Raw genomic sequence first — 53,250 nt, forward strand, 5'->3', positions numbered from 1 at the left:
TGTCCTTCATACCTCAGGGAGGTATGATAGAGAAGAACCAAATATGCTTAAGACAGTGAAAATTCAACAGAGTTTTCTAAAATAACCCTTTGCTGGAAGCTTCCATGAATTTCTTATCTTTTATAAAATGCATCCCACACACCAGTTCTAGTTCTTAGAGATCAACAGCATTCAGGCTAAATGAGATTCAGTGCCTTTAAATATTTCTTTTCTTTTATATAGAGGCACATGGGCATCAGGAGACTGGCATGACTGATTCATTAAAAGTAGTTACATAGATGCACACTCATCCATCCCATGTCTATATATATACAAATATTAATATTAAAGATGTACACATCTATATTGGAGGTAAATCTAAACTAAGCTCACAAAATGCCATTCAGAATCCTCAGCTCCAAATCAGTTTTGCATTTGGGACCCATCTATGATTTATCCTGTGGCCCTTCCCACGGGAAATTGATTGTAGGTCTTCATTTTGCCAACCAGTCCATGTGAGGAGACCCTGGAGAATCCCTTCAGGGGCTCTGGGAACAGACAGTTTGCTTGTGCAGAAACACTTGTGGAATTGGCACCTTTGTGATCAAAACAGGTTGAGGACTTTACAGGACAGGACACAGTCTGTAGAGGGGGGTGCAGGCAGATATTCAGATGGAGTGAACTGCCTGAAGCTCTGGTGAAGCAAAATCATCTGGTGATTTGGCCCATGATATGTAAACAGTTCAGTACAAGAGGTTATTATCTGAGGTAATTAATATCTAGTAAATCACCTATGATTGATTAGATGGTTGCCCACAGCCATTCTGCATCTTCCAAAAACTTCCTTTGCACTCCAGCTTGCATTTTTCTCTGTACAGCACCAAAGGAGGCACACAGCCATGTAAAATTTGTACAGAGTAGGAGAGAAGCAGCATTGCATTACATATGCTATGTGATGAATCTAGTACAAATACTTTTATCCAAATATACACATACATATACAGATTTCTTTTTGTTTTCCAATGGCCAGTATAAATACTTTACCTGGGAGGTTATTCCCCATGTGCAAAACGAAACTGTTTGTCCTGGGATTTAATCTTCTGTTTTGCTGGTGCTCATATTCTTGGTAAGAAGTGGGTCACTGTCATGGCAGGAGAAACTTTGTTCCCTCTCTTCACCCTGCCGTGTTTGCTCAGGGCTATGTAAGCGCCGCGGTGAACCTTGGATTCATATGCATTGTAGTTATTGGGCAGCAAGGTTTCCTTGAACTTGCACTCATCTTGGAAAACAGCCTAAGGAACAGCAAGGGGAGGGGGTAGGGATTCAAATCAGGTACAATCAATTTTCCACCAAGGCCCAGGTCATTTTTCTTCCTCGCGTTTTTACACCAGGGCTCGTTGCAGTGTGCAACAGGTGGTGCCGCAGCCACTGCGGCCAACAATAAATCTCCCTCCTCGGTGCTAATTTGGTGTCAGATGAACTCAGATGCCACCTGTCCAGATAATGGACTGTGTATTTCCTGTGGCAGATCAAGTTAATTCATTATAAATCATGGATTTCTTCATTTTATTTGCAAGTAATAATTTCTGTCAGCATTGCACCCTCTTGCCCAAACAACAGCTTTATTTAAGACCTCCCCTCTGCCAGAAGTTCCATCATTTATAAAAAAAAATTTATGCTGGCTGTTGAAACCTTCAGAGCTTTTCCAAACATCAGTGCCCAGGGACAACTGCTTGCTTCAATAAGAGATTTGATTAACAAGAAATAATTTCTTTATTAAACCATTAGTAATATTTAACTATGCAGCTGGTTCTAATCTGGGAAAACAGTTTTAATGTCCTCCATGTCAAAACATGAAAATCTAAGGAGGGGGAGTTATCTGGGAGAGGAGGTGCAAGGACAAGCAGGAGACAAATGCAGAAGAAATTAAAAGAGAAAGCAGAATAATTCTCTGACTTCAAATGAGATGCCACCAATGCAGTTTTATTTGAGCATCTGTGTGATAACACCATGCAAACCTGTAAGAGTTTGACTTAAGGCATTGCGCTGTGCAGGGGAAATGCACATCTCTTACAGTTTTTGAAAGTGTCTTTGAAAATAAACAAAACTGTATTGAAAGTGGGGGAAAAAATCAAAGGGATTTCTGTACTTCTTTAGAAAGACCCAGCTAAGTAAAGCAGTTGGACTTGTGGCACTTTTTAGGTGCTTGTGATCTCTTGTGATTGAAAGAATATTCCTGAAGTGCGATCTTAAAGTGTCCTACTGTCATTATGAGTGCGAGAAGCAATCAGGTTAGTAATGCCACAGGTCCCTCATAACATTTGGCATTATTTTAAACCACTGCAATGCTTTGTTGAAATTACAGCTCTTCCAAAGGGAAGGACTCTGCTGTTCCTTGACAAAAGAGATTGCTACAACCAGTGCCACTCGTTACTTTAAGATGGGCTGATTTTGCCTATTGCCCAGAGCCAGCCTCTTTCAAATGCACCTCCTAACAAGCACTTTTTCTGCTGGATATTGACGCTGGAGATGTGCTGCTCACATCTCTGAAGTTAAACTGCATTTAGAAAGCAAATAATCTAGATGAGGATGATGGTGTTTCAGTATGATTTGCATACCATTGTTAATAGTTATTATTATTTTCTCACCCTTTGCAACTGATCTCACAAAACTGATCATTAAAATAACCCCAGCCACACATGTTGACCTTGTAGGGTAGACTTCCTATTTATTCTTGATGGTGTGGCTGTTTTTGGTAGGAAGGAGCATGTGGTCATTACTTTACTAAGGGTAGCAGTTGGAAATAGCTATAATTGTGCCTCTCCTACACACAATGCGATGCAGGATGGAATCAATGGGGCTCAGCTTTGCTACAATGTGTTTGCAGCCCTGTGACCTTAGAAGAAGCCATCTAATTAATCTGTACTATTTGCAGAATATGTTCATTTTCCTAAGGTGTCCCCTGTACAGTCTTACAGGAAAGCTTTAAAATCCCAGCCCTGTAACAGCCATGCTGCTTGTTGCATTAAATAGCACTGATGACAGCAGGCTGGGCAGGCTCCCTGTAACAGGAGGGCTATTTTCTCTGCTTGTAATCAGAGATTTCCATAAGGAAAAGATTGAAACAAACAAAACCAAAACAAACTGAACCCAAACAAACAATGCAAAACACTAAACCAAACCAAACCACTTCAAAACCTTTTTGTATAAACTGTGAAACACTACTTGCACTTGTACTTACCGTCCCATACAACCTGCCTTTGCTGTTCATTGCAATGAAGAGAGCACTTTTCACACCAAGCAGACTTACAACACCTCTTTCTACAGTGGATATTTCAAAGAGACCTGAAAAACATGAAGTTTAATAGAAGTGTTATGACAGAATCTAGAGCTAATGGAAGACAATTCAGATATCTTTTTTTTTTTTAAACCCTAACAAACTTGTAATGTATTCTTTATAAGAATTAACTCTCTAATGCAGCAAAATAAATATACACAGAGAAGATCTTGGGTTTTTCTAAATGTCACAGGATTTGAAAATAATAATTCTAGAATTGTAGTCACATTCTGTATAAGCCTTTTGTTCTATCAAACTCTTTTGATCTGTCAAACTCTGGACCTTTTCAATAAGAAAATAATTTTTATGTAATATGCTATACTTACAGAAGTTTTTTTACTGAGCCTTAAATAAGTGTGGCTTGCATTTTGAAGTCCCACATGACATTGATGCAAAAGATTTTAGCAACTGCCCTCTACAGGAAATTCAAATCCACATGACTAATGCTTTCCTTAATTCTTAGGGTAACAGAACAGCACCCACAAGAATGAATGAACCAGGACCAGCAAACCCCTTCCATGAGACACACTGAGTATCCCAAAAATACTGGTCAGCTGGGATTCAAGAATCATGCTTTGGCACTCTGGACTCAGCAAAAACCTCCCAGATTCAACAGGGAAATGAGAAGGCAAGGAGCAAGAAAATGCAGCAGAGAGTCAGTTTTCAACCTGGTTTGTCTTTTCTCATCTGTGCAGCAAAGCAGGTACAAATAAATTCTATCTAAATTTGTCTAAGCATTTTGTGCCATGTATCAGCCCGAAGGGTTCTTATATTTATTGATCCCAGGGACTTTAAAAGGCAACAGATGTAGCACAGGTTAATAATATCAAGTCACAACATTTGCACTCTGTGAAGGGTAATTACTAGAGTTCACAGCAATTAAGTGACATCTATTCTATTTCATTTCTGGATGCAACTCACTGTATTGGTTTTCATTGTGAACTCCGCTTATCCTTCCGTCTGGGAGGATTTGAAGGTGAAACCCGATGCCCACGTTGCAGTAAAGCCTCCGCTGCCTCTTGATTCCTAGCAAATAGTCACTCTCCCAGTTCACATCTGCCTTCTCCCCTGACATCCCAGCCATGGACCTGGACAGCAGAGATTGCCATCCTCTCTCCAGCAATGTGCCATTAGTTCTGCTTACAGCTGGGTGTGTGGCAGCAATCCCGGCTAGCAGACCCAGGAGAAGGAAGGCAGGAAGCGTCCGGTGAGCGCCGGCGTCGCAGGACATAGTGATGAGAAGTCTTTGTGCCGTGGCCATCCCGTTCACCTCCTGGGCACGTGGTCAGAATTAATGGCCCTAAAAATACCGCCCTTCTTGTTTTTCTCCCTTCAGCATGGTGGCAGAGGCTTATTTTTGGAAAGCAAATAGAGCTTGCTGACCTGAAACTAAAGCCCAATAGCAGTTGGGTTGGGAGCAGAGACAGGCCAGCAGGACTGCAACTGGTGGGGACCATGGTTTGTAGATCCTGCTTCCCGCTGGGCAGCCTCCGTTATATTTGATTGAGCCATCTTTATAGTGCAGGGGCTGTCCCTGCCCACATCATCACTCTGACATCAACAGCCTGCCCAAGGTGAGGCTGCCAGGGCTGTAACACAAACCTGCGTTCTCCCTGCCTGCTGAGGTTGGAGTGCTGTCAGCCAAGACTGGAGGCAGGAGTGGGATTTCATTGGCTGGGGGAAGCAAAGGAGTCAAATTGGTCAGGGAATCAGAGGCCTCACAGGCAGCTTCCTTATTTAGAGAAGAAGGTGTAAAAACAGTTCTGGACCTCATCAGTGAGCAATGAGAGGTTTGCAGCCACTTCCTTGGTGGCACGATCGGCGGGTGCTTGTCAGGGCACCTCGATACTTGGGGACAATCGGCTTGAGGTGGCCACAGCTCTTTTTGTGCACACCCTGCAAAGCCAAGGCACCTCTTACTGAGCGACCCATGTGCTAACCTGTCTGTACCTCTGCAGGGAGTGCTCCTGGCTGGCTAAAGGAGAGGTAAGCCATGCAGCAGGGACAGAAGCCCCAGCTCCTGCAGGTTTTATCCCAGTGGGAATTCTGCTAAGCAGGGCACACAGGCTGGAGCATTGATCTTGCAGTGACACATTAGGTCTTCCTGTTGTTCACTGAGGTGACTTCCAGATGATCACATTTACTTCCAGGTGATCACATTTACCTGGGGAGGGTGTGTTCCTCCTGCAGGGGGGCAGTAGTATTTGTAGAAGCAAGACAAGGACTTAGGTGATGTGTAAAAGCTGAGGAAAAAGTGAGATGGCCACAGTTTCCCAGTGTTTCACTGTCTCCTTTCCTCAAGCCCAAATACTCACTATTTTTAAAACTTATGACCATCTTAATTTGCCTCCCCTTCTGTTTGCTCAGACTGTCTTAATTATTTCCCCTCATTTTCCACTGAAGCTGTTTCAGCTCCTTTGGAGTTAGATAGATTAGACTTTTATCTTAATTAGTTTCACAGAACTTATCAAGACATAAGACAGAGGAAAACAGCTGAGATTTATACAAATACTTTTGTCAATATGTCTGTCAGCTTCTCATAGCATAGGCCTTGCATCTTCTGTGTCATTTGAGAAGCCTGCTAATGAGGGGAGTACCTGGAAGCATAATTAAACTGAGCACACCAGTAGAGGTGCAATACGAGGCCTGGGACACTGCAGACTCCCCAGCAGGAGCCCCATGAGGTGAAGGGGAGCCCCTGGCAGCCTTGAGGCAGGAGATCAGTCATTGTCAGTGATGTATGTGAATGCTGATTGCTCTCAGGAGACAGGCTCAGCTATAAAATAATTGGGAACCACAGGGCTAGGCCCTGGCTTGTGCCAGGTGACATTTCAAGGTCTCTGTGCCTTTGCTGAAGCTGAACTTGACTATCACAGAATCACAGAATAACCTGAGCTAGAATGGACCCACTAGGATCATGCAAGTCCAACGCCTGGCTCTGCACAGGACACCCCAGCAATCCCATCCTGTACCTGAGAGCCTTGTCCAAACACTCCCTGATCTCTGGCAGGCTTGGGGTGGTGGCCAAAGGAAGGATATCTTTTGCTGACAAAGAATATCTTCAGATCCTTTTCTCTCCTGCTTTCTACTTTATCTGATGATTTTTTCATCTATATAAAGTACATATATCATTTTTAGGAAGGAATAATACTAGTATTTTACACCCTCTTATCATAGCCACAGTCTTCATGAGAGGCCATCATCACTGGGAAACAAAGCCCAGGGTCCCTGTTACAAGCATGGAGCACTGATTTTCCAGTTTTTCCTGTGCTGCAGTTTGAAACCTGCCCATTCCCAATGCATGTGACTCCTGGCAACACTCCCTGGTCTCAGAGCCATCACTGTCTGTAAAAACATGCATTGTAATATTTTCTTTCCTGTTTATTTTTCCCCCTAGAGAACTTTTCAAGTGTAATGGGTACAGAGCTGGATTTCCATCCTCAGCTTTAATCACCTTTGCATCTTTGTGTCTCATTCATCAGAGCAAAGACAAACCATGGGCTGATTGAGCTCCTCTAACTTTTGCTAGCACATCTGCCACTGTGGATTCCCCATAAGGTGTCCTGATGGCCCAAGTTAAAAGGAACGCTTTGTAGGATGAACCATGTCTCATCCCAGTACCCTTGACCCCGGAATTAAAACCAAATGGTCAGACACAAAACAAACAAAGACAATTTCTGACACGTCTATGGGATGCATTGGTTTGTATTTTAGTCAGTCCAGTTGGAAAGTGGCTGCTGAGGGCTGTGGTGACCCAGAAGACAGCCTTGCTCCATCAGTGTCCTGCTGAGCAAGTCCATCTGACAGCATTCTGTACGGAAAGGGTGCACAGACTACTTGCTTGCAAAAAATCAGGACTTTTCTTGCCTGATCTGTAAACCAACCAAATAGCTAAAATTTGTGATTTCACTGTGACACCTGGTCCTCTTAAGACCAGGAGTCCTGGTGTCTGGCCCCAGACCAAGTGTGTGCAGCTGGGAGATGAAGTGCATTCTGCAGTCTTGTACTGCTCAGCAATTCTGCATCAGAGCTGAAATGAGTCTTGAACCATTCTCCAGCTGGATCTGTGGCCAGCAGGTTGCTGAGTTTCTGTGTATTAGCATTTGAACTGCCATGTAAATTCTTGAGCTTCTGATTCAATTAGGCAAGCCTTGTTTGCTCTAAAAGATGTCTCATTCTGCTCAAACTTGTCCTCTTGGCCCATGAAGTGACTGTTTCCAGAAAACACACTGTAACCTTCTGATTACAGGTAGCATGTTGTTCTGGCTTTATGTGCCCAGTGAAATTTGGAGGGGAGACACCAATAGCATTTGCAGTAAAATAAACCCTGTGAACTCCAAAATAGTAAAAATTTACTTCAGCAATCAAACTCTGCTTACTTGAACTCTTAAGACCCAGGGTGACAGTGCTCACTGCCTAACTAAAGCAACAAGTTTTCATTGTCAGTATTTCAGCACAACATTAAAATAACCCCTCTTTGGATCACAGCAGTTCAGATCCACTTTCAGATAGTCTAAGAAAAGTCCTGCAGCTGAGCAGTAACATGATATGGATGCAGAGCACATCTTTCAAAAAATGTGTGATGACTTAGGGTCCTAAGTTCCATTTTCAAATCTGTTAAAGTTCTCTCCCTATTTTAAGGCCTGGAAAGAGCAATCCCTCATTCAAGCACAGAAGGATGGACTAAAATTGTTCACCTTGCCTGCGAAGACCCAAGCTGACGGTGGACAGTGGAGAAGGGAGATTTCCAGGTGATAAATCTGCCTGTTGTGGCAGGGCAGGTGTTGCAGACTCTGGACAAGTTGCATAAAAATCTGTAAGCCCAAGTATGACATGGAGCCCCATCTGATCATCTTCAGGTTAATGGGGTTTGCTGACCAGAGCAGACAGATTTGTAACACACATACCAGGACTGTTACGAATTAAATATTAATCACAATCTGAAAGCAGCATAAAAAAATAAGAGAGCAAGGGTTGCAGAGCTGTATTGACACCCAAGGACTCCACCAAACTGTAAAACTGGTAACACTGAAAAGGGTGTTTTTCCCTTGATGCCAACAACATCAGGGAACACTGAAACAGATGATTAATCAGCAGAAGAGCTGAGCTCTGGTAGCAGGAGGATGACAGAAAGGGTTGTAGCACACTGTGTTTGTTATTTCTCTTCCCACTACCCAAGAGAGAGGCAGATTTGTTGTCACACTGATCCCCAAAGTGAATAAAGCTGGACAACAGACAGCAACCTTGCCTAAGAGCCTTGGCAGCTGATGAGCTCTTGGAGGCTGAAATGAGCAAACTTCTGACCCAAACCTATCCCCTCATTGCAGCTGCTGACTCCTAAAGCATGTACAAGACCTTCTCAAATATGGTTTGTAATCACCAGTCATGAGGAAGCCAAGATATTAACAAGAAACCTCCACTTTGTCACACACACAGAGGTCCTGGTGAGGACACTCAGACACACCTGGGCAGGAGAGTGTGTAAATTTAACAACTTAGAGTCATCTCAAATAATTATCTTCCCTCTTCTCTACAGGGAAATCTCTCACCGAAATTTCACATGCCAATTTCTTACAGGCAAGCCCAAATCACAAACCAGCTTCCTGCTGTTTTCTTTTTGGAGGAAAATGGGAAAAAATTATCTACTCCCACAAAAAACTCCGGAGGATTTAGGACTAGGTGGATGCTAGCTTGCTTGGAAAAGGATCTTGGTTTATTCATGCTGAATTCATTCTCTGCAGAGGGTATGTCAAGCACAGAGACAGTCAAATCTGCTCATCTTTGTTCTCCTGAGCTGGCCAGGTGTCCCTCTCCATGTCCCACAGAAATGGGAATGACTGTGAGAAAAGAGAGCAGTGACTCTACAGTGGACCTGTGTCTTCCCACCTGGTGCTGTGCCCACCAGCCCACACTGCTTCTCTCATCACCTCCCAGCTGTTCCCACTCCACAAGGACAGGCAGTCCAAGGGTAAAAGGCCGAGCTGAAGAAAACAGAAGTGACAGCAACCACCCCCACAGGGATCAGCCTGGAGTTATTTATTAGAAGAGATGAATGACAAGGGACATGTTTAATTTGGTTTGTTTGTTTCGTGCACAATTTGCTCATTACAGCAGGAACAGGGACGCTGCAGGAACAGGGATGCTAAGTGCCACATTTTAGTAACATTTTGAGTAGGAAAGCAAAAACCCCCTTGGTTTTTATTGTTGTTGGTGATGAGATTCTGTCTAGTGGCCCAGCTAACCTCTGTGATTCCTGACTATAGAACTATTCAGATTAAATTATGTAATGATCATAGAAGGTTAAAGGCAATTTCTGTCATTTGCCAGGTTATTGTGTCTTCCTTGTGTTGTGCACCATTAGCTCAGTTGAGGACTTTCTCTTGCATGCCAATTCTTCATCCATTGGTCTGGATCCTCTCTAATATTTCAAAGGAAAATTCCAAAACCTTTTGTGTAGTCATCTGAACTTTTTCCTGGGTTTTTCAAGTGTTTGGGTTGTTTTTTTTTTTCCCTGCATGAGCAGCAACACCTGAAGGTCTAAAGCTTGTAATGCTTTCATTCAAGCAGTTGTGATTCATTGTTTAATTTCCACAGAAAGGATCCTGGTTTTGACATCTCCTCCTATCCTCTTCTGCCACCCTGTTCCCATTCCCACTGCACTCTGCTCATTCCACCTGCACAGTTCCTGCAAAGAGCTGTTAGGGTTGCACCCTGTTGGTATCTTCTGTGCTTGAAGAAGGGATGCATTTATGGCACAATGTTCTGAATTCTCTGCAGAAGGATGACAGAATTACATCCCTGATGATAGCCAGAACCTTATTCATAAGGCATCTTTCCAAGGCAAACAAAAGCTTTTTTCCCTTTGGTCAAAAATGCTCCAAACAGTTTAGCAGTCTCTTGATCCCTCAGAAGCTGCTGAGAACACCTTCAGCCTCTCCTTTGAACACCTTCAACACACTCCCTGTGCATCCCTGGGGCTGTCTACTGGACTTCCTCCAATCTGTTGACTTCGCTCCTGTGCTAGGATGCCCTAAACTCTGACCATAGCACACCAGATGTGCCAGGGATGGGAAATGATCCCTTCCCTCACCCCTTGAACTCCTGGCCACCTTTGGGCTAATACAGCCCAGTCTGTGACTGTCCTGCCTCACCACAACTATGAATTTGGGTTCAGCTCTCTGCACCATGATCCCCAGCCTCTTCTCAAAACAAAGCTGCTCTCCAGTCAATCAGTGCCCAGCCTGGACTATTGCCAGGAAGAATGTATTCCCAGGGTCAAGGCTCTGCATTTCTTAATGCCAGGCTGCACAAGAATCCTGTCAATCCATTGTTCCAGCTTTTCAGGGGCCAGCTGGATGCCAGCCCTACCCTCATTATATATTCTTTTCCTACAATTTATTGTTGCCAACTGCAGACTTGCAGGTTAGGGAAATAAACTAATCTGGGAGTAGTGATGGATTCTTCCTCAAATGCCTGCCACATTTGTGCAGGATGTTTTTTCCACTCTCCAAATTATTGTTCATTGTGATTTGGTTCTATGTGGTCATCACACATAGTAAAATACAATAGTAAAATACAATATTAAAAAAAATAATTTCGTTTCTGCCAGCAAAGACCTCATTCTTTAGCTTCATTTTTTTACATTCATGTTTTTTCTGTGTGTGATTTTAGATGTTCTCCTCATAATCCATGACTATACAATACACTTAAATGGACTTGAATCCCCAAGGCACACCCTAAAGACAATGTGAGATGAGTAAATGCAGTTCTAATCTGGTTGATTACAGTGGTCATTCAATATTATTTTTAAAGACTGCAAGTCCTGTTTTCAGAAGGGAGCCTGTCTCTCTGTGTCAAAATATGCTCTGCTTTCAGTGCAACAAGGAGATCTCAATATTAGTGCCATATTTCCCACTGGAGTCTAGGATCTGTTGAAGAGCTGGCTGTGAGTAACCAGGACATCACTACCCTCTCTACAAAAATCATGCAGGTTTGTGAGTTCATCTGGTTCAAGGCTGTCTTCTTCTTTGCTTTGAAATGATAATTTCCAGTAGTCACTCTAAACAGTAGCAAATGTGAGTCCAAAGAAAACTTTTTGTGTTTAAGGTTGCAGCCACCTTGTCATTTCTTCGTCAGGAACCACAGTGTAAGGTATTTGTTGTGATGGTTTTTAACATATGGAAGATCAAGATCAGATTCCTAAAATATTCTGAAAACCAGTTATAGCTTTAACAGTGACCATGGTTAAATATAAAGCCTAAGTAATTTGTTCTATTAAAAAGCCCAAGTCTTATTTTTATCAAGTGATGTTATGAGGGCATGTTCTAAATCAGCCAAAAGCTCTCGTAGTTACAAGAGCTTCACTTCTGCAATTTTTAACAGCCCAGTTAAGTTGGTGCAGCTCATTGTGCATGTTGTTAGTACAGAATTCCTCCTCTGACACTGACCAGATCAGGCGGACTCCAGAAAATGAAATATTTGAAGAAGATAGGCAAAGAAAATGCAAGAGCTGAATGACAATGTTGAGTTTATTTTTCCCCTGCAAACATGAGTCTCATTTGGACAGGGTCAGGTTGTGATGGGTGCACAGAACTAGGAAATAAACCCATACATTTCATGCATTCATGTAACTCTTCTCCTGACATCCCTCTCCAGGCTATTCTGTGCACAGGCCCAGTTTAGGATGATGATGCTGCTGCTGCTGTGCAGCAATTCCAAGCATCCTTCCAGCAGAATGTGTATTCCATGCAGGATTAGAGAATGGTTTGTCTGATGCCCACTGGACAGGCGGTGTGGAGCAGGGTCAAGGCAAGCATGCAGCAGAGCTCTGAAATTTCCTTTTTGATCAAGCAAGGAGTGAGCATATGTTGGCAGATGGAATGTGTGCTCAGCTTACTTTAGTGGAGTTTCAGCACTGACCTTTTGCTGCATTCCTCCAGCAGCAGTAAAATGGTTCTGCTTAAGTAAACTGACATGGACCACGTGCAAACCCAGCTGTCTTCTCCAGCCCACCATTTCTCCTACTGTTACAAGAAGCATGGATGCATGGGAATGTTGTAATTTAATGTGTAATAACCTCTCATAGAAATAATGTTGTGAAAATTAATGGTGCTCGTGACACAATAATCTCCACCTTGAGGAGCCAGTTTAAGGACCGGCCACAGAAGTGCACATTAATAGTTCCTGGGTCGCTGTACTTTATATTAAAGTCTTCCTGACACAAACAGGAAGTTAAAGGCTCTTACACCACTCCAGCTTGGCTCATCCTTACTTCTCTTTGACTGCTTTATGTTTTCCATCCTTTGTTTCTCTAAGTGTCTGGGCAGGTCTGGCTCTGTATGACTCCACAATAAAAATGAAGATGGATTAGGCAGAAGTAGGTGATCCAGCAGGCCAGTTATTAATGAGCACAATGTTTCTCTAAAGAGCTACTCATGACAGCATCATGAGTAAAAAGAAGAAAATACAAAAAATACATGGCTGCACCATGTATTGTACAGAGACTGCCCTTCCAAATATTTGATGCCTTTTTCATGGAATCATAAAATCATTTGGGCTAGAAGTGACCTTTAAAGGCCACATAGCCCAACCCCCCTGCAATGAGCAGGGAGAGCTTCAACAGATCAGGTTGCTCAGAGCCCTGTTCAGCCTGACCTTGACTGTCTCCAGAGATGGGGCATCCTCCACCTCTCTGGGCAACCTGTGCCTCTCTGGGCAACCTCTGATCACCTTGGTGTCCCTCCTCTGCACTGCCTCCAGCAGCTCCATGTCCTTCCTGTGCTGGGCCCCCAGAGCTGGGCCACTACTCAAGCTTGTCCAGGTCCCTCTGGATGGCACCCTGTCCTTCAGATGTGTCACTGCACCCTCAGCTTGGTGCCCTCTGCAAACTTGCTGAGTGTGCAATCAATCCCAGTGTCCATGTCATAAATGAAGACATCAAAAATTACTTGATCCCATTACTGGCCCCTGGGGGACACCACTTCTGAGCCATCAGGAGGGGCTGACTCACCAGCTGGGTCTCACACCCAGGCAAAGGGGCTGACTGTCCTCATCCATAAATACCTACATGCTGTAAAATAATCATCAGGAGAAGAAAAACTAGAAAATGCTGTTGTCCTCTTGCAGCAAAAGATTTCCCATTGCAAGCAAAAGTAACATATAAATGTGGTGTGTGCCATTTTGCATGTAGCAGCATCAGTTGGCATGACTTGCTCAAAATTGACGAACTGCTTGAAAGGAAGAACCACTTCCAATGGGCAGGGAGAAGTGCCCAAAATGGCTAAAAACACATCCAAGATAACAACTGGTGGTCAGGCAGTGGTTTCCAAACAACTACTCAACAGAAGCACTCACATCCTCTTGTGTAGCTGGTCAAGCTTGGGGCCAAGCTCCTGCCAATGCCCCGCTGCAATTTCCATCTTTGTTTGGTGAGCAGGGAGAGAGATTCATTTCTCAGAAAGGGAGGCTTGGCTGGCCTGTGCTGGTGGGATTTCCGCTGTGGGAATAGGCACGGAGCACGCTGATAACTTGGGTGCTGCACACACCAGGAGGGGCGGAAGGAAGCAGCCCCTGTTTGTGGAGTCAAGCTATTTCTGCTGGGATATAAAACTGCTCTTTGGAACAGAGTTGAAACAGTCACTATAAATGACTTGCATGAAAGAGTGCAGAGCATTTTGGAGGATTATAATTTATGCCAGGCAGAAGCTGTTATGGTTCAGTTTAAGGAGCTTAAAATAAGACTTTTGGGAGACAACCAAACCAGCTTCAACTCTGGTAACTCCTCAGTTCAAGATACTCCTAAATTGATATGTACAGGGTCTGTTCCTGCCTGGGGGGTCAAGGGCCTTGAACTCTTGTTGAAACCACTGAATCTCAAAGATGCTCTGATGATATTTGGCACTGTTAAGAGTGAGCCAATGCCCATTAGGAAAGAGCTGATAGTGCCTTGGAGCATACGATTCTCTTTACCCTTCATCTAAACCTGAATTAATTTAACTTAAGGATTTCTCCCCCCAGGGCTTTGTCTTTCATGGAAGGTACCTCTTGTAGGAATGTAGAGTTTTTCTCCGTGGGATTCTCCTTTCTGCAGATTTAAAATCAATCACCTTATTAAGCCAGCTGGAGATGAAGCACATCTGTCTGGACCCCAATCCCATGTGCTTCCTAAAGATGGAACAGATGAAGGGAGAAATCAATCCATTTCTGCTGAACAACAGAAAGATAGACATGCAGTCCTGTCTTGCCATCTCCCAGGTAACTTAAGAGTACTTTATACCACAAAGGTACAGCTGTATCCTCCTGTTTTCTTGGAAATGACACAGTGGCTATGACTCCACTCTAAGAGAAATATGTGTACAGTATGACATTGATTTCTAAGTTTCTAGATATATTGCTTCTCTAAAACTTCCCTATTTTCCTTTATTAGTTTTATCACAGTTAGTTAAGTTGAAACTCTTACTGGAACATGCAGTCCAAACCCGCCTCCTCTTTAGTCTTTGCATCCTTTAAATATTTACAGATGGTTTTCATATTCCCCTTCAGTTGCTATTTAGCCAGTGTTGCTCTGTGTGTATCTCTTCAAACTTAGCACCCTGGGAAGGGCACACAAGGCCAAATTCTGCTCCCAGTTACATCTCTGTAATTTTGGAGTAACTCAGCAAACTTGATAGACATTGAATTGACACAAGCAACACACAGAGCAGAAGGTGAATGCCAAAAGATAAAACAGGATGTCAATCAAAACTAACATCACATCCTGTGGGCCACAGACTGCACAAGGTTGGTGCCTTTTCTATCATGGTATTTTTGCTGCATTCTCAGTGACTAGAGTGAAGATTTAGAAGAAGTTGTGAACTGCAACAGCCATCAGGAAGATGCCAGTATCTACCATGGCTCCTCTGAGAAGTGAGACACAGCACGTCATTGTGTGGTGGTCCATGAAGAGTGCTTGAGTGATTTAACACTGATTTTATAAGAGGTTTTCTATGTTACATAGAATATTTGATACTAGATACTTCATATTTCTGTGTGCGTTACAAACATGACACAATTGCCTTGTTTTGTTCAGTGACTTTTTTTTCCTATGGGTATTGATAATTACTCCAGCAGAGAACATTTCTCCAGCTTTTCTCAGCCCTTCAGAGGGCTGGTTGAAAATACTGCTCTATGTCTGTTCTGAAAGCAGAGAAACTGGCCAATGAGACCAGAACTGAGCATCACAAACTGAAGTCCACAGTCCATTTCCCAATTAAAAAAATATGTCATATGGAAAGTGCTTGCCCAGAGGAAGTGCTTGCTTAAGATGTCTCATCTTCTCCAAGCTGCACTTGGCAGAGCTTGCAACACTGACTTCACATCCTAAGTTGACTCATTTCCATGGCTTTTCTCTTTCGAAGCCTTTATTATAAAGGGCAAATGTTGTTTTTCTCCCTTTGCAGGTTGTTCTGACAGAAGTGGGAAAGGAAATAGAGAACTATGAAACACCATTCCTTACCCAGAATCTGGCCTAACCTCCAAGGAATAATCTTCAAAAGAACTTGCTTCTAAATGTTGGGGTAAGATTACACCTTAGTGTTTAAATGCTATTATATCATAAAATCAAGCTCTTCAACTTATGCAACCTGAAATAAAACTGTTTGTCCTTATACATAATAATAACAACATATTCTTCTAATTCTGTGGTCCCATAGGACAACAGTCCTGTGGTTGCTACTGACTTCTATCACATCCAGTATATAGCATGAAGTAATAAATTTATTTTTATGCAGCACTGATGGTGTGTCCTGAGAGCTCCATGAGGCAAAGATACAAGAAGAGGACAGGCATCTCTTTACTCAGCTGACCTGGTGTGAATACCAGGGGATAGCTCTGTATTTTTGGGTAGAGCACTGGCAAAAAAAAAAAAAAAAACAGTAAATGAGGCATGAAAGACTAATGCTCAAAATACTACACAAGTATAAATTAAACTTTCCTCTAATGAGGGGGAAATGAGGTACAGATACAATAAACCAATCAACTTTTAAGCTCACAGAAATACCAGAATGGGGTTAGAATGCGCAATCTCAGTCCTCTCAGATGGAACTGGTTGTTCTTTAAAGCCCCTTTCAGCCCAAACCATTCCATGATAATTTCCTCCCTTACATTATATCCCCTCTGCATAATCCCCTTCTGTGGCTTCATTCACCTCTCATACAGCAGGAAAAGTTATAAAATAACTCTTTCATCATTAAGATTTCACTGTCCAGAATGAATTATTGCAGAAGGAAAGACCTCGGGTACGCTTCCCACCTGTCTGGGCAGTGCCAGCTTCTAACAGGGACACTTCTGGCATTGCAGCAGGGGAGAAGCACCTGGCCAGGGCAAGGTCTGTGCATGTGTTTGACTGCCTGCATTCTTCTCCTCCTGTTTGTCACCAGCTCCCACAGAAGCAAACAGACACAGGTCACAGAGCTGGTGACAAGAGGCGAAGGGCACTAAGTGATATCCTTGACAAATCCAGACTCTTGGCATTTTTTCCCTTGCAATAACCTCAGTTCAGACTCTGTAAAGGGCACCAGCAGTTTACAGCGGTCACCATGAGCAAGTTAAAGAAGCTAAACAATGGCATTTGCTCCTCACCTCTCCCCACAGCAAGAATAATTTATTCAATTCAAGCCACGCGTATAATTTTACACAACATTTTCAAGGCATTAAATATTGTCACCCTTCCAAGGAATCTGCACTGCATATACAAATAGAAAACCTCATGCCTATTAAGTCATTTTCCTCTTAATCTTGAATAGCTTTTCATGACTGAAACAGAATTTCTAAGGTGGCTTTACACCATAAACTGCAGCCTGCATTCTACAGCTGTCAGGCACAGACCAAAGAGAAGATACAGCTTAGGTCAGCCCATCTCTATATTCTGCTTTTCTCCAAAGCTAAAATTCTGCTGTTAGCACCACTTCTTTGAGAACAGGTATGAAAAATGGGAATATTAAATGCTCTGTCACAGATCCTCCAGACAAAGATTGTCTTTGGCAGGCTTATTCAGCATTTACAAGGCTCACACTTCAGCAAGCAGAATTAATAGTTTTCCCATACCATTCCTTCCATTTTGGCTTTCCAAAATCTCATCACTAGAGCTTGTTGGTTCATTTCAGTATCTAAGACCAACTGGTTCTTCTGATGACAAGTTTAGATGCAATCCACTGAGGAGTAAAAACAAATATTTCAAAAATAAAAGGGAAAAAGCTGAGTTATTTTCCTAGAAATTAGTGGCAGTTTCACCCAAGTGCTACTAAATTAAATGGAGTCTTCATGCTTTGGCAAAAATACAAGGCATAATTTTTATCACCAAAAAGTCTCAAAGTATATGCAAGATGCTTGCTTAAGAACTGTTGGTGCTCCTTGTTGGTAGATTTACTGACTGAAGGAAAATATAAAATTAGTATAGGTAGGTAACACAGATTTTTTCCCACACAGATAAGCATTACAACTTCTAAAAAGGAATAGCTCTGCCACCACACCTTTCCCAGACAGAATAGTGTTAGAGCACTTGCTTTTCTGGGACCAGAGTTTGATTTCAGTTTAAGGCCAGCAATGTAAAATGAGCTGTAACAGGATTAATCCAGCTCCTTCTGGAGGAATTTACATCCTTCTTTTCTAGAACACCAAATTAGGTCACGTTACTTGCATGACTCTTCTTTAGAAGCTGCTGGCAGATGAAAAGAAAGTATTTGACAGTTCAGCAAGAGATGTTTGCTGGGTCACTTACATGGCTTTCTGCAGCATGCAAGACTTGATAAAAATACTAAGCTGAGTCTGTTAATTACACAGTGACTTTACAATCATCATGAAATGGTGAATATTCCTTTGGTACTCTGTGAGAATTCTAAATTATGCAGCTTCCCCAAATCAGAGCTTTTCAATCTTTCCCTTTATTAAGCTAAATAACATTTTAAAAAATCACTGTGAAGACAGAAAATAATTTGAGTTTTAATTGGCTTCCAGGTTCTCTAGTTTCCAGGGCAGAATTTCAGCAGTACATAGGAAGAAGTTTCTGATTCAAAGCCAGGTCTGCCAGGATCCCCATGATTGCCACAGAGCAGGACTGTGGATTTGGAAATCCCACTACCTGGAACCCTCACCCCCACAGCTGCTTTGCTGTGAGCCCAGTGCTTCCAGCAATCCCAAGAATCCCAGTTCCTGACAGGACTTTCCCTGTGTCCATGGAAAAGCTGCTTCCAGCTCCTGAGTCCACAGCTGAGTTCCAAGATTGTCCATGATAGGGGAAAAGCAGTTCCCAGGGTCCCCCTTATCCCCCATCACTGGGATGCAGGAGTTGTTCAGTTCGGGTTTTTTGAGTGGATTTAAATTTGTCCCAAGAAATTTCATAGCTGCATCTTGAGCTGTCTCCCTGGAATTTTTGATTAGTCATAAAATGTTAATAAGCAGCAAATTTTATCTGTATAACAGTGTCCAGAAGACTTCAGTGTTTATTCTATAAAGTTGTTCATATGATAAACTTCTCAATGTGAAGACTGAAAATAAAGCCAAAAGTATTAACAAAAAAAGGAAGATCTATACTTCAAAATTCCTAATTATTGTCACAAGTATATATTAATTTTTTTAAACATCTCCACAATCTACAAAATGCAACAGGGTAAATGTTTGATTCAAGTCTTTCATTTTGCAGCAGTAAAATGAGGCAGTAATACATTTTATTCCATGGTCACTATGACAAATTCCATGGGTTATTCTGATGTGCTCCATATTCTTCTAAGTCACTAAGACAATTCAGCAAATGTTTGTAGAAGGCAGAGGACCCCATTCCTAGCATATGCTCTTATTGCTACTACCTGTGTATGAGAATCAGCTATATATTTATGTAGATTTCTTACAAGTTATAATGAATGTTTTTCAGGTAAAGGTGAGGAATTCATCATCAATCCTGTGCTGAAACAAAACAAGAGGCCAAAATCAGCTGCTACCAGCCAAGAACAGACAACATTTATCTTTTATTACAACACAATTCTTGAAATTACAACAAATGTCACTTTGGAGTCATGAGTCCACAGGAAAGAGACATCCTAGTCCTCAATCTCTGAAATCTCATCCTCTGCCAATAGGATACAGGTTAGTGCCCCACAGAAATCAGTGCTTGGAGGTCAGAGTCAGTGTGGAGGACACTCTGAAGATCTGTGGCAGCATGTTACTCAGCTGGTAGAACATTTCCTCTGAAATTGTCTGGGGAAAAAAAACCAACACACAGGTAAGCTTTGTCTTTTTGTAGTTAGGAAGAATTAAGTCTCTCTCAACTTTGTTTCTTGGTATTTAAGAGAATTGCTGCTGTTCAGAAGCCAACAAAAATAATTTTCAAACTGTGTTATAATCTGACTGAATTCAATTAAAAGACTGACCTAAAAATATTTGCTGTATATTTATGTGACATGCCCACATAACCATTTCCAGCAGATTTCTTGTTCCAGGGATTGATTACTTCTGCCAAGCATAGGCAGGACAGTGCTGCTTTTTATCTACAGGACTCCTGCTCTCTGCATTTCAAGACTAGCTTCAAATTTGGAATTTATTTGTGGCTTCCTCCTTGCTCAGCAGCTTTTAATTTGTCAAGAAATACATGTTACTCCTTTCCTAACATTAACTCTATTTTCACTGCTTTTTAGAACAAACTTCATGCTGGCTATCTTTGGATGTCTTCCTGTTTCTGAAGATCAGCTAGAACTCCAAATTAAATAATTTCAGAATCTAAATCAGAACTAACTTCAAATACCTGGAGTAATTTTTTTTTTTTTTTTGTGAAAGCACGACTGAACTTTCTGCATTGCAGCTTTCCATGCTGTTAGACAGTATGACTAATAAACAATGCAAGTCTTGTAACACAAGGTCAGACCACTGGAGTAATTAACAGAAAAATGTAATTAAGTAATTAACAGAAAAAAGTACCTTTTTCAAAGGTGATGCATTCACTACTTGTAAAGGTGAATTTCCCAGATTGAAATTTTAGTATCATCTGAGAAAATACTCAACTCAGGGTATTCAAAAACATAAATACTCAACTCAGGGTATTCAAAAACATAAACCCACCCTTACTCCTCTTTTAGAGGCAAGGAAACAAAACCAGATAGATTAATTTAAACTCACTCAAAAGGGGCAGGCAAGAGCAAAAAGTTCACAGCTAGATCTGCTGTTATGTGACGTTTTACCAGCAGGCTCCTAGGTTGGATGTGACTTCGATTTCACCTACCTGTGGTACCAGGAATTGTACAGTCCGAGAAATTCCTCCATCCCACGAGGCCATTTCCATCATGAAACCTAAAAAAAACAGCATTGGCACAGTCTGGATTACCTGTGCAACACTCCCCAGCAGTTACAGCATGAGCAGGCAGTGAGGGAGCTTTCACACACAAGTAGAGTGTGAACTGCCTTAATTAGGGATGCCCTCAACTGCCTTTAAATCAGACCTGGGCAATCTGAATGAAATGTAGAAAAATCTAATGATGAGTCCTGCAGAATACCTACACTGAGGACAGAAATATCAGTCCTCCTGTGCAGCACAGTGATGCACAGCAGAAGTGAGGGTTTCTCCAAACAGTGTGTCAGGAGTTCTTTCCGTGGCTTCCTTTCACTGTGAAAGGGGGGTGACCTCACTGTGGCCTCCCAGTGCCTGAAGGGAGCCCACAGGAAAGATGGAGAGAGACTCTTGACAAGGGCCTGGAGTGACAGGACAAGGGGGAATGTCTTCACACTGACAGAGAGCAGGTTTAGATTGAATAAGAGGAAGAAATTGTTCCCTGTGAGGGTGGTGAGGCCCTGGCACAGGGTGCCCAGAGAAGATGTGGCTTCCCCTGTATCCCTGGCAATGTCCAAGGCCAGGCTGGATGGGGCTCTGAGCACCCTGGGATAGTGGAAGGTGTCCTTGCCCATGGCAGGGGGTTGAAATATTTAAGATGCCTTCCAACCCAAACAATTTCATGATTCTATAGGGATAAAGCTCAGCACTCATTTATTGCTCAAGTAATGAACTACCAAAGGCCACAGGAATCCTCTTGTGGCAAATAAGGACACTCAGAAAAATACTTGTTTAATAGAAGTGGATGATATAGATGATATATCCATTGTGAACTACTAAAGGTCAATTACTACAGGAAGAGGTTCCTGAAGCAGGTGGTTGAAAGAAAGTGACTGGTTCAACTATTTAAGTGCAGCACAAAAAATGCAGAAAGTAAAAACACCACATGGAAAGACAGAAAACCATGCTGAGTTGTGAGGACTATTTTTTCCTAATATCCCACCTAAACCTGCTGTCAGTGTGAAGCCATTCCCCCTTGTCCTGTCATTCCAGGCCCTTGTCAAGAGTCTCTCTCCATCTTTGCTGTGGGTTGCCTTCAGGCACTGCAAGGCCACAATGAGGTCACCCCAAAACCTTCTCTTTTCCAGGCTGAACAATCCCAATCCCTCAGCCTTTCCTCCCAGCAGAGCTGTTCCAGCCCTTTAATGAGTTCATGTCCCTGCTCTGGACTGGCTCCCCAGATCCCACTGGGACTCCACTCCCCTACCTTTGACACATTTGAACACGAGCTCTGCCCTCTTCAGGCACCATGGAATGGTCATCTCCTAAATGAAGAAATAAAAAGCCTCAATGCCCCACAGATCTAAACAGCAAGAATAGCAGGGAAGTTATTAAAAGCAATACATTTTTTGCCCTAGAACATAATTTTCAAGCAGGATTTAGGACCTTGCCTTCTGAACATTCTAGGCAGGTGTACACACTTTTCAGGAGACCATAAAAGCACCACTACTCCTTATTGCTAGGAGAGCCAGTGTCAGAACAATATTAAACATTTTTAAACTGATATGTTGAATAAAAATGCTGTCAAACCCACTGGAAACTGGGCTGTTCAATTCCCCTGTGGAGCTCCAGAAAAAGTCAAAAATTTAACTGATAATTATCAGGTTCATACTTCAGTAAATCAAAGGCAGGCTCCTGACTACATCTTAAAAGCACAATGATGACTTCTAACTGTTCTTGATTTTGTTTAATATTTCTTGGCATACCCACAACCTTCAGTAAAACCTTCCCTCCAATACTGGAACTGGAAGAAGCCCTTCCTCCTTTAGATGCATTTATGGTAAGAGTGAGAACAAACAAATCATCTGCATCTGATGAAGGAGTTTCAGATAGCAACAGCCAGCAAATCCTTACCTAAACTTAAATAGCAAAACATGACATGAAAACCACAGTGGTTTAAGATATGGCTACAAGCACTGGGCTAAATAATTTAAGATTAAAGTTCATGAAACATTTTTTTAGCTGTATGCTAGAAAGCCAATTACACCATGATGATGTAACTCCATCAGAGACAGAATGACTCACTGCAAACACTTCTCAGGAAGAAGAAAACAATATCTGTTTGTTTCTGCTGTAATCTTCAACATGAAGATGAGCACTTCCTACTCTGAATACAGGAATATAGATGTGGAAACTGATTTATCATTCCAAGTACCTTTTCAAACTTAAGCTTTACATATTTTTCTATTCACTAAAGCCAGTCTCTATTTTGCAATGTCAAACACAGTGCAATCTGTTGTTATCAGAAAGCTTAATTGCAGGATTAAAGAAAGTTATTTGAGAGGCAAGCTTATCTAAGAATGCTCAGTGATAATACAACTGATAAACTGGATGTATGGCTTCATTAAACAACTACTGAAAGCCAAAGTTCCTCCTCAGGTGGGAGGATCTGCAATCCCCCAAAATACACAGTATGTTAAAAACTGGGTAAGTTTGAAATATCTTTTCATAAATCTTTCATTATATAAATCACATGCTGCTTTTAGGGTATACACCACATTAATCAGACAGAACAGTGATGGACAAGTTTGGGTTTGTACTTTTGTTGTGGTTGCCTTTTGACTTTTTAAGCATTCTGGAAGCAACACTTGGTGTTTATTAAAACTCATCTGCTCATGTGTGCTTTGTGTCACAAGTAAGGTTTATAGCTGGTTTTGATCACAGCTTTGGCTTAGTAAAAAACAAGTAACTAAGAACATTCTCTCTCAGGAGCACCTTGAGCAATCAGTGACGGGAACTGAGCCTTAAACAGACTGATCAACACAGCAGGATATGACACCATTCCTTGGACTATTTTAGAGGAACAGAGAGATTAAATTTTGTGGGCATCCAAGGAGATAACAGAATGTTGCTCCATGCAAGCCACAAGAACTGAAAATGACATAGCAGTGATTCAATTCTAATCCATCTTCACACACCAAAGTTCTCATGAATTCACCACATCACCAGGAGTTTTCTCTGGTGTGGAAATGGAGGATCAGCTAAGCAACAATGCAAAATACAGAGAAGGACATCAGAAAGCAAAAAAGCAAACAGCCAACCTCTTAGAGGGAGTTTTGTATAACAGCATTCAAGAAAGTTAAAAAAAAACCAAAACACCTGGAACTCTGGATATTTTTCACTAGCAGAGACACTTCAACTCTTTTTAAGATGCAACCATTTTGTCAAATTAAGATTTTTTTGACTCATTTAGAAAAAAAGGGAGTGGAGGAGAGACCAGCTTCATTGGTCTTTCAGATATTTTTCACAGTGAGAAAGATATGCTGCAATCCTTTGGATTTTATTTTCATTTAATTTATGACAGCTCACTACACGGGGCTGCTTAGGGCTTGGGCCTTTGCAGAGCCATGTCATAATCAAGTAAAACAGCGAAGTCTACACACATCATGTGGAAAAATATTTCAAACTAAACTTCAGTGGGTAATTTCAGTAAGAATTAGCAAGGTGTTTAACTCACAGTGCATCTGTGCAAATCCTAAAGACTGGATGAGCAGATAAAAATTGAAAGGCAGGAAACTCAGATGAGAAACATTTGAGGTCAATCACCCATCATAACCTCTCTATGGACATAAACCATGTTCATAAATATTTGTTACACAGCTTATACTCCTTTAATTTCTACTTTTTTAAAAAACAATTTTGTCTTAATTTATGGTAATAGAGACAACTGGACTGAGATCACTGAAGAGTTACATTTTTGTCACTGTTGCTCTGTGGACAACAGCAACATTGAAGCTACCAAGGGAGGGTGCCACCTCTGGCATTTTTAGCAATGCCTTCCCGTTAGAGCCATTTCATTCCCCAGTTTATGGCAGATTCCAGTGATCAGTAACACCTCACTTGGCCTGAAATCAGGCCAAGTGAGGCCAACCCTAACCCTAACAAACTTGCCTGCTTTTGCCTTTCTCAGGTATCAAATCCAGTTTCCTTCCTTTATTTAATTTAATCATCAGACCAGAGAGATATGTTTTGGTTGTTCTTGCCATAAGAAAAACAAAGGAAAACAGAACTCTTGATTTATTTTTTTTTCATAGAAATAACAATGAAATCTAATGGCTTCTTTGAGATCAATACAGTCAAACTGACAGAGAGCAGGTTTTGATCGGATGGTGGTGAGGCCCTGGCACAGGTTGCCTGAAGAAGCTGTGGCTTCTCCATCCTTGTAAGTATTCCAGGAAAGGTTGGATGGATTTTGGAGCAACCTGGGAGAGTGGAAGGTGTCCCTATGCCTGGCAGGTGATGGGACAGGACGAGCTTAAGGTCTCTTCCAAGCCAAAGCAGTCTGTGATACTGTAATTACTTTTGTGAGGCTATAAACACCACTCTTCCATCTACATTAGGAGAAAACCTTTGGAAAAAGCACAGAGAACACTGCTAATGAATGCCTGTCCCAGGGAAGCATGGAAACATCTCTGCAGCTGGGCTCCTGGTTAACCACCTCACAAAAATGTTCTTCTGTGGGTGGTAAATGCAGAGTCAGAACTGCGGCTGCCAAAGGCACTGAGTTCAGGGTAACTTTCAGAAATCTGTCATTACTCACTTTTCCCTCAACAAGGAGTTACAGATTTGTGTGTTTCAAAGCAGGTCAGCCAGCTGCCAAGCACTGTAATAAGCAAGCTGCTAATGCAAGTCATACAAAGCACTTGTGCCTAAACACACAGTTACCATCCAGCTCACCTTCTGCTTACTCTGCTAAGACTTAACAGCTTAATACAAAAGGTAAATTGTTTCACTGGGACCTTTTAAGAATCCAGCACTAGGCAAGAAGATAATTCTTCAGTTTCACACATTTCAAGGTGCACTGAACACTTGGTCACGTGATCTGTAGTTTAAAATACAGATATGCAAACGGAAGCTAAAACTAAGCAGGTTTAAAGGAAACAAAAACCAGAAGACCATAATCAGGTGGCACCTTGGTTAAGAAAAAATCGATATATTTAATAAATTTCTGAAACACAGCAACTGGCTCCCATGAGAGACCCAGGCTGCTGTCCTGCATGTTGATTACTTGCCCATGTTGATTTGTGCCCAAAGAAAGGTCTCAGTACAATAAATGAAAAATTTCATAAATAATCTAATCTGTTCCTAAAAGTCTACTTTTATGTATGGAAACACATCCTTTAGAAGCTTCATTATTGTGTCTTTTTATCTTTTTCACTGCTTGCTTTTCATTATAATAGACCCTGATCCTGCAAAAAAGGATGACTTCTACTCCATGTTCCAGTAAATTCTATTATAAAACCTGTCACTGTTAAAGGTAATCCACTGGTGAGCATTTATCTTGCTGTGAGTCAGCCACTTTCCACAAAGGAAAGGCAACATTGAATCTAAAAGTGAAAAATCAAAGGGTTATGTAAAAAAGAAACCTCTCCAACAGACTGTAATTATTACTGATACCCTTGCATGGATGACAGAATTATCTTCCTTTTCTCATTTCTTTAGGTTTATAGACTTTCCAGCTCTTCAGGATAGGAGGCATATGGCTGTACCCCCTGCCCTTCTTCCCCTGCCTTCCCACCTCTTTTCTTCTCTGTGAGCCAGGTGTGACAGAGAAAAGAAGCTGTCAATAGTTTTAAATTGCTGTGCACTGAGAAATGTTACAGCTGATTGAGAGACAAGCCCTACAGCAGAGTCCCACTACAGAAGAAAACACAAAACTCAGTACAGTAAGTAAGAACACAGAGCATCAGCAACATGCTGCCTCTTGCCCAGCCAGTATTTGAGGGGACTTAGAGAGCAAACAGGGACAGAAATTAGGCAGTGAAGGAGGAGACAGGTCAAAGTGAAGGTGAAATTTAGTTGCTCCTGTGTAGGGCTGAGGTGGTAGAAGACTTACAGAAGGTAATGTTTAGATTTACAGAACTCTAAGCCAAGCTTTGCCAGTTCTGCTGCTCCCAAAAGTTAGTTTTAATGTTTACAGCTAATGGTAATTAAAAGATGGGATCTGGTATCACTACTGCATCAGCAACTCTGAAGGTAGAGTTTCTGAGCAAGAGCTTCCAGTTGTGGTACAAGTATTAATAGAAGATGGGACTACACTGCAGTGAGATGGATCTAGGAAGTGAATTGCCCAAAAGGAGGGGTGGGAATAAAAACTTTGAGTGATTCAGATGGCTGAGATGTTTTTAATTGGTCTATTAAAAACATGGCTCCTTAATTTGGGTCACCATGTAGATACAACTACCATGTGGTATGGCAGAGGCCTGTGAGTGAGAAAAACCATCCCATTTGGCCTATATCAGCATGAAACACACCATCTGTAAAAATCCAAGGATACAAAACCAGCCCAAATGTTTCCATTTACTTACTTCTGACATTTCATGCACCAGCAGGAGGGGAATGCTGATGGTGGTGATGTCATGTGTGCAGCAGACCTTGAGGATGTTCCTGAGCCCCATGATGGCCGGGTCCCGGGCGGTCACGTTCACAGACCTGACGTTGTCATCCACGCACAGGTGAAAGGCAACATGGATTTCTGAGAGGTTTGAGTGCCTTGTGATGTAGAACTCTCCTGCACAATAAGGCAAAGCAGCAAGGGAAGAAATCATGGTAGTGATCTGTACTGAAATCCAATTGTTTGGAAGTGTAACAAAGATAAAAGGCCAATACAAATATACAGCAGAGATGAGGACATGCACAGGAGATCTAAAATCTCTTGGACTGTCACTGTTTTACATCCATCCCACACTCTCTCTACTGCTTTGATGGGTTCCACTGGCATCATGGCCACATGGTGTAATGAACCATAACAGTGCCAGTACAGGATATGATCTCTATATAGCACAAAACAGAAAAACAAACCCAGAGGAGGTGCAATACTCAAAATACACAATGCAAGCACGGAATTGCAGACAGATGTGGGAGGCGGAAAGGCCAAAAAAGGATGGGTTCAAATAAAGGATGCACAGAGCCTGTGGAAAAAGATAGTGGGTTATGTAACAACTGAGATATGGCACTGGAACACAAAGGGATCAGTGACCATTAGAATTTAAAATAAGTCAGAGTAGTGGGAAGGTGAGTTACAGAGTTGTTTGAAAAAAGGAACGAAGACATCTTGTTGGGGATATTTTTAGATTTAGTATTCATTTATCAAAGGTGAGAGGCAGTGAAATCCAGGTCTCTCCCTTGCTCCTTTGCACTGGAGATCTGAAGTCTACAGTACAGTCAAGGGAAAAGCAGGTGTGCAATGCCCCCACTGTTTCAGTCAACAAATAAACATCTTCCTTCAAACCTATTCCCACTGGCCACCGAAGTTAAGATCCTTTCTTTGAACTGGAACAGCTGCAAAATGGGTCTGTACTCCTTCTGGATGACTGCAAAGGAGGCAGGAATCCCCAGTTGTGAACATCTACAAGCAGTAACACAAGTCACTGCTACAAGACACCTGGATTTATCTGGTCCAAGTTGATTTACAATCCACTCCCACTAAAAATATTTAAGACAGTCATGAAATCAATTTTAATAAACCCTCACTCAACCATGGGTTGTATGGACTTAACTCCTCCCCTAACTGCATATTCATCTTCAAATTCAACAGCAGCTTTCCTTACTAAACAACACAATATACAAAGATACTTCCCCTAAGAGAGGGATTTCTGAAAGTTAAAAAATCTACTCAAAACTGCTTTTCTGTACCACAGCAGTAATATACATATAGCCATTTTTAAAAATAAAATTAGCAGCTAGTATTGAAGTTTCACCTTTCCCCCAAGATTCTGAGAGTTCTTTTTTTTTCACCCTCAAATTCCAAAAGGAAATTTTAGGCAAAGAGGAGTGATTTGCCCCACGCCATGTGATGCAGTGGCAAAGCTGGGAATAGAAACCAGATGTCCTGACACCCAGTTCTCTGCCTCAGCCACAGGAACATCCTTCTCCTCTGATTGAGGTCAGCTTGGGTTCAGTTTAAAATTTATGTTCTGACTTTAGAGCTAAAAATGTGGATGTATAAAACACAGTTTGCTTGAGGAAGAGGGGGCCACACAACTCACCCGGCAAAATGTTCGACTGGTTTCGTTCGATATTCTTTAATTTATCTTCATTCCCACTGATTTTGTTTTCTGTATATGAACACATGGAACAAATATTAATCATATCCTCTATTAATTACACTTGGGCATGACAAGGTTCATGTACTGATATCTGGCTTGAATTTTGACCATGAAGTTACCATAAAGTCCCCAAAATGCAAGGGGGTGGGTAGAAGAGTTTTCACTGTCTTCAACACATCCCAAACTGAATCCTACCTCAAATTCCAGCCCTTCTTACTTACCATCCCATGATATTTCTTCACTTGGACAAAAGCAAACAATATTCTCAGACATAACATGAAACTTTGGAAGTTGCCCCCACGACCACATAGTATCTTGCTATTACTCTTTCAATAATGTAATAAATTAAAACAATTTTATTCCTAAGAGATTTACATAAATCAGGAGCATAAAACCAGCTTTCACCATTTCCCTTGAGATGCAGCAATATGTAGATTCTCAAGGGAACTTGTTTTTATTGTGTACTCATATTTGTTCATGTTCTGGATGCATTTAAATCACATAAGTAGCTCTCTGGAGGGAAAACAAAGTTACACGATGTACAATTGCACTGCCTAAACACCATGTGGTCAGAGCATTTCCCAGCCATTTGCAAACACAAATGTAAGGAAAACCATTCCCAAAGCTTTGGCCAGCACAAGAACGCTAAATACACATTTAGTCAATTTCTTATCTGGTTTTCAGCATTCACTTTAAAGGAAGGGGGAAAAAGTAGTAAACTCCTTTTTCTGCAATTTTTAAAGGTTTAAATGTAAATGGCAATAAAAAGGTAAAGACAGATAAAGTTTGTGCTGCTACCGGCAGTTCAGGAAAGCAGAATGGCCTGATGTACTTCCCATGCTGTTAAAATGGGACTTTTATATGTTGATTCATTTTAAAGGAGCAGCAAAGACATCACCCAAACATCACATTCTCTGTGAATTTCACACAGTTTCTTGATGAGCCCAAACATTCCATTTTACAGATGAAATAACTGCAGAAGAGTGGCATCGACTCTGCCCTGCCCACAAACATCCCTCTGACCACTGTTCTATTTCAAGGGGGGTAATTTTGGTTGTCACTGACCGTGGTGTCTTTTTGTCTTGCTGCTACGCTGTGCTCTGGCCTTAAGTACAACCTTCTGGACAATTTCAAGTTGTTCTTGGATTCCAGGAAAATGGAAATCCGTGCATTCTTGGCAAACGGTTGCGAAATCTAGGAAAAAAATAAGATTGAAATGCATGTCCTGAGGTTGTGCTCAGTAACCTTATGTAATTCTACTCTACTGATCAAGTAAATCCAGCTATAAAGGCAAACTCTCCAAATAAAGCCCTACTGAACTCCTCTTCCAAAATTCATTGAGGATTATATTTGACAGATTGTGACATGGTCCCAATACTTTCCCCTCTACTGTTACTACAGGATTTAGTTGGTGGCTACAAGATGCAATTTTGGGTTTAATGGCATTATTTAAATTTCTGTCTTCTCTCATTGCCTAAAATTTAGTGTAAAACCAGATACTCTCCTTTTGTTATTCATTTAAATACTTAAACAGTTTAAAAAGTACCTGCAAAATAAGTACAAGTACAAAATACTGTTACAATTAAATTACTTGGAAACCATGAACAGCAATCAACAAATGCAATTGCAGTTTTTCCTGATTCACTTCCCTCTCCTTCTTCCTAGCAACTCCAACTGTTTCCAGGAAATATCAAGCACCACTGTGCATTTTTTTTTTTTTAATGGCATGCAAGAATAATGGCAAGTAATAGTCAAAAAAAGACATTCCAAGTGTATTTGTAGCAGCATATGTCACAGTCGAGACAGCCAGGATACACAGAATACCACCCTACAATTTCCAAAGGCTTTAAGCATCAGCCCATAACAGAGTAACACCTGATCCCGTCAGAAGGGTGCAAGCATCCATCTTTTTGTTCTTCAGCCCAACCTTCTATACCACTCATGCCCATGCACTGCACCTGTGTGCCCTCTGTCCCCTCTGGTGATTGATCAGCACACCTGGGCACTCCATGGTTCATCACCTTCTGTGCTGGGCCCCTGTCCTGCACAGCTGTAGCCACTGGGGATGAGGCTCAGCCACAGCCCCACTCCCAATTACCAAAACCAGTGTGCCTGCAAATCTTTTGGTATTAAACTTCAAGACAGAAGTGGGAGAGTCAACCAGGAATAAAGAGAAGTTTCTTTGGTTAACCTTGATAGAAAACACCATCATAATGCTCACTTACTCAAAAGACATGCACTTAAAATGGCTATTAATCAAACTTTCCAGGAGTAGGGAAGTCATATTCCTATTCTTTACTTTTAACAGAATTCACAGTATCAAAAGGACATGGCATTTTAATATATTTACCTATCCCTTTAAAATCTGGGCATATTTCTTTTTCATTTTTGAAAATATGTTTCAGTGTGATAATCTGGTATTAAAGAGTTAGAAACTCCTATAATAAATTTGTCTAAATCAATATTGAAGGGTCCTCTTCAATATTGTTTGTTACTTTGACACAAAATGTAGGGAAGAGATGAGAGAGAACAGCACAACACTATCCCCCATCCTCATCCATATCTCTTTTTTCATTTGTAACCCTTTTGCAATACATGTGCAAAACATGAGCGCCTCCACTGAATTTTAATTTTACAAAGAATATTTTTCCATGAGAGAAAACAGCCAAATTTTATTCTAATTCATTATTTTATTCATTTTCCCTGACAGGATACCTCCCATTAGAAGGCTCACCTCTTTTGATTCCACTGTATGAGCTGATCCTGTTATCCACCAGTAACACCAGGCCACAGAGGGAAGTTGAGTAGAGGGACATGGCAGTCTGAAGCCTGTGCAGCTTCACCCCACTGCGCTGATTGCGCTTGTGTTTGCAGAAATCCAGCATATCAGCTCTCAGCAGCCTCAGGTTGTGCATGGTCTTCAGCTGAGCCCCTGCACAGAGCACACGTGGCTCAATCCCAGTGGAAGTCTAAACTCAAGACTCAGATTGAAATGCAAGGGCACAAAACTGCTTCCCTAAAGATCTGGAAGGGAGCTGTAACCAGTAACACCCAGAGGACGTTCTCAGCCACTCATTCAGTTTTACAGACACATCAGCAATTCACAAAGTAGCAATAAAAACACAGTGTTTTCACTAAGTGAGGCTTGCCCGTGCCTGAAATGAGCCTTGTTCCCACTGCAGAATCACAGAATTATTAAGCTTGGAACCGCCTTTCAAAATCAAGACCAACCTGTGCCCAATCCCCACCCTGTCACCAGCCCACTGAGTACCATGTCCAGGCATTCCTTGGACACCAAACCTCCCTGGGCAGACCCTTCCAACCCTTTCTGTGAAGCAATTCTTCCTGAAGGAATACTGCAGGGTTAGGGATGAACTACTGATGTGTGGTGGTGTATCCTTCCCCACCCTCCCAAGGGCCACTGCACAAGCTCAGGAACTCCTGCTAGGCCTTAGCATTTGTGCAATAAGCTGGGCACTGAGGCTTCCCTGGGCCATCCCAGGAACTGCTGCATGGCTCAAGCGGGAGCTGCACGGAGAGGAAGAGATCATCAGTCAGCCCCTGACACCCTGGAAACATCCCCTACCTGACCCATGGTTCAAGGGGAACAGCACCATTGCTGCTGGAGTTTTGGAAACTCCAGCAATTCAACCTGAGGACGAACACTTTCCAAATGACTCAAGGCAATCATCTCATGACCCTATGGACCACGGGTCCTAAGGGATGTCCTTGGAGCTTTCCTGCACCACAGCAGGCTGCACCAGCATCTCCCTCTGACGGATGCCTCTCAGAGCTTGCAAATTCCCAAGTTTGTGATACTGGGAAGGATTGTTGGTGCCCATCTCTGGCTAAATCATTTTATATTTCGTCATAATCCAGTTTTCCTCTCTGTGTTTTATCTATATAGTAATAGAGTGAACCTTGCCTTTGAACTTTTCTGCTCTTTTGCAAATTTGTATCAAATCTCCTCTGGCTGACACCTTTGCTGACGATTTTTTAAGTGACCTAAAGTACTCCTGCACAACATAACATGGTGAAAACAGCACAAGAAGACTCTACTGCACAAACAAAAATACAAATTGCAAGTATCTATTCTGCTGTCAACTGATCACAGGAAGTGAATTTCGTAAACACATTTTTCTACCAAATGTAAGAAAAGTCAAAGCATCATTTTTGGGCAATATACTTTGTTGTTGCTGTGCTTTTTCACATGAGTCACCCAAAGAAAATGGATAAAAATTTACTTCTAGAATGTTTTCCATTAAGGTTTCCACCTATTTCAGACATTGCTTAATACAGTTTATGCTGTTCTCTTACACATGTAAAGAACAAACACAAAACAACTCCAAACTATGGATTATACACATTGAGAGTTAAGTAGTGTAAATAATACGTGCCTTGGGTACATTATTTATTACCAGCTGTTATTTGGTTTACTCCACTTACCTAAATGAATAGTAAAGCTTTCTTCTAAAAGCCTTTGCTCTTCATAGATTCTCCCATTTCCTTCCACAGATTCCCTCAGCTGGCTGGGCTGAACTTTAATTTCATCACTAAAATAATAAGAAAAGTACCAAAAAGTTAATCCTAATTTTCATTCAAGACCAACAACTTTGGGAAAGTTATCCCAAGTTTTCTGAGCTGGTCTATGGAAACCAGGAGACCAAACTATGAGCATGAGCTCCATTTATGAGGTTTCACCTTTGCCTTCCTGGCAGCAGGAAGAGGAAACTTCACTGTTAGATTTACATTACTTGGCCCATTAGTAAAGCATTCCAAGACTGAGAATTAAAAATAAGTCACAATACCTAGTTATAACATAGTAAGAATGTAGGAATAAAAGGAAAAAAAAAAAGAATTCTCTTCAACCTATTTACAGCAGCCAAAATCTTATTAAGGAAGTTATTAACTAAAGCATTTCTTTTCTTCTTCCCACACAAAATGGGAGATTAAAAACCACCTTATCAAATGTTCCACAGTGTTCAAACTCCCAGGAAACATTTCAGATATCAGTTTTAATATTTTCCCTAAATTCAACTGTCTGGTAGTGATACAACAAATACTGTTTCTAATACATGAAAGGACAGCATCCAATTTGTTTCGGCACTAGTGAGAAGTTTCTGTTTTCAAAGTGCCTCACCTCCAAAAATCTCTTATAAACTTGCAAGCAATTCTACTGATTTCAACTGCCAAGCAGCAATGTCCTAGTGATAAAGAATAAGGATCCCACCCAATTTACAAATTCTAATTTCCCTGCCATTTCCTCAAACAGGGGAAAGCTTCTCATTCAAGTCTCTCCACAAGCATTCATGCTAAAAAATTCCATTTTTTAGCTGTCCAGTGACATACATACAGAAAGAGAAAAGAGGCTTGTTAATTCAAACCATTGTTACCATTTTTTTAAAGTACCATTATTCTCCAGAACATGCTTGGGTGGTAACAGAAAGGTTTGTGAAACAGTGTTAAAGACAGATATAGGAGAGGAAGGCAAAACAGGAGGGAATTCCACTCATGTCAAGCTGTACTTTAGTGCATTACAACACTTCCTGGTACAGAGATGTTGTAATATCACACAATGAAGAAATTCCTGAAATTATATATATTTCTTTATGATGGTGTATTTGCCTTTGATTATCCTAAGCAAATTATTTATAGATATTATCATATCATAATAAATAGGACTATAGTACCCTATTTAGGAGATTATGTAAATGCAAATACTTTGAACTATTTCAGCTGAAATTCAGCATCACAGAGGAATTAAATACCTGACTGAGCTGTTGTTGGGATTCTTTAGGTCCTGATGAAGCTTTATCACCCACTCCTGATATTCCTGCTTCTGGATAGCAGTGGTCTGTTTTAATTCATTGGTCCATTTGTTCTCCAGATCCTGACAGGAGAGCAGTGATAATTTGAGTGGTGTGGATGTTCTTTTTAAGGTTATTATATGCATGGCATATTCTAGTTACCTGCTGTGACTCAAAATGCTGAGCTGCTAAGGAATTCACATCCTGGTCAGTCAGTGACTTCCCAAGCTCCTGCATCACCTTATCCATTTCAGCTCCTTGCCTGAAAGAGAAGCAAACAGATTTCAGAAGACTGGCAGCAGAACACCCTTTGCTGTGATAAAACAACAAACTTGGTTGTTTGTTACTGACAGAATGAACAATCACAGATTTAGCAATGAAAATCCACAAAACAAACTGGCCTTAAGGGCCAGGTCAGTCAGCCCCTGTGTAAACAGAACATCATTTGCACCATCTGGGACAGGCTCAGCTGCCACCAACATAGGGATGTGATAAATTCCAAGCGAATCGATACACAGCTACATTACACCTGTGCTCTACAACAATACTGCTCTTTCTTTTGTATGCACTCTTGAGAGGAGGCAATAGCAGCAAAAAGATTTGCTAACACCTTACTGGCAACATTGACCCTCAAACCAGAAATACATACAATTTAGTCCATTAGAAACCATAGCACGAAGAGATAATGCACTGTCTAATACAAGCTTAAACACACACAGCTCAAGAGGAATATTGCTACTCAGAATGCTAAACCAGACCTACTGGAATTACGTTGACACAAAAAGAAAAATCCACACTCAACGTGTTCCCTCTTGTGGATAAAGGAGTCACCTGCAGCTATGCAAGCTTATTCCAGAACTCTGGACTCAAACTTGTCACAGCATATGTTGCAGTCAAGATGACCATGATACACAGAGTGCCACCATACCATTTCAGAAAGCTTCAACCCATACAGAGTAACATCACTTCAGAAAATTACAGACATCTGCCCATCTTGTCCTTCAGCCCAACCTTTGACACCCCTCACCTTACATGAATTGCACCTGGGTGCCCTCTGTTCCCTTTGGTGATCAGCACACCTGGGCACTCCATGGTTCATTGCCTTCACTGCTGTTCACCTGCTTTTCACAGCTGTAGCCACTGGGGATGAGGCTCCACAGCTCCACTCCCAACTACCACAAACTGTGTGCCTACACAAACTCAACGCTTTCTGGAAATCAAAACTTACATTCTCCTCAGCCACTGAAAATAATAGAAGGCTACCAAGGTAGCTGACCCTAATGACATCATAGAATCATGGAATGGTTTGGGCTGGAAAGGACATGAATGTTCATTTCATTCCAACCCCTGCCATAGGCAGGGACACCTTCCACCTGACCAGGTTGCTTAGAGCCTCATCCAACCTGGCCTTGGACACCTCTAGGGATGAGGCAGCCACAGCTTCTCTGGGCAACCTGTACCAGGGCCTCACCACACACCCTGAGTAAAGAATTTTTTCCTAATATCCAATCTAAATTTTCACTCTTTCAGTTTGAAGCCATTCCCCCTTGCTCTAAATACTCTTGTGCCAGCCAAGTGTTGTCTGACTTGGGGTTTACACAGACAAATACAAGCAACACACGTTGTCCTATGAGTTTACACACCCCTATCTAATAAAAGAAAGGAGAACCTAAATAATAAAAAAAGTAATACCTTTCACGTAGCTTTTTCAGCTCCACGTCCCTTTCACTTATTAATTCTGAAATGCTAACAAAATAATTGTGTTCCAGGTTTAACAGCATTTCAGAAGCTGGAGAATGGATCAGATCATGATAAACATCTGCAAAATCTTCATCCCAGCTGGTTTCTTCAGGTTTGGCATGTTCTAAGGTTGTCTAAAGAAAAGGTAGGAGATTTTAAGGGATAAGATTCCTCTTAGGACATCTAAAGATCCCTCATTAATGGTGGGCAAAACCATGGGGGCCCACACACAGCCTGTACCATACATAAATTATCTTCCCTAATTTTAGCTTCCTGTCATTCTACTTTAGCTTTCAATTTTCTCCTCTCCCATTCTTTCTCTTTCAAAGCAACTAAAGTCAGAATCATTAAGGCTTGGACTACAGTAAGGAATTACCAATTTTCACACAACACCAGCTGGGAAAGAACAGCAATATCCACAATAATACTTGCACCTGATGAATTTTAGATAAGCCCAGAACACCAGCTGTGCAAACAGAAATGCTTTGCTAGTGAGGACGACTAACTGCTGATGTCACTAAGAATTCCATCAACAAAACTGATTTAAGAAAGGCTATTTTTATTTAACAGAGAACAGCCCAAGAATGCCAGTTTTGCAAACTTTTAATAGAATTTTTCACATTTTTCTATATTTCATGAGAAGCAAATTCAATTCCTATAAACTTTTCTTCAAATACTGCAGGTTTTAATTAATTTTTTCTTTTCACTAGGAGTCCTCCAGTTCTTCTGTACTCCACTATTTTTAAGATCCCATGTGAAACTGGAGACATTATTCCAACTAAAGCCTCCTAAATAATATGAACCCGAAAAATGAACTGAAAAGTCTCTCTCAACTATATGCTTTCTCCTTCTAGCCTTAATTACTGTTACTGAGTTTTAGGATAGGAGTGTCACTTCATTACCTCTTGCTTTATTTCTAAGCCACTATGAGCCTTATGCCTATGTTTTGTTTGAGTATCAACTGTTGAATGAACAAACCACCATGTTTTGCCTCTCCATTTTCTACCTTTCAGCTCTATTAAATTTAAGAAAAACTTGACTAAGAACTTGTAGAATGAAGACTTGATGCTCACTTTCAGATAAAAAGAAAAACCTGCAAGAATGGCAGTGATTTTTAGTGTAATATTTCATCCTCACAGTTGTGACTGCACACATACACATATTCTCACAAAACAAGCCTTGAATATTTACTCTTCAGCCTTAATCTTACCTCTTTATAAGCTTTAGCCCAAGTATCTGCCAGCTGGTTGATGTCTACTTTTCCTGATTTCACTGCTTCCAGAGCCACCTCAGCTTCTCTGTCATAATCTTTTATAGTTTCCTCTTCTACAAATTTACTAAGAGATTGCTTCAGGTCTATTACAACAAGAAGAAATGGTCCATCAACAGAACACATGAACAATAACCCAGGAAACCTGTAAGTACAGTTTTTCACCTGAAAACCTTTTCCTTGCTAGCACTGACAATAATTTTCTCTGATGTTTTGCTGTTTAAAAAACAATTTTGTAAACACTGTTCAAGTAAAACACTGTTCTTTTGGCTTCTTAAAGCAAGCTGTAAGATACTTGTGGACAAGGATACATGAGATTAATTTAAGAAACCAATTCATACCATTTTCTATAAAGCATGGCAGGTTGTGCAGAACCATCAGACGTCCATGTAAATGACTGATATTCTCTTGCACAGGGAATTTGAGAGGCACCGTAAGCACAAAATGTTCATTTCCAGCACTGAATTTGTACACATAGTCTCTCTCTCTAGTTAAAGTCTTTCCTTTATTAGGCTTCATCCTTTTTAGTTTGTTTCCTGCAACAGAAATGAAAGTAACAAGAATTACATTTTTGTAAACTCATAAGTAAAAAATGGTAATGAAAAGCCATGGCTTTGTTAATCATTAACAGCCAAAACTACTTAACCCCCCCAAATTTTCATAGATACTCAGTTTTGACTTCCAAATACATGCATCTGGAACTGAAGCATAAATACCAGCTTACAAAATATCAAATGCTTCTAAAATGTATTTGAGTGTGTCAATGTATAAACTTGGGTAATTGCTCTTAAAAATTACAGCGCAAAATCTCCTGACTTAAAAGAAGAAGCAAGGCAGATGGGAATCCTGATAAATAGAAAATTAAACAAAACACCTTGACTTCTGTCATGGATGCCTCAAAAGCTGAAATCGTGCAGAGTGCACAGAAATTTTATTTCCTCCTTTCTGCAGGTGCAAGGCCTGGGGAGTGGGGGAGCAGATGTTTGCAACGATTTTTAGAAAGAGCTCATTTTGTCTTTTTGTAACCTGCAGTAAAAATAAGCCAAAAGAGATGCAAGGGGGCTGTGTAGAGTGAAAATACAGGCTGAGATAACTCTGCTGGTATTTTTACCCTCCACAGGGTTCTTCTGCTCATTAACATGCCTCTGTTTTTAACATCCCCTACAAAACTGGACACATTGATTCAGCTGAACCCTCCCCAGTGCTAAAAACCACACCCCGAGGAAAAGAAAAAACAATAAAAATAAAAAATTCTACAGCAGAATTCACGGGTTTAGGGTTCGGTGGTTTTTTTTTTGGTTTTGGTTTTTTTTGGGGCGTGGGTTTTTCAGCGAACAAACCTATGTGTTAGACACAGAGAAACAAGTCAGTTTCAAAAACATCTCAGGACAACCAATATTGACGCGAGGCGGTGCCCCGGCCTGTCTGTGAGTGGGATTCAAAGGGAAATCCTGGGAAACACAAACCCGACCACGCTCTTTCTGCTGCTCCCCGATGCAGCGAGGAGGTGGGGAGGAAGCTGATAGAGAGGGAGCTGGGGACAAGCCCCGTGTTCCAAAGAGGACCTGGAATCGCAGGCTCAAAGCCGGCAGGACACGGCCTGCAGGAGCCCATCCGCCCCCTCCCCGCCGCGGGCGGCTCCCGGTGCCCGCATTCCTTCCGCTGGAAGCGGCAGCGCCCGCGGGCCTCGGGAGCCTCCCGGCCGTGCCCGGCCCGCTCCGTCCCGGCTCACCTGGCTCCGGGCGGGCAGCCGCGGGTTAACCGGGCCGCAGGGAAGGGGGAGCCGGGATGTTCCGCCTCCCCGCTCCCGTCATCGCAGCTGCGCGTCCGCAGCGGCACTTTCGGCGCTGCGCCTGTGGCGAGCGCGCCAAGCGGCGCCGGCGGCGGCGGGGATGGCGCGGCCGGTCAGGAGGTGCGTGTGCCGGGCTGAGGGACCGGGGGCTCGCCCGATCCCCTAGGGGCCTCTGTGGGATTCCACAGTGGCCCCTTTCCCTTCCAGCGGAGCGGTCAGGATCAGTGGCACAGGGCCTTGTTGGAGGCCTGGCCAACAATAAGTGGTGTCCGCCGGGGTTCTGTTGTAAATGGTTTGGGTTGGAAGGGACCTTAACAACCATCCAGTTCTAACCCCCTGCCATGGCAGGGACAGCCTCCACTATCCCAGATTCCTCCAAACCTCATCCAGCATGGCCTTGGACACTGCCGGGGATGGGGCAGCCACAGCTTCTCTGGGAAACCTGTGCCAGGGCCTCACCAGCCCTCACAGGAAATAATTTTTCCATATAGTCAATCTAAATCTCCTCTCTGTCAGTGTGAAGCCATTCCCCCTTGTCCTGTCACTCCAGGCCCTTGTCAAGAGTCTCTCTCTCCATCTTTCCTGTGGGTTCCCTTCAGGCACTGCAAGGCCACAATGAGGTGACCCCAAAGCCTTCTCTTGTGCAGGCTGAACAATCCCAATTCCCTCAGCCTTTCCTCCCAGCAGAGCTGCTCCATCCCTCTGATCCCCTTGGTGTCCCTGCTCTGGCCTGGCTCCAGCAGCTCCCTGTGCTTCCTGTGCTGGGCCCAGGGCTGGATGCAGCCCTGCAGGTGGGGTAATACTGGGCTCATTATTGTTTAAATTACTCATCCATGATTTGGAAGAAGGGTTTGATGTCCCCTCAGCAATTCACAGATGACACAAAGCTGGGAGGAGTGGCTGATACCCCAGAGTGCTGTGCAGCCCTTCAGAGGGACCTGGACAGGTTGCAGAGATAGGTAGAGAAGTGTCTAAAATTCAACAAAGGCAAGTGCAGTTTTCTGCACATGGGAAGGAATAGCCCCATGCCCCAGCACAGGCTGGGGGTGACCTGCTGGCCGGCAGCTCTGCTGAGAAGGACCTGGGGGTCCTGGTGGACGACAGGCTGTCCATGAGCCAGCAGTGCCCTGGGGGACAAGAAGGCCAATGGAATCCTGGGGTGCACTGGGAACAGCAGTGCCAGCAGGTCAGGGAGTGATCCTGCCCCTCTGCCCAGCCCTGGGAGGCACATCTGCAGTGCTGTGTCCAGTCTGGGCTCCTCAGCACAGGAGGGACAGGGAGCTCCTGGATTGGGGCCAGTGGAGGCTGCAGAGATGATTTAGGGCCTGGAGCATCTCTGGCAGGGAAAGGCTGAGGGAGCTGGGGCTGTCCAGCCTGGAGAGGAGCCCCAGCTGAGAGGGGCCCTCAGCCCTGGGTGTCCCTGCCTGCAGGGAGGGCTCCGAGCAGGGCCCAGGCTCTGCTCCAGGGGCCCAGCAATGGCACCAGAGGAACGGGCAGGGACTGAGCCCAGGAGGTTCCACCTGGGCAGGAGGCAGAACTTCTGTCCTGGGCAGTGACTGAGGAATGAACAGATTGTCCAGAAAAGGTGCGGAGTCTTTTAAAAAAATCTACAAGCTATTCCTAATGAGCAATTGTGTACAGTTGTACTGGTTGTAGATTTATCTCTGCTCTCTGTGCCCAGGGAACAGCTGGAGCTTTGCCAGGGCTGGGTTTGGGTGGATATCAGGAAAAGGTTCTTCCCCCAGAGGGTGGTGGTGGAGCACTGGAACAGGGAATGGTCACGGCCCCAAGGCTGCCAGAGCTCCAGGAGTGCTGGGACAGTGCTCTCAGGGATGCACAGGGTAGAACAGTTGGGGAGTCCTGAGCTGAGCAGGACCAGGAGCTGGACTGGATGATCCTTGTGAGTCCCTTCCAACTCATGGATAATCCATGATTCTGTGATTCTGTCCACCTGAACATGTATTGCTTTTTCTCCTTGTAAAACATGATCTACCCAAAAGTGTTACCAAATCAAGATGCTCAGTCAGAAAGGATTGATAACTTTTTTTTTTTTTTTTTTTTTTTTTTTTGGCCACAGGAACAAGAAAGTTGTTGATTATTCTCAGTTTGGGGATTTGGAAGATGATGGTAAGTGGGATGTTCTTGTACATCATGAATTTGAAGTCATTGCCTCTCACGTAAAGAACATGTAAGAGAGGGGCTGTTGAATTTTCATTTTAAGTACATGTAAGGATAGTGCAGTTATAGTTGTTGTGTTCTTTTAAAATAGGATTAATTTCCAGAAAAAGTTACCTTGATATATTTTCAGTGTGCAATGAAAATGATGAAATTTAAGAATATAGGAAAACTCATGAGAGCTTGTTGCTGTTTTCCAACAGATGAAGACTTTGCACCTTCAAGCAAAAAATCCAGAACACAGCTTAAGGAATCAAAGAAGGAGAAAAAAGAGAAGTCAAAAAAGCCCAAAGAAGTGACTCCGTCACAGACACAGACACTTAGTAAGAGGTAAGAAATGTTGTGGTCAACTGTGTAAAACTGGATTTCAATAAGAATACTTGGGTTTGGTTTCTTTTCCCTAGGAGTTTTAAGCAGCTGAGAACAAACAAGTAATACATGACTGTAATAAAGATTTTGAGCTGTATTAATGCACCTTCAGATAACTCTAAAAATTCTGAGTTTGCTAGTGACTCCTAAACCAGAGAAATATAAAGACAAGTTTGATTTCTTCTAAAAGAACGTATTTAAAGGAAGATACAAAATCAATGTCAATGAAAAAGAGAAATCTAATTTTTATGAGTAGAGTTGTGTTTAAATATTACATTTTGGTGTGGCATTTCAAGCAAATGCAATCACTTTTTTTCCCTGAAGTAATGCCAGTTAATAGTTTCATATATTTATATATCTATATATATATGTATATATATATATGTATATATATGCACAAATACACTGTTTTACAATCAAAATGCTTTAAAGTGCTTTAAAAGTTAGTGTGTGCTTTGTCTAAATAATTTCAAAATGTAATATTTGTAACAAAATATGCTATAAATATGTATTGAAATATTAATCTCTTCACAAGTACCTGAATTTAAAGAGTTCACTGAGCAAGAAATAGTTCTATAACACTCGTGTAATTGTTTTATTATTTAACATGTTGTCATTTTTTCCCTAGGTTATCCTTGGATGAGAAACTTTATAAAAGAGATTTGGAAGTTGCCTTAGCCTTATCTGTCAAAGAAAAATCTGCAGATCCCCAAGAAGTGCAAAATTCAGAAGAACAAGGTTACTTTACAGTTCCATGCAACACTCTTTATTTATATGCAGTGAATTTGAACATGGGAATTTATTTTACACTGAAATAAATTGAAAACTATACTTTATTTCAAGATGTCATGGCAAGAGAGAGTTTCTAGGTATTGCCTATTTTCTTATGTTCTTGGGTTTTTTTTCTGTGAGAGAAGTAACTCTTCTATAAGATTTTCCAAATATATACTTGGATTAGAGACAGATAAAAACTTCAGCTATTTTAATTTCTTGCTATTTTTACTTTTTATAATGTGTTTTTGTATAGTATTTTTAATTTTTTTCCCTGGATCTTAAAACAGGTAAGAATATTGAATCAGAAAATACACAGAGGAGACCCCCTTTTTCCAACTGCAGTGTAGACAGTGAACTTTTAGGTAAGTTGTTCTCACACTCTTTTTACAAAAAACATTTAAGTACCTTATCTCTTCTTTGTTTCCATTGGTTTCTTTTTTTTGTTGTTGTTGATGTGGAAAAAAGGGTCTTTATCTTAAATAAAGGTTGAAGGATGTGTCAATTCTTTCGTTAAGAATTTGGCGCCGGTCTTAAAATGAGGAAAGCTGTGGATTGGTGAATTTTTGGTCTTTGTTTTGTTTGCCTGATTACAGGTAAATGTTGATAAATTTGACAATGAGAAAATAAAATGAGAAGCACATGAAAACAGGTGTCAATGATATGTTTCTGAACAGTGTAACTTCATATCACCAAAATGAATTCTGGGCACTCAAATACCAAATTATTTTAGAGGAAGAAAATAGATTTACTGTGAATTTGAGCTGATTGAATCACTTTCTGTTCTGTAGGTCTCAATCAGGTTATGGATGATGATGCACCTGAGGGTGATGGGAGGCAAAGGACAGCAGCAACCGAAGTTGCAGCACATCACAAGTCACTGGTGGTTGACAGTGATGACAGAGCCCATAGTCCTGATTCTGACCCAGAGTCTGTACCCAGTAAGTTCTTCTCCACCAAAACCCTCTCCTTAGATGTGCTTTGGATGTGATGTGTGTGTGTTTAGTTTGGATTTTTAGTGAAATTCGTGCTGCTTTGACTGCATTTTCCCTTACCTCCCCCCTTACTGAAGCATTATCCCCTCATACTCATGACATCTCATTTGCACTTTGACACTTAATTTACTCACTGGAGCTTATTCTCTCCCAAACCAGCAAAATGTCACTGCTTCTCTGCATTTGTATGTCAGGAGAAATTCCTTCTGCCCTCCTTGTCCAGGAAAGTTTCATCTCTTTAAAGATCCTCTGTTCATTTTTGCAGTTGTTTTCTGGGATTTGTGTCAAAACAGTGACCCTGGAGTAGTATCAGGTGTTGGAGCTTTCACTTTTGGCTTTGTTTAAGCTTATTTTAAAAAGCAGGTAGCCTCCCTTCTTTCCTTCCTGTGACTCTCATCATTTGGAAGAGCAAGCTGCATCCATGTCTGTGTCATTCCCTAACAGGCAAGGTGACTGTAAATATTTACTGCTTCAGGATGGGACAGTCTAGTACCATCCTCATTATTTCTGCTGTGCAGTGGTCCGTCATCTTAAGTGATGATTTCTCTGCTAAAGAGCATCTTTCTAAAGTAATTTTTTTCCATCCCAGCATCACCTATAGTTTCTCCTTCTTGGATAATGGAGCACAACTCTGAGCCAAAGCAGAAGGTGATGTCCAGTCCCTTGGAAGGAGCTGGAAGGCCTCTACATGCATCAAGTCCTGTCACAGACAAAAAGCCTAAATGGACACCGCCAGGTATGGGTGAGGCCGCAGCTCTAGACACATACATGAGTTGACTTTAGCTTTTAGCAATCTCTCCTAAAAAAAATAAAACAAAAAAAAAGCTATTCCAGGAAAATGCCTGCCCTCTGTATACATTTTATTGAGATTTTCTTTAAAACAAAAAAGAGAGAAAGGAAGAAAAGCTATATCTATGTTTCATTGACAGCATTATCCTTAACTGCTTTATCTGCATGGGGCTTACAAAATGTTTTCCAAACTGTGGATCAGACCTTAATGAAAAGATCCTTTCATGTCCATTTCTCTCTTATTTAGAGCTTTCTTTATTTCTGGCAGGTGCTAAATTATTATCTGTTCTAAACAAAAAATATTTAAAAAAATGCTGGAATATTTTAGCTGCACTAATAAAGCAAATGCTTAACAGCTTTTTTTTCTCAAGGTGTTTGAGAAGGCTGCTGCTGAGTCCTGATTCTTTGATTTTTCTTCATATTTGCTCTTCTTTTCTGTACATGGTTCTTTCTGTTTGGCTCCTTTCTCTCAAGTCCTCATTTCCCCATTGGAGTTGTGTTCAGCATTTCTCTGTGGAGTGCCTGAAAATGCCCAGGACACAGGGAACAGTTGCCCAGTGTTGCTGCAGTGTGTGGCTGGGTAATTAACCCGTGCACCATTCCTGCTGCACTGGCTCCCAGAGGGAGGAATCCCTGGTGAGTGATTTCCATGTGCCTCTGTAGTTTGGACCTTTTTGCACTCTCTTCAGAATGCTTCTTTTGTCCTGCTAGGAAAACGATTAGAAGACAGCAATCATATGATACTTTTTTCCCCCTTTAAACCTCTAATACCTTCTTTTTGTTTCAAAATCATCTCCAGCTCCCTCAGGAAGCAGTAATGCCTCTGTGAAATGTGTTCCTGTTAAGTCACCTACTCACTGCCTAAGGCTTGGGCTCTCCAGACTGGCAAGAGTCAAACCTCTCCATCCCAGTGCTACCAGCAGTTAATGGTCAGTGACAAAGTGCCACACAGAGGAAAAGACTGTGGAAAGGGTTTTGCTGATAAACAGAGGGTGGGCAGCATCCTGGAATCATCCATTTTGGAGGACTCTTATTATCAGATCTGTCTGATGTTAGGATGAGTTTTTATTCTGCAGATTGCAAGGCATCTTTTAAGTGCTACTGAATACTAATGTTGTTTAATCAGAGTGACATCTGGCCACCAGCTTTTTGCTATATTATATTCAGAGATTTTGGTTTGTGATAATTCTAATTCTTTAGTACCTAAAGTCTTGGCATTAATGTAGTCTAGACAGCACTACGGCAGTATGATGATAGGGAAATGTTTTTTAGAATGTTGTATTTTTAAAAAAAAACTAAAATAAAATATTTTATAACGTCTAACTGTATTCCTTGAATGTATTAATTTTGAAGGTCACTTTAAATGTTGGTTGCAGTCTAGCAGATATTTTTGCCTGTGTATGCTCTTACTGGAAGTCAGCAGCATTAGTCAGGCTCAGACAATGAGGAATTTCCTTGGAGCTCCTGGGGTTTCCTTGAGGATCATGATACCATACTAAGGTAGGGGTTTTGTAAAGCAGTAAAGTGATTGCTACTGATTAATGAAACTGAGCTTTTATTAATCCACAGTGTCAGTAATTTCTTATCTAAGCCTATTGATTACAGTGGATGGCAGCAGATCCATTTCTCCATGTATTACTCGTGACTCAGGGAATTGCATTAACAAAGGAATATAATAGAATCATGGAATGGCTGGGATTGGAAGGGACCTTAAAGATCATACAGTTCCAAACCCCACCATGGACAGGGGCATCTTCCACTATCCCAGGTTGCTCCAAGCCTCATCCAGCCTGGCCTTGGACACTTCCAGGGATGGGCAGCCACAGCTTCTCTGGGCAACATGTGCCAGAGCCTCACCACCCTTACAGGGAACAATTTTTTCTCAATACCCAATCTAAACCTACCCTGTGTCAGTGTGAAGCCATTGCCCCTTGTCCTGTCACTCCAGGCCCTTGTCAAGAGTCTCTCTCCATCTTTCCTGTGGGCTCCCTTCAGGCACTGCAAGGCCACAATGAGGTGACCCCAAAGCCTTCTCTTGTGCAGGCTGAACAATCCCAATTCCCTCAGCCTTTCCTCCCAGCAGAGCTGCTCCATCCCTCTGATCCCCTTGGTGTCCCTGCTCTGGCCTGGCTCCAGCAGCTCCCTGTGCTTCCTGTGCTGGGCCCAGGGCTGGATGCAGCCCTGCAGGGGGGGCTCAGCAGAGAGGGGCAGAGGGGCAGAATCCCCCCTGCCCTGCTGCCCTGGGGCTCTGGGTGCAGCCCAGCACAGGGGGGCTCTGGGTCCCAGCACACACAGCCAGGGCAGGGCCAGCTCTTACCCAAAGCATCCCCAAGTCCTTCTGCCAGGGCTGCTCCCTCTGCTCATCCCCAGCCTGGATTAATCCCCAGTACATCACCAGCACTTGGTCCTGTTTAGCCTCATCAGATTCCCATGGCTACTTCTGCAGTGTCCAGGTACCTCTGGATGACGTCTCATCCTTCTGTTGTAATCCATGCCTTTGCAAAGCCTTCTGTTAATGGTTTCACTGATTCCTTGCAGATTGGTTGTCTGTTTGCTCCTGATGCATTATCAGGTTATCATAAGGCAAAGATCACTGTTCCAGATTTCATTATTTCTGAAGAAAACAGAATTTCGTTTTGATTCAGAACCTCTTAAGTGTGTGACTATTACCTTCTGTAATTCAAAAGATCCAAAACCTTAATTTCCTAGGTCTATATTGGTTATTCTCAGATAATATGAAATATTATCTGTTAATATGAAAATCTGTATCTTTAAAGTGTTAAATAATAGAGATGTATCTTAATGCTTATTTAGAGACATGGGATTTAATAACGGAAACAAATCTTTTCCCATTATTTTCCTTATTGAAACAAAATTGCCCAAATGCCATTTCCTGAGATCAAGTGCATCAGGGATTCCATAAACTGCTCTTTAATTTTTAGCAGAGGGGTTGGGTGTAATTTGCTCTGAGCAGATAAATTTATTCTGTCTTTCATGTCAGATCACTTTTGTTGTTCCAACTTTCGTTAACCAAACAGACTCGAAGCGTATCAGTGCAAACCACAAAGATGAAAACAGGATGTTACCACTTCTGGTGACCCTCTGAACAAAACCCTGCTCTTTGCATTTAAAACACTTTATCCTGCTGCTTGCAAAAAATTTCTGTTCTGTCTCCACTCAGGTGTGACATTGTTCTCTTGAGGAGAAGCCAAAAAGCTGTGATGAAAAAAAAGAACTTTTTTGAGTCAAGGCTGTTTCTGCTCTGCTGAATCTGTCTTCACACCCCCAATATTTATAACACTTGTATACATTTAAATGAACACTTGGACCATGAGTTTTTCCTGTACATTGGGATATAAAAAACCTGAAATTTCTTTTTCTTGCCTTTTGTAAAACCATTGTTTGGTTTTTTAAAAATTGGTTTTGAATGTAACTCAGAATTTAAAGGTTAATTTTTTCTAGCCTCAGCTGAATAAGAGCATGGAAGGACTTAACTGGCCTCGAGTGTAAAAGAATCTACATGGTCCTTAGTGTATTAAAGCTGTGTTTAATGCTTAGGCATCTCAATTCCTTCACCAAATTCTTTTTCATACTGACAACCTTTGGGGACATTTACAATACTTCAATGTACAGAGAAATCATGAGAAATAGAACTGATTGAAACCCAGATGATATTTATCTGCTTGGTGATAGACAATCTTGTAGAGCCAAAGATGACAGATTCTCTTTCTGTTTGCCTCCTTGAACAGATGAGAGATTTGTTACACTTTTTTTTTTTTACTTCCAGTAAATCTGTGTAAGTCTTGCTTTCATTTTATTATCTTTGCAGGATTCATAAAGCTGAAGATTCTAAAGAGTTATAATCAGGCAGTTCTTTCAGAAGTACCTTGTGAACCCCATCCTAGCATAAAGGTTAGTAGATAGGTGCATATTTTTTAGAATGTTAAAAGTCTGTAACTATGTAGGAAGTCAACATTAGAGGGCATAATAACATCAAGTTATCATTGCAGTGCAGTGGAGCTATGTGGCTATCACTTGTATTGCAGTGTTTGCATGTCAGAGGGTCAGATGACAAGTGAGAGCAAAATACCAAGAACAGAAAAACAAATGTAGGAGTTTAATAAGCCTTAACCATCTTAACTTTTGTCAAGTATTATCAACAACACAGCCTCACTGTAATACATTTTCACAGATCAGTGACTTATAATGTTAGTAGGTATTTCTTGCATTATTTAATTCAGTTATAAGCTTTAACATAAAGTTCTTCAGATATTTGCTATAATTTTTCTTGAGCATAAGTTAGCCCCTCCCTGGGTAAAAGTCGTGTTGATGCAATTTGTGAGTGGGGTTCACAGCTGCTTCTGAGTCTGTGTCATGATTTCATAAGGAACAGAGTTGCCTGTAAGTCAAAAGTGTAAGAATGGGCAAATCTTACTCAGCCCTGGGAGGCACATCTGCAGTGCTGTGTCCAGTCCTGGGCTCCTCAGCACAGGAGGGACAGGGAGCTCCTGGATCGGGGCCAGTGGAGGCTGCAGAGATAATTTAGGGCCTGGAGCATCTCTGGCAGGGAAAGGCTGAGGGAGCTGGGGCTGTCCAGCCTGGAGAGGAGCCCCAGCTGAGAGGGGCCCTCAGCCCTGGATGTCCCTGCCTGCAGGGAGGGCTCCGAGCAGGGCCCAGGCTCTGCTCCAGGGGCCCAGCAATGGCACCAGAGGAACAGGCAGGGACTGAGCCCAGGAGGTTCCACCTGGGCAGGAGGCAGAACTTCTGTCCTGGCAGTGACTGAGCACTGAACAGACTGTCCAGAGAGGGTGTGGAGTCTCCTCACTGGGGATATTCCAGAACCATCTGGACACAATCCTGTGCCCTGTGCTCTAGGATGGCCCTGCTGGAGCAGGGAGGTGGAACTAGATGACTCACTAGTCCCTTCCAGCCTTATGCTTTCTTCTGGGATTCCTTGATCTTCCCCAGCATATCTAAGTCAGGCAAAGGGATGCATTCAGGACAAAAAAGTTAGGAGAGCTACATAGACCCCAGAAGATAGAGGCAGAAATGGAACTCTCCAGGAACTTAGAATGTTAAGATGCTTCCCTGTGTTGAAAATAGGCAGCAGCTGGCCAGTTTTCAGGAAGAATTTCTTCTCAGAAAGGGTGATTGGACATTGGAATGGGCTGCACAGGAAGGTGATGGAGTCACTATCCCTGTGAGGGTAGTGAGGCACTGGGTGCCCAGAGGAGCTGTGGCTGCCCCATCCCTGGCAGTGTCCAAGGCCAGGCTGGATGGGGCTCTGAGCAAGCTGGGCTAGTGGCAGGTGTCCCTGCCCATGGCTGGGGAGTGGAACTGGATGGGCTTTAAGGACCCTTCCAACCCCAGCCATCAATGAGATTCTATGATTCTGTGAGTATTATGATGAACCTGCTGTGTCCTCACACACATGGATACAGAATTTTAATACACATCACCATCCTCACAGGGAAGAATTTCTTCATAATATGCAATCTATACCTGCTCTATTTCAATGTTAAGCCTTTCCCCCATGTCCTGTCACTCCATACCCTTGCAAATAATCTCTGATAACATCTAGAAGTCCTGCAGTGATTTTAGGTAGAACTCAATTCCCTTGTAAAAAATGTTCCCTTTGGCTGTGTTCATGTGGCTGTGGAGATGTAACCATGAAGTTACTGCCAGGTTTTTGGGAAGGCAGCCCAGCTGTTTAGCTTGAGAGAAAGATCATTAACTGAAACTCTTTTAAGCTCATTTTCCTTCCAGGTGGATGGGTTCTGGTGCTCCCACCCATTCCACCTGCACTTCCACCTGCACAGAGCCTGTTCTAGGAAGGCTGAATCTTGCCCATAAATCAAAGACAGATGATATATATTTACCCAGAGTTGGCTGCAGTTAGGCTACCTGCAGAGGAACTGCAAATGTGGAGAGCTGCCAAAGATCCTGGGAACATTCAAATCAGCAAGAGAGATATGTAGCACTGAATAGTTTGGAAGTGATCATTTTAAGAAGAAAAATGGCCAGTAGGAGATTTATGTCCCACCTCTGATTTAGGTGGGGGGTTGTGTATGGAATAAAGTCTGATTCCCCTCATCCATCACCTTTGTGCTCTGTACCTTCACTAGCCCCAGTGAGGTTGCAATAATAAGTGATAATGGAGAACACATTCCCTGCTGAGCTATATCCCCTTTGGAGCTTGTCTGAGATCAGCTCCTCCTTCCCCTTTCCTCATTTGCTTTGATTCATCTTTCTTGCCAAAGAAATTTGGAGGCAGATTTTTCCAGCTGCTCCCAAAAGAGTGGGAAAGCGTGTTATTGAAGTTGATGGGAAGCATTCTGTCCTCCACACATCACAGCCTGTTCCTAAGTGGGAACACTGCCTAACTCCCAAATTTTTATCCATATCATTCCTGAAACATGTTACCCAGCACATACTGCCAGTAGCTCCTCTGTACACTCTTCATTTCTTCTGTGCAAAGGAAAAAATGGATTTATGAGCAAATTCTGCATTTGTTAACATGTGATATGATTTATTACTGTCCTGATGATGACATTATTTGCACTCTGTAGCTGAACATGCAGGGAGGTCTTACAAAGGGTGTAAAGTGAGTGTTGTGCAAAGAGTGAGACAAGGCTGGGGTAGCACTCCTCAAAACATGGCTGGTGTGGTGAGAGTGACACTGCAATATCACTGTCACAGAATTGTTTAGATTTGAAAGCACTGCTTGAGATTCTCTACTTTAATTCTAATTATTCTTTGTACAGTAATGTGTACGAAACAGTTCTCCTTTCAAATCTCCCTAATATGCTGTGAATTTATAATGCACATTAGCAGAGCACTATTAAAATATTTTCTACAAATAATAGGAAAGCTCTTTTAATAAATACATATTTCTCCTGAAACACCACTGGGGGATGATTTCTGACAAATTCCTCCTCCCCAAAGAGAAAGTGAGGCAAAAGATATACTTGAAATCTACTGTTTAATTAAGGACAGCAATACACATGTGCCAGACATGGACTTTTTGGCCCATTTGTTGTCAATATATTGAGATTACTGTACTAAAATTCAGTGCATGTAGATACTGAGATAGATACCTAAAGAGTGAATCCTGTGAGGAGTGACTGGGGGTGTTCAGCCTGGAGGAAAGGAGGCCAAGCACATTGTTCAAGACATATCTGAGTACACAGCATGTGAAATGCAGACAGCAGCCTGAATCCCAGGGCTTTCCAGTGCTCTCCACTGCCTGGGGGGTGGGAAGAAGTGGACAGCAGTGAGCCGCTGCACCAGGCATGCACCTGCATTCCTGATATGCCCAAGTGCCTGCAGCACTCCTGAAAACTGGTTTTTGGTCTGTGCAGCTAAATGTAGACATCTTGCAAGAGCTAAAAGTAGATTACAGCAGAAGGCTGTCCAGCCTCCCTAAACAAGATCCCTGGGCTTCACAATCAGCCCTTGCAAGAAGACAGAGCCATCCAAAACATTCAGAGCTGGTCTAGAGGAAAATGTAGGCACAGGGATGTCCTGGGAAGTTGCATCCTGCTTTTACATATTTCCATGCAATCAACAGATCTGTTTTTAATTTTGTTTAAAAACCTATGGATAGTATGGTCCTTACTTTTTTTTTTTTTTTTGGTAGGAGCCATGTAATTGCAGTTATGATGATTGAGGTTATAAGTGAAATGAGGTTTGGAGAGAGAAGCGATTTCTTCCATAAGCCAAATTCAAAATGTTGGGAAGCCACAGACTTACTTCTTTTTTTTTAGTTGTTGTTATTGTTTGTGCTGTTTGGTTGATTTTTTTCCTTTTTCTGGTAACAATTAGGCAGTTCACTTAGAGAGCCAAAGTTCATTCCTGTATTTATCCACTCGTTCTGATTGCATTTGTCATATGCCTTTTCTATTAAATGGTTCACTGACACTTTCATGTCAATAGAAAGTGTTCCTCTGGTTTTCCTCCTGTGGGGAAAGGCTGAGGGAATTGGGATTGTTCAGCCTGCACAAGAGAAGGTTTTGGAGTGACCTCATTGTGGCCTTCAAGTGCTTTTCCACAGGAAAGATGGAGAGAGACTCTTGACAAGGGCCTGGAGTGATAGGACAGGGGGGAATGGCTTTACACTGACAGAGAGCAGGATAGATTGGATATTGGGAAAAAATTGTTCCCTGTGAGGGTGCTGAGGTTACCCAGAGCAGTTGTGACTGCCCCATCCCTGGAAGTATCCAAGGCCAGGTTAGATGGGGTTCTGAGCAAACTGGGATAGTGGAAGGTGTCCCTGCCCATGGCAGGGGGGTCGAACAAGATGATCTTTTAGATCCCTCCCAACCCTGGCCAATCTATGATACCATAATTAAAAAAGAAAAGCTGATTTAAATATATCTTTTATATTTTTTAAATTCCAAACCCACTGTGGCTTTATTGTTTTAAGGCTGGCATTGCTCTTCTGCTTTTAAAACATTTTTCTTTCACTTTAATAAAATTTGTGTCTGCATTTTTTCTATATTTTTAAAAAATATGAATTGGTTTATTATTTTCACAAGAAAAATAAAGAAAATAAGGAATTGAGACTAAGCATTAGATATTTCCCCATGGAGTCTGTCAGGAATACTTGAATAAAAGACCACTGAGGTCCGTTCCTTTAATATTCCAAGCTGAGGCTGCTCCAGCTGCAGGCATTTTGCTGATGGAATATCTAAGGGGTCCATAGAGGATTGGGGTGTAAACAGAGACAGGACTACATAGAAACTCTCATTCCAAGATTGTCCAGAGTTCTGAATTCTAAGGGAGAGCTGTGAGTGTGGTGCACAGGGGCACTGCTGGGATTCTCAATAA

At 42.0% G+C, this 53,250-nt stretch overlaps 3 protein-coding genes across 6 annotated transcripts; 1 reads left to right on the plus strand and 2 right to left on the minus strand.

The window, feature by feature from the left end:
- Positions 1 to 1,094: 1,094 nt before the first annotated feature.
- On the minus strand, positions 1,095 to 4,577 carry FGF6 (fibroblast growth factor 6). Its single transcript, XM_054632269.2, has 3 exons — positions 4,238 to 4,577; positions 3,221 to 3,324; positions 1,095 to 1,271 (listed from the first exon to the last, which is right to left on the minus strand). Exons 1-3 carry the CDS (start codon positions 4,575 to 4,577, stop codon positions 1,095 to 1,097), a joined length of 621 nt encoding a protein of 206 aa, XP_054488244.1.
- Positions 4,578 to 18,261: 13,684 nt separating this feature from the next.
- FERRY3 (FERRY endosomal RAB5 effector complex subunit 3) lies at positions 18,262 to 39,399 on the minus strand. 2 transcript variants are annotated; one of them, XM_054631504.2, is made up of 14 exons: positions 39,263 to 39,399; positions 37,872 to 38,066; positions 37,471 to 37,616; positions 36,213 to 36,394; positions 34,683 to 34,782; positions 34,482 to 34,603; positions 33,160 to 33,266; positions 31,448 to 31,645; positions 29,779 to 29,907; positions 28,654 to 28,722; positions 26,974 to 27,176; positions 21,873 to 21,930; positions 20,561 to 20,628; positions 18,262 to 19,542 (listed from the first exon to the last, which is right to left on the minus strand). In XM_054631504.2, the coding sequence occupies exons 2-14, from the start codon at positions 38,047 to 38,049 to the stop codon at positions 19,450 to 19,452; spliced, it is 1,653 nt and encodes a 550-aa protein (XP_054487479.1). In that variant the 5' UTR covers positions 38,050 to 38,066; positions 39,263 to 39,399; the 3' UTR covers positions 18,262 to 19,449. The 2 variants fall into 2 exon arrangements, with proteins under 2 accessions (XP_054487479.1, XP_077034461.1); XM_077178346.1 differs by lacking the exons at positions 37,471 to 37,616; positions 39,263 to 39,399 and having other exon boundaries at positions 37,872 to 38,011.
- On the plus strand, positions 39,329 to 45,744 carry RAD51AP1 (RAD51 associated protein 1). 3 transcript variants are annotated; one of them, XR_013182307.1, is made up of 9 exons: positions 39,329 to 39,442; positions 41,400 to 41,449; positions 41,701 to 41,827; positions 42,495 to 42,604; positions 42,928 to 43,002; positions 43,429 to 43,578; positions 44,222 to 44,368; positions 44,896 to 45,057; positions 45,221 to 45,744. XR_013182307.1 is itself a non-coding variant. In XM_077178347.1 (8 exons), exons 1-8 carry the CDS (start codon positions 39,423 to 39,425, stop codon positions 45,003 to 45,005), a joined length of 789 nt encoding a protein of 262 aa, XP_077034462.1. In that variant the 5' UTR covers positions 39,329 to 39,422; the 3' UTR covers positions 45,006 to 45,744. The 3 variants fall into 3 exon arrangements, 2 of the variants coding, with proteins under 2 accessions (XP_077034462.1, XP_054487956.2); XM_077178347.1 differs by having other exon boundaries at positions 44,896 to 45,744; XM_054631981.2 differs by lacking the exon at positions 44,896 to 45,057.
- Positions 45,745 to 53,250: the final 7,506 nt, after the last annotated feature.

This window comes from Agelaius phoeniceus, chromosome 5, assembly GCF_051311805.1.
Source record: "Agelaius phoeniceus isolate bAgePho1 chromosome 5, bAgePho1.hap1, whole genome shotgun sequence".
Lineage (NCBI taxonomy): Eukaryota > Metazoa > Chordata > Aves > Passeriformes > Icteridae > Agelaius > Agelaius phoeniceus.

Bases quoted from the DNA above. Each gene is read 5' to 3' on its own strand.
- FERRY3 (XM_054631504.2), bottom strand. From the start codon at position 38,049: ATGAAGCCTAATAAAGGAAAGACTTTAACTAGAGAGAGAGACTATGTG. The intron at 36,395-37,470 runs GTAAGATTAAGG...CCTTTTCTTTAG, and splicing joins GGGCTAAAGCTTATAAAGAG to ACAACCTTAGAACATGCCAA. The intron at 33,267-34,481 runs GTATTTAATTCC...TTATTATTTTAG, and splicing joins CCCAACAACAGCTCAGTCAG to TGATGAAATTAAAGTTCAGC.
- FGF6 (XM_054632269.2), bottom strand. From the start codon at position 4,577: ATGGCCACGGCACAAAGACTTCTCATCACTATGTCCTGCGACGCCGGC. The intron at 3,325-4,237 runs GTGAGTTGCATC...CATGTTTTTCAG, and splicing joins TCACAATGAAAACCAATACA to GTCTCTTTGAAATATCCACT. The intron at 1,272-3,220 runs GTAAGTACAAGT...GCTGTTCCTTAG, and splicing joins AAGGCAGGTTGTATGGGACG to GCTGTTTTCCAAGATGAGTG.
- RAD51AP1 (XM_054631981.2), top strand. From the start codon at position 39,423: ATGGCGCGGCCGGTCAGGAG. The intron at 41,828-42,494 runs GTAAGAAATGTT...TTTTTTCCCTAG, and splicing joins ACACAGACACTTAGTAAGAG to GTTATCCTTGGATGAGAAAC. The intron at 42,605-42,927 runs GTTACTTTACAG...ATCTTAAAACAG, and splicing joins GCAAAATTCAGAAGAACAAG to GTAAGAATATTGAATCAGAA.